The 72,089-nt window shown below is 36.0% G+C and overlaps 1 long non-coding RNA gene and 1 other non-coding gene across 2 annotated transcripts; one reads left to right on the top strand and one right to left on the bottom strand.

Moving 5' to 3' along the window:
- Positions 1-27,808: 27,808 nt before the first annotated feature.
- On the bottom strand, positions 27,809-45,948 carry LOC129033546 (uncharacterized). Its single transcript, XR_008501611.1, has 3 exons — positions 45,761-45,948; positions 44,335-44,426; positions 27,809-28,099 (listed from the first exon to the last, which is right to left on the bottom strand). It is a non-coding gene; the product is annotated as an uncharacterized LOC129033546 (long non-coding RNA).
- Positions 45,949-64,151: 18,203 nt separating this feature from the next.
- Positions 64,152-64,257, top strand: LOC129034358 (U6 spliceosomal RNA). The gene has a single exon (XR_008501857.1). It is a non-coding gene; the product is annotated as a U6 spliceosomal RNA (small nuclear RNA).
- Positions 64,258-72,089: the final 7,832 nt, after the last annotated feature.

The following is a 72,089-nucleotide window of genomic DNA, read 5'->3' as shown; positions in this document are numbered from 1 at the left end:
TGGGAGTACTTAGCATAAAGAAGTGAATGCTTACAATAACTTACGCTTTGATTAAAATTCACCTTATTTAGTTGTACATTGGGAAGAGGTACCTATTTTCTCTTACACCTTAAAGTTCAAATCACGAAACCTCTTATTTTGCTTATGAGTCTGGTAATTTTTGTTTAAATTTTAAAAATTACTTTCACTTTGATAAATGCCTAATTAATTACTAAATTTGGCAGATTCAGTTCCCCTAGGTATTTAACAGCATTCATAAACAAGATTAATTTAATTTCTTTAGCTATTTCAAACTACAATTCAGATTTATCTGATTTTCTCAAGACTTTTTAACAACTAACAGGGCAGATCTGTAAATTTATATACCTACATCTTTTTCAGCATGGAGGCAATCTTTGTAAAGCTAATAAAGCAAAACGAAATTCAATAAGTTATATTCCCCTAAGTGAATCTAACATGTTTAAGAGATTTATTGAGCAAAATCAATTCTTTTTTTTTTTTTTTTTTAGAAATAAGAATCTTCAAATTCTCCCTGTCTAGTTTTTGCTCTCTGGTGTATCATTCACTACTCTTATCTATTATTTTAACCATAATATCTTTCATAGATTTTGTTATATAATTTGAGTTGAGGATACTCTGTATCACCAAACCACACTGCAATACATTTCATCAATCTTTTATGAGATTTTGCCTTAAAGGAATTTGCAGCCTAAGCATTTCTTTCATATATTTAACAACTCATTTCTGCCTTTTCCTTAGTATATCTGCTAGTATTTGCCATGATTACACAAAATTAATGCTCAAATGATCACAACTTGGCCATTGAAAGTCCCTTAAAGCTGACCCATTTGTTGCTTTATGGTAGCAAAATTTCATGGAACTATCTTGATTTTATTCTATAGAACCATTGAATCAGCTTTTCTCCAGAAGCTCTGATTGTTTTTAGTGAAGAATAGCAGAAGCAAACATTTGAGCACTGCAGGCAACTACCAAGTGGGGGCTAATATTAGACTAGGTGGCACCAAGGATACTTCATGTTAACAACAGAGCTAGAGAAAGTAAATGTTTTACAATTTATGAGTTCACATCAACTTTTCCAACCTATTTTCAAATCATGTTCTATGTTAAAAACATACGTTTTTGTCTCTTTGGGGGCTAGAATCTTCTCTATACATTCTTTTTACCAATTTGATATACCACGCTACTAAATGTCACATAAAACTATGTGTTTGACTCTAAGAATTGTCTAGCCTGTCTTATACTTTGACATGTACTGACTGACATCAAGGACATCTCAACACAGTTGCAGTAACCTTTTTCTCTTTTTTATAACTCATGTTTCTCAAGCATCATTCTGCAGGCACTTTATTGATAAGATAATTCAAACAAAGAGTTTGTAAATCAGTTGTTTTTAGCTTATAACCTATTTTTTCCAAAGAACTGTTTTACAAATGTTAGATTCCCAGACACTCCATGAAAATCTGTTTAGACAACAGTGCTGCTCGACTGCAGCACTAAAACCATGAGCTTGAGTCCCAAGACACTAGGTTAGAGGAGGGAAGAGATGGAAGAGATGGAAGAGACCCTTTTTCTCCTTCTTCCAGGTGTAACAATAGTCTTGAACACAATTTTGGTAAAACAATAATGCTTAAGGCATTATTAAGTTTCCAATCATTTATTCATTTAGCCCATATTTGTTGAGTAATTCTTTTGATTAAACACTACAAATTCCTGGGGGCATAAAATTGAGAAGTCGTATTCTTCTTGCTCCAAAATCCTAAACTGTTAACACAGAGGTAAATTTCTGGCTGGCCAATATCCTTAAGTAGGTTAGGTGGATGAACCCAGTGCACTTGCATAGCATTGGCTTTGCACAAAAGCACTGATGCATCACCTAAGATAACAGGCAGGAAAAAAATGTATAAGATAGTTACGGGTGCAGATCCCTTAATGTGGATAGATGTAGCAGATGGTAGAAGTTCTTTGTAATTACTTCGATTACCAGTACAGTTGAAGATACACTGTGCTTTTAGTTTTTTTCAAAATAACATCATACAATATATACCAGACAGGTTTTTAAACTTAACATATCAGGGATATTTTTTCATCATGATAATTACATAGCTCCAACATAATTATAAATAGTTGTATAATGTTCTGTGATTGGAAAATGTTACCTTTTGCCTAGCCAGTAAGGTTCTATATGGGTCATTTCCACTTTTTTATTTCGTTACCAGTGAGACAATAAATATCTTTTTATAACTTTTTGTATATCTATATAATTACTCCCTTAAGATAAACTAATTGATATTGAGAGGTTATCTATTTTACATATAGAGGTCATTTACTTTAATGGATAAGCTCCTGCACTTACTAGCTGTGTGAACTTGGACAAGATTTTAATCTCCTGTACCTTATTTCCCTTATTTCCAAAATAATTCTTACCTCATGGAAATGTTTCTATGATTACATTAGACCAAGGATAAGGTGTTGAGAATGAGAGTGATTATATCTTAGACAGCTATTTTGATGATTAAATTAGCTTTTATAAGCTTCTAAGGACGGTGCTTTTTGGATTATATTTTAGAATTTAGTATTTTATACATGCAAAATTGCATATGCTAATGTGTATTAGTATACATGTGTGTATACACACACATATAAAATATATCACCCAGCTTAAAATATAGAACATTGTCAATATTGCATTCTCCTTTATATGCTCTCTTGACTGTAACTTCCTCTTTATCCCTCAGAATAAACCATTATCCTGAATTTTGAATTCAATATTTTAATTTTATTGGTTTTGTTTGTTTGTTTTCAGACAGATTTTCGCTCTTGTTGCCCAGGCTGGAGTGCAATTGTGCGATCTCAGTCACTGCAACATCTGCCTCCCAGGTTCAAGCAATTCTCCTGCCTCAGCCTCCTGAGTAGCTGGTATTTCAGGAGCCCACCACCACGCCAGACTAATTTTTTGTATTTTTAGTAGAAGTGGGGTTCCACCATGTTGGCCAGGCTGGTCTCCTCCTGACCTCAGGTGATCCACTCGCCTCAGCCTCCCAAAGTGCTGGGCCTGAATTCAACATTTTATTGTTTTCAACCATACATATATTTATACAAATATATGAATCCCCAAACCATTATTTTCATATTTTTAATTTTATATAAATAGAATGAAGCTCTTTGTATTCTACTATTTGCTTTTATTACTTACTATTGTATTTGTGAAATTCATCCATGTTGATACATGTAACTCTGCTTTATTTATTTTTCCTGCTCCATAGTATTCCCTTACAGGAATATACCACAATTTACCCACTTTTCTGTAGATAAAGATTTTCATCCAATTTTGTTTTGTTTTTGCTATTAAAACAATGCTTGAATACACATTATTGTAAAGCCTCCTAAGGAATGTGCACAAGAGTATCTTTAGGACTCATACCTAGGAGTGTAATTGCTGGGAAGAGTGAATGCCTATCTCCAGCTTTTTTACATAATAGCCAATAGTTTTTCAGAGTGATAATAGCAACTTATGCTTCTATTGGCACTGTATTAATTTGTATTACTCCCGCAAATTGCTAACAGTTAATATGGTTGAAATTTTAATTTCTGCAGACTTGGGGATAGAAATGATTCTTCATTTTGGACTTAATGTTTATTTCCATGAATAATAATAAAATTGAGATTCTTTTTTTTTTTTTTTCTTTTTTCTGTGAAAGGTCATTCATGTCTTTTTAAAAAATTGTGAGTACATAGTAGGTGTATATATTTATGTGGTATATGGGATATTTTATATAGGCCCAACTGTAACAAGCATATCAGGGTAAATGGGGTATCCATAACCTCAAGGATTTATCCTTTGTATTATAAACAATATTATATTCTTTTAGTTATTTTTACATGTACAATTAAATTGTTATTGGCTATAGTTATCCTACTGTGCTATCAAATACTAGATTTTAACCCATTACCATTTCTTACATCCCCTGTAACCTGCTCATTACCCTCCCCAGCAACTGGTAACGATCATTCTACTCTCTATGAGTTCAACTGTTTTAATTTTTAGCTCTCACAAATGAGTGAGAACATGTGAAGTTTGCCTTTCTGTGCCTGGCTTATTTCACTTAACAAAATTACTTCAAGTTCTATCCCTGTCGTTGCAGATGACAGGATCTCATTTTTTTAATGGCAACGCACTACTCCATTGTGTATATGTACCACATTTTTATTATCTGCTCATCTGTTGATGGACACTTATGTTGCGTCCAAATCTTGGCTATTGTAAATAGTTCTGCAATAAACATGGCAGTGCAGTTGTCTCTTTGATATACTGATTTCCTTTCTTTGGGGTATATACGTGGCAGTGGGATTGTTAGATACTATGGTAGCTCTATTTATAGATTTTTGAGGAATCCTCAAACTGTTCTCCATAGTGGTTGTACTAATTTACATTTCCACCAAGAGTGTATGAGGATTCCCTTTTCTCCATATCTTCACCAGCATTTGTTATTGCCTTCCTTCTAGATGAAAGCCATTTTAACTGAGTGAGATGATATTTAGTTGTAGTTTGATTTGCATTTCTCTGATGATCAGTGATACTGAGCATTTTTATATACTTGTTTGCCATTTTTATGTCTTCTGAGAAATATCTATTCAGATCTTTTGCCCATTTTTAAATCACATTATTAGATATTTTTGTATAGAGTTGTTTGAGCTCCTTATATAGTCTTATTATTAATTCCTTGTGAGATGAGTAGTTTGTAAATACTTTTTCCCATTCTGTGGGTTGTCTCTTCACTTTGTTTCCTTTGTTGTGCAGATGATTTTTAACTTGATGTGATCCTGTTTGTCCAGTTTTGCTTTGGTTGCCTGTGCCTGTTGGGTATTGATCAAGAAATTTTTGCCCCGTCCAATGTCCTGGGGAGTTTTCCCAATGTTTTCTACTAGTAGTTTAATAATAGGAACTCTTAAATTTAAGTATTTAATACATTTTGATTTGATTTTTATATGTAGTGAAGGATACTCTAGTTTCATTCTCCTTCATATGGATATCCAGTGTACCCAGCACAGTATATTGAAGAGACTTTCCTTTCCCCAGTGTATGTTTTTGGGAGCTTTGTTGAAAATGATTTCACTGTAGATGTGTGGATTTTTCTTTGGGTTCACTCTTCTGTTTCTTGCTCTATGTGTCTGTTTTTATGCCAGTACCATGCTGTGTTGGTTACTATAGCTCTGTAGTATAGTTTGAAGTCAGGTAATGTGATTCCTCCAGTTTTGTTGTTTTTTTTTCTCAAGATAGCTTTGGCTAATCTGGTTATTTTGTAGCTCCATATAAATTGTAGGATTTTTTTTTCTTTTTCTGTGAAGAATGTCTTTGGTATTTTGATAGGGATTGCATTGAAACTGTAGATCACTCTGTGTAGTATGGACATTTTAACAATATTGATTCTTCCAATCCACAAGCATAGATTATCTTTCCTTTTTTTTCCTTTTTTTTTTTTTTTTTTTAGATGAAATCTCACTCTGTCATCAGGCTGGAGTGCAGTGGCGTGATCTCGGCTCACTGCAACCTCTGCTTCCAGGGTTCAAGCGATTCTGCTGCCTCAGCCTCCCAAGCAGCTGGGACTACAGGTATGCACAATCATGCCCAGCTAATTTTTGTATTTTTAGTAGAGACAGGGTTTCACCACGTTGGCCAGGTTGGTCTCGGTTTCTTGACCTCATGATCTGCCTGTCTTGGCCTCCCAAAGTGCTGGGATTTCAGGCGTGAGCCACCATGCCTGGCCATATCTTTTCGGTTTTTTTTTGTGTGTGCCCTCTTCAATTTCTTTCAACAATATTTTATAGTTTTCATTGTAAAGTTCTTTCACTTTTTTGGTTAATTCCTAGATATTTAATTTTATTCATAGCTACTATGTGTAGAATTATTTTCTTGATTTCTTTTTCAGATTGTTTCCTATTGGCATATAAAAATCCTGATAATTTTTGTATGCCAATTTTGTATCCTACAACTTTACTAAATTTGTTTATTGGCTCTAATGGTTCTTTGGTGGAATCTAGTTTTTTCCAAATATAAGATCACCTCATCTACAAACAAAGGTAATTTGACTTCTTCCTTCCCAATTTGGATGCCCTTTATTTCTTTCTCTTGTCTGATTGTTCTAGGTAGGACTTCCAGTACTATGTTGAATAACAGTGTGGTAAAAGTAGGCATTCTTGTTATGTTCCAGATTTTAAAAGAAAGGCTTTCAGTTTTTCCCCATTCAGTATGTTATTAGCTATGAGTCCGTCATGTATGGCTTTTATTATGTTGAGGTATGTTTTTTTCTATACCCAGTTTTTTAAGGGTTTTTATCGTGAAGAAATGTTGAATTTTTATCAAATGCCTCTACAGCATCCGTTGAAATGATCATACGGTTTTTGTTCTTCATTCTGTTGATATAATATAGCACATTGATTGACTTGCATACATTGAACCATATTTGCATCCCTGGGATAAATCCCACTTGGTCATGATGAATGATCTTTATGATGTTTTGTTGAATTCAATTTTCTAGTGTTTTGTACAGGATTATTGCATAAATGTTTATCAGGGATATTGTCCTGTGGTTTTCTTTTCATTTTTCTTTCTTTGTATGTTTTGATTTGTCTTTGTCTGGTTTTGGTAATTCTTCACCTTGTAGAATTAGTTTGGAAGTAAGTATTCCTTCCTCTTCTATTGTTTGGAAGTTTGAGTAAAATTGGTATTAGTTCTTTAAATGTTTGGTAAAATTTAGCAATGCAGCCAACAAGTCTTGGGCTTTTCCTTGCTGACAGACTTTTTATCATGGCTTTGATTTTGTTGCTTGTTGTTGGTCTGCTCAGGTTTTGGATTTCTTCTTGGTTCTGTCTTTGTAGATTGTATGTGTCAAGAAATTTATCCATTTCTTCTAGGTTTTCTAATTTATTAGCTTATAGTTGCTCATAGTAGCCTTTAATGATCTTTTGAATTTATGTGGTACCAGTTGTAATGTCTCCTTTTTCATGTCTGATTTTATTTATTTGGATCTTCACCCTATTTCTTAGTCTAGCTAAATGTTATTCAATTTTGTTTATCTCTTCAAAAAGCCAACTTTTATTTCATTAATGTTTTATATTTTTTCTTCATTTCAATTTTATGTATTTCTGCTCTGATCTTTATTATTTATTTTCTTCTACTAACTTTGGTTTGGGTTTGCTCTTGCATTTCTAGTTCTGTAAGATGTATCATTAGGTTGTGTATTTGAAGTTTTTCTCCTTTTTTGATGTGGACACTTATAGCTATAGACACTTATAGCTATAGACTTCCCTGTTAGTACCGCTTTCACTGTATCCCATAGGTTTTGATATGTTGTGTTTTCATTATCATTTGTTTCAAGAAATTTTTCAATTTCTTTCTTATTCTGTTTCTCAACCCACTGCCGGCATACAACCAATGTTCACTTAAGGCCCAAAAGCTCTTCTGTCATGTTATGGTGAATGCTGAAAGGCATGGGACTCACCTTTCAGGACAGTGGGCTCCCCTCTAGCCTAGGGTAGGTCCAGAAATGCCATCTAAAAGCCAAAGTCTGGAATCACAGACTCCAAGAGCCCACTTGGTGACCAAGCTGATACCTAAGCTGCAAGACAAGGTCCCGTTTCTTCTTCCCTCTCCTCTTCTCAAACAGAATGATTCTTTCCTGATAGACACCATAGCTCTGATTATTCTGGGTCAGACCTGAAGTCAGCACAGCTCTAAGTCTCACCCAAGGTGAATACTACCTAGCTACCATGGCTGATAATTCAGGGCAAAGAGCTCTTTAGTCAGGAGGTAATGAATCTTGCCAGTACTCAGTCCTTCCTTCCTTCTCTTCATGGCACGAGGTTCCCATTTGGCTCAGGATGTGACTAGAAATTCTGTGTGGGAGATAAGGCCTGGAACTGGCCCTGACAACTCTGTCTAGTGCCCTGTCCTACTGTGGTTGAGCTGATATCCAAGTTGCATGACAAAGTCCCCTTTACTGCCTCTTCTCCTCTCCTCAAACAGAAATAAAGGGTCTCTTTTGGAGCTGCAAACTGTACTGCCTAGGGCTGCAGAGGGGTGAGGCAAGTACTCCCTTAGCTGCCCCAGTTGGTGTCTCACTATGTCACCTGCCCACCAAGTCCACTGGCTCTGAGCCCAGCAAAATACTGGTCTTTCCTAGGAGTTGCAGTCATTGTGGCCTAGACAGCCTTTCAACTTTATTTAGAACCCCAGAGAACTTATATCCTCAGTTGTGAGGCTTGCTGAAACTCAAATTTGACTGCTGAGATGGGCAATTCCCCTCTGGCTGGGGCTAATCTAAATGGTCCCTCCATGGGCATCAGCTGAGTTCTGTCCAATGTTGGCAGCATTGAGTTCCAATACAAAGTCCCACAAACACTGTGCTCTGCCTCCCCTAAGTGCACATATTCTCTCTGTGTGCACTTGGGGACTGCCAGGGGCTTGGGGAGGATTGGCATCAGCAATTCAAGACTGTCTTTTCTACCCTCTTCAGTATGTCTTTAAGTAATATGAAGTTAAAACCAGGTATCATGATTACTTACCTGATATTTGGCTCTTATGAAAGGACTTTTTTGGCCAGGCGCAGTGGCTCACGCCTGTAATCCCAGCACTTTTGGAGGCTGAGGAGGGTGGATCACGAGGTCAGGAGATGGAGAGCAGCCTGGCCAAGATGGTGAAACCCCATATCTACTAAAAATATAAAAATTAGCTGGGTGCAGTGGCATGTGCCTGTAGTCCCAGCTACTTGGGAGGCTGGGGCAGGAGAATAGCTTGAACCTGGGCGGCGGAGGTTGCAGTGAGCTGAGATCATGTCACTGCACTCCAGCCTGGGTGACAGAGCGAGAGTCTATCTCAAAAAAAAAAAAAAAGAAAGTGCTTTTTTGTGTAGATAGTTGTCAAATTTGGTGTTCCTGCAGGAGACTTCTAGAAGTTCCTCAGTGGAGGCCTCTATTTGGCCATGTTGCTTTGCTTCCTCCAGTCATTCATGACTTAAGCTCATTTTTCTATGTTTCTTTTTCTTTTTGATTTGTGTGATTTCTTTATATAATAGGTATACTAATCTTTTAAACACAATTATGTGTGTTTAAAATATATTCTCTCAGTTTTTAATTCATATTTTCACTTTTTCCATCAGGTTTTTTGATTGACAAGCATTAATTTAATGACATCAAATTTAGCAATATTTTATTTTATGGTTATGGGTTAGTGTTTTTTGTAAGTACTCCTCTCCTATGTAGAGGTCATTAAAGTATACTCTTTAAGTTATAAAGGTTTGCCTTTTACATTAGTCCTTTAATCCACCTGGAATTATTTTTTTACATATGTTTATGAGATAGAAATTTATTTTTTTAATTTTTCTACTTTAATAGGTAGGTGGTATAATGTAATTTATTGAAAGGTCTTGTATTTTGTTACTGATGTTCTCTCATATCTTAAGTTTTTTATATGCATGAAACTATGAAACTATTTCTCTTTTTTGAGAAAGAGACCAATGGAATAGAAGAGTCCTTGTGCCAATATCACATTGTCTGAAGTTGTACAGTTAATAGGTTTAACTATCTGGTAATGCAAATTCTTTACCTCCTTCTTTTATAGGAATATTTTGAATATTTATTACCTTTATTCTTCCATATAAGTTTTTAAATTAGCTTGTCAGATTGTCATGAAACAATGTCAGAATTTTTACTGAAATAGTCTCTATAGATTTATTAATGAAAAATTGGTTTCTCAGTAATATGAACTCTTCCTATTTCATTGATGCTCAAAACAGTTAATAAGCATTGGGGCATACACATCAACCTGTCCATTGATATCAGAACAATAAGGGTTAATTTTGCATATGAGGAACCAGCATGGCCATCAAAAGGCATACTGGATGAATATCATCCCTGTTCCTATCTATAGTTAAGGTAAACTTTTGGAGCCCTTGAAAATAGCTTTTATGCTTAAATAAGATTACTCATACCTTTGTATTGATTTTCAATTTATTTTAAAACTCAGTTAATCACTAATTTTGTAGCTATATCTTATACATATGATTCTTTTTATGTATCTAGTAATGTTAATCTAAAGCTTTTGATTAATGTGTGACTCCTCCTATAAACTTAATCAAATTCATAGAAGCATTCTAAGTACATATATAAATTTTATATAGTGTATTTATTTTTAAGTAATCTTAATGTAAAACTTAACAATAAAAAATGCTGAGTATTTAAACAATTCTTGTAAATCTAACAAATATAATCATTTTAATTCTTTTATATGCTTCATTGTTATATATAAATACTCATTTCAAATTAAAATATCTAAACTGATTACTCAATAATATAATTGCATTAGACTTATAATGTTGACCTGCTGCTCTGATAAAACAGATTTTTTAAATATCACAAATATATAAAACACAAATATATAAGAAGTTCTTAATCTATAATATTAATATGATAGTTTTGAGTCACTGAAAAATTTATTTGTTGTGTGTAATTCAGAGGTTATACAATAACCCACAATATAGATTACTGTACTCTTTTCTCATATTGCCCATGTGTCATTTTTATATCAAGAATATGCTCATCTTGTAAAAGAATGTAGGAGGTTAGTGTCTTTCTACTCCTTAGAAGGCTTTATATAATATTGTTATTCTTTGCTCTTTGAATATTTGATAGAAATTACTGGTAAAACTGTCTAGTTCAGAGACTTTTCTTTTTAGGAAGATTTTAAATTACTGATAAATGACTCATTAATTTAATGATCTTTGTAAAAAGCACTCAGTTTGGATCTTCTACCTCTATAAATATATTTCTCTTTGTATTCCTTTGTATTCCACAGTGGTATCAGCAACTGTGTTTCCTCTTCCTTAATCAGTATTTCCAGCTGATAACAATTATAAATTGTTTTATTTTCCAACTTCCAACTTTTCGGTTTGTTGCTCTTTTTTAAGTTGTGGTTTTCTGCTCTGATGTTTCTCTCTTCTATATTTTCTTTGGTACTATTTTGTTCTCTTTCTCGACTTTGAAAGTTGGAACCTTAGCTCATCAATTTTAGTCTTTCTTCTTTGCTAATATCAGCCTTTAAGTTTATATATTTCAGTCTAAATGTAACTTTTTAACTGTATTTCATATATTCTGACACTATTTACCACATTATTCCACATTAAAAAAATATGACTTCTTCTTTGATGCATGGGTTATGTGGAAGTATTTCTTTAAAAATATTGAAATATCTGTGTTTGCTTTTCTTGTCATAGATTCTTACTGAATTCCAGTGAGGTTGGAGAATATGGTCTATAATTTTCTGTAATTCTTTATGATGTTTGATAGTTGTTTTATGGCCTAGTACATGTTCACTTTTCATAGTTAATTAAAAATAAGCATTTATTCTTCAAGTATTGGAAACAGAATTTTCTATATCTATTAGAAGAGAGCTGTAAAAGAAGATGACTTCCTTTGGGTAGAGGAAGATTAATATCTTTTTATATCTATGTTTTTATTCATTCTGTAAGCAAAAGTTTTCTGGATAAGACTCAGACTGGTTATTTACTTATATCATGTAAAAGATAAACACAGCCAAGTACTTGTTAAAGCAATAAACACTGATTTAGTAACTACTCACAGTAAAGGAAAGAGATGAGTTCCATTTGGATTTGTGAAGAGATTATTGGGGGTTTTTTAAGGGAGAATTAGGAAGGGGAGAGTTAGGTAGTCAAGTAAAAAATTTACAAAGGGTTTATCAGTATAAATATGATTAGGCAAGCTGTGTTTGCTAACATTCTAATGAAAGTTAGAATTCTATCTTCCCACAGAGACAGAAAGACAGAGGCCCTATCTTTCCTAGTGATAACTGAAAAATTGATTCACTGAAAAATTTATGAATTGTGCATAATTCATAGGTTATACAATAACCCTCCATATAGATTACTGTACTCTTTTCTCATGTTGCCCATGCCCATTTTAAAGGAATGGCTCTGAGAATCTTCTGAGTTGTAAGTGATACATATTCACAATTGTAAACATTTTTTAAAAAGGAAGGTCTGGGGCCTATTGACAGCAGTTGACTAGAACAAACAGTAAATTCTCCTGGCAGTATTTAGCTTTCTCAGCTAGGCATTATAACGAACTGTGGTTATCCTGAGAACACACCTCTGTGCTGCTAGAAGACATGCGAGAATTTGATCATCTCTTAGTGCAGAGGTTTGGATGGAGCCATTACGTGGTGAGAGTTCTGCAGTTCTCATAGCAATCTTAGTGCTGGTTTCCAGGGCTCTGTTTCCCCTTTGGGGCAATAGAGTGAGGGCCTGTGTCACCCTATGTGTGAAGAGGGAGGGGCTCTTTAGGAGAAGACCTGAAAATTATGAATCTTGGAGTTTGTGTAGAAACTGCTGCAGAGATGCCTCTCTTCTCCCACTGAGAGGAGAGAGAAATTTTGCTCTCTAATGTAATCAAATCCTCTCTGGAAAGGGAAGAGGAAGGTCCCCAAGTTGTTAAAACCCTTTTCAATGTGAACAAATAGGTCTAAGAGAGACATACATTATAAATCTCTCCTGGGTATTTCACTATCTTTAATGTCTAAAGCTTATTTTCTGTTCGCTCATCCTTTAACTCAGGTTGCCAGCCAGTAATGTTTCATCAGAAAGCCCTGACTATACAGAAATATGAAAATATTTGTTGTTTTCCAACAGAGAAATCCCATCCTCCCTTAATGCCTACCTTGGCAGACTGAAGTCACATGGAGAAGTAGCCCTAATTCTAAGTTGCTGGTTATGTCCCATCTTCCTGTAGTTGGTTATTACTGGATGGTGATATTGCCTTGGGATTTCAGCCACAAGCAATTTGGAGGTTTAGAATTCATCTCTTACTTCTAACTACTCCACAACATAACTACTTTTTCATACTCCATACCTACTCTTTTAGCCTCTACTCTGCATGATGGTAACGGAGGTAGAAGTAGGGATGTCTCCCCTACATTTTAGAAGTGTCAGTCCTTTCACCACTCTACTTCCATTTACACCTTTTTCTGCCACAATATCTCAAAAATTTAGGTAGTAAATGGAAACTTGAAAAATAAAAACAGAGTTAAATGATTCAACTGACTCTAACTATATAAAGCTAAAATTAAATGAGTTGCATACACATTTAAGCCTGATTTCATATTAGCATTTCTTTTTATGACTTGTTTTTAATTTTTTTGCTGTGCACAATAACATAATGAATGCAAACTCAATAGAAATTGAACTCAAAGGCATAAACTTAAACAATAAGCACAGGAACATTCACAGCAATTAATAAGCAAGACAATAAAGGTACAACTCAGAGAATAAAATGAGGTACTCTATGAATATAATAATAAGCAACCAAGCATAGTTTTATTACATTAAGTAAAAGTAGCATTTCCTAATCTGTATTTATAATAGTCACAATAAAGACACAAAAATACCCCAAATTCATAGCATTCCAAGGAACAAAGGCATAACTCTAAAGGATCTGTACAATTGAAAATCTTTTAAAATTACATTTGTATACTAGAAAAGGTTTAAAAAATACTTTGGATGCTTTTTAACATTTTGATTTTCCTATTATATATTCATGGAATAAATATTTGAAATAAATAATCTAATAGGCTTATGATTTTTCATGTTTTTTATTAAGTAAAGAAGAATATTCAATTATACTTTAAAAAATACAAAAGCTGGACATCCAGGTCCCAAATGGCAGCACAGAAGCAAGCTGGCATCACTTCCCAACAGAAAACCAAAAACAAATATACTGCACTGAGATTACAGAGAAATCAAATTTCTGTATGTGTGGTACTCCTCCCCTGAATCCGCCTGGCACCAAGCATGTGGAAAATTTCCCCCTAACTTAGTTTCTATACTAGAAAATGTGAGATCAGGGTTGACAACCAGCTTCCCTATCATCTTTGGTTCTCTGGCTAGAGACCTGTCCCTGCCTCGAATTTGGGAGCGGCTAAAGCAAGAAAGATTTCTGAGAACAACCAACCAACCAGAGACAAATGGTGGTGTTGGGGGAGGAGGACACTACCGTCTTCTCTAGCCCTGGAAACTTCGCTCTGTAACTTGGCAAAGGGAGATAACAAGTCAGAGATAACAAGTAACAAAGCTACTATCCAAGAATACTGTAAGATATTTGTTTCACAGGCCCCCTAATTATAAACTCCTAGCCAGCTTTCCCACACTATTGGGATATCCCCTTTGTGATCTCCTCCATTCTGGCTAAGCAGCTCTGATTGTTGATGAGAACTGAGGGAAACCTGGGTTAAGGCACCATCTAGTGCCAGAAAGGAGGCACCAATCTAGCAGGTAAAAAGAAAAATAAAACCAACAGGTAAATTACAAAGAATGTCTGAGCTAACACAGTCAATGAAAAACAAAACAAGCCAGATAGAAAATACTGAAATAAATAACTAATCCTTCAATCCTTCATGGACATACGTCCATGAGAAATAACAGCAAATGGAAAACCATTACCTGCTCAAATGGACAAAGCAAGAAACCAGTGACTGCCCCTAATAAGACTGAAATGTGTGAATTCTTTGACCAAAAATTCAAAATAGCCGTTTTAAGAAAACTCCAAGATAACACAAAAAATCAATTCAGAAAAGTTTCAGAGAAATTTAACAAAGAGATTTAAATTTTAAAAAATCAAATAGAAAACTTGAAATTGAGAAATACATTTGCTGAACTGAAAACTTCCTTAGACACTCTCAACAGCATCTTCCAAAAAATGGAAGAATTAGTGAGCTCAAAAACAAGCTATTTGAAAATACACAGAGGCGAAAAAAGAAAAAGAATGAAAAGAAACAAAGATCATCTACAAGATATAGAAAATTACCTTGTAAAACAAAAATCTAAGAATTGTTGGCATTCAAAAGAGAGTAGAGAAAGAGCAAAAGTTAGAAATTTTATTTGAAGAAATAATAACATAAAACTTTCAAAGAGTTAAATATCCCGGTACAGGAAGGCCACAGAACACCAAACAGATTTGACCCAAATAAGACTACCCTAAGACATATAATAATCAAATTCCCAAAGGACAAAGACAGTATTCTAAAAGCAAGAGAAAAGAAGCAAATAACATGTAAAAGAATTCCAATTCATTTGGCAACAGACTTTTAAATGAAAACTGTACAGTTCAGGAGGGAATACGATGACATTTTCAAAGTACTGAAAGAAGGTGAAGAAGAAAAAAAAAACTACTATCCAAAAAATATTGTATCCAGTAACCTATTCTTCCAATATAAAGGAGAGATAAAGTCTTTCCCAAACAAAGCTGAGAGAATTCACCACTGTTTCACCCATCTTACAAGAAATACTATAAGGAGTTTTTCAATATTAAAGTAAAAAAACACTAATGTGCAAAAAGAAAACATTTGTATGTATAAAACCCATTTATAAAATTAAGTACACAGACAATCATATATACTCTAAGACTGTAATTATTGTGTGCAATCTACTCATAACTCTAGTATGAAACCTAAAGGTAAATCTATCAAAAATTATACTAACTACAGCAATCCATCAAGAGACGGGTAGTATAAAATATGTAAATTGAGACAACCTAAAGCCAAATGTGGGAGGATGGGGTTAAAAGGTATAGATTTCTTTTCTATTTTTTTATGTTTCTATTAATTGCTTTCTGATCTAAGATAAGTTGTCATCTCTTTAAAATAACTTGTTATATCTGTAAGATTTTTGTAAGCTTCATAGTAACCACAATAAAAAATTATAAATAATTAACTAAAAATAAAAACAATGAATAAAAACATACTAGCAGAGAAAATTACTTAACTGTAAAGAAAACCAGAAAGAAAGAAAGAAAGGAATTATAAAACAAAACAAACAACAAAATGGGCACACTAAGCCCTTACTTATTAAAAATAACACTGAATGTAAATAGATTTGATTCTCTAATTAAAAGGCATAGAGTTGATGAATGGATAAAGAAACAAGACCCAACTATACGCTGCTTATAGGAAACCCAAGTATAAAGACACACACAGACTAAAAGTGAAGGGGTAAAAAAATATATTTCATGCAAATGGAAACAATAAATGGGTAGGAGTAGCTATGTTTTTACAGACAATATAAACTACAAATCAAAGACTAAAAAGAGACAAAGAATGTCACTGTATTATAATAAGGGGGTCAATTCAGCAAGAAGCTATAACAAGTATAAATATTTATGCACTGAACACCAGCATTCCCAAGTATATAATGGAAACATTAGTAAATCTAAAGGAAGAGGTAGACTACTATTCAAGAATAGTAGGGGACTTCAACATCACACTCTCAATAGTGAACACATCAACCAGACAGAAAACCCACAACTAACATTATACTAAATGGGGAAAAATTGAAAGCCTTTCCCTCAAGGTCCAGAAAAAAATAAGGATGCTCACTTTCACCACTTTTGTTTACTATAATGCTGGAAGTCCTAGACAGAGAAATTTGGCAAGAGGAAGAAATAAATAGCGTACAAGTTGAAACAGAAGAAGTCAAATTACCCTTGTGATATGGTTTGGCTCTGTGTCCCCACCCAAATCTCATCTTGAATTGTACTCCCATAATTCCCACATGTTGTGGGAGGGACTGGTGAGAGATAATTGAATCATGGTGGCAGTTTCCCCTACACTGTTCTTGTGGTAGTGAATAAGTCTCACGAGATCTGATGGTTTGATAAGAGGGAACCTGTTTCACTTGGCTCTCATTCTCTCTCTTGTTTCCACCATGTAAGACGTGCCTTTCACCTTCCACCATGATTGTGAGGCCTCCCTAGCTATGTGGAACTGTAAGTCCATTAAACCTCTTATTTATTTATTTATTTATTTATTTATTTTTGTAAATCTGTGAAAATAGACTGATTCAGTAAATTGGTATCAGGAGAGTGGAGTGCTGCTGAAAAGATACCTGAAAATGTGGAACCTAGTTTGGAACTGGGTAACAGGCAGAGGTTGGAACAGTTTTGAGGGTTCAGGAAAATGTGGGAATGTTTGGAACTTCCTAGAGACTTGTTGAATGGCTTTGACCAAAATGCTGATAATGATATGGACAATGAAATCCAGGCTGAGGTACTCTCAGATAGAGACAAGGAACTTGTTGGGAACTGAAGCAAAGGTGACTCTTGTTATGTTTTTGCAAAGAGATGGGTGGCATTTTGCCCCTGCCCTAGAGATTTGTGGAACTTTGAACTTGAGAGAGATGATTTAGGGTATCTGTCAGAAGAAATTTCTAAGCAGCAAAGCATTTAAGAGTTGACTTGGGTTAAAGGCATTCTATTTTAAAAGGGAAGCAGAGCATAAAAGTTTGGAAAATTTGCAGCCTGACAATGTGATATAAAAGAAAATCCCATTTTCTGAAGAGAAATTTAAGCCAGCTGAAGAAATTTCTATAAATAATGAGGAGTTGAATGTTAATCCCCAAGACAATGGGGAAAATGTCTCCAGGGTATGTCAGAAGTTTTCATGGCAGCCCCTCTCATTGCAGGCCCAGAGGCCTAGGAAGAAAAAATGGTTTCATGGGCAAGGCCCAGGGTACCTGTGCTGTGTGCAGTCTAGGGACTTGGTGCCCTGCATCCCAGCCACTCTAGTCATGACTAAAAGGGGCCAAGGTACAGCTTCAGCCATGGCTTCCAAGGGTGGAAGCCCCAAGCCTTGGCAGCTTCCACGTGGTATTGAGCCTGAGGGTGCACAGGAGTCAAGAATTGAGGTTTGAGAACCACCACTTAGATTTCAGAGGATGTATGGAAATGCCTGGATGTCCAGGCAGAAGTTTGCTGCAGGGGTGGAACTCTCATGCAGAACCTCTGCTAGGGCAGTGCAGAAGGGAAACGTGGGGTTGGAGTCCCCACACAGAGTCCCCACACAGAGTCCCCACTGGGCACTGCCTAGTGGAGCTGTGAGAAGAGGACTGTCATCCTCCAGGTCCCGGAATGGTAGAATCACTAACAGCTTGCACCATGTGCCTGGAAAAGCTGCAGACACTCAACACCAGCCCATGAAAGCAGTCAGCAGGGAGGCTGTACCCTGCAGAGCTACAGGGGTGGAGCTGCCCAAGGCCATGGGAACCCACCTCTTGCATCAGTGTGACTAGGATGTGAGACATGGAGTCAAGGAGGTCATTTTGGAGCTTTAAGATTTGACAGCCCTGCTGAATTTTGGAATTGCATGGGTCCTCTGGCCCCTTTGTTTTTGCCAATTTCTCTCATTTGTAATGGTTGTATTTACCCAATGCCTGTACCTCCATTATACGTAGGAAGTAACAAACTTGCTTTTGATTTTACAGACCTATAGGCAGAAGGGACTTGCCTTGTCTCAGATGAGATGTTGGACTATGGACTTTTGAGTTAATGCTGAAATGAGTTAAGACTTTGGGGGACTGTTGGGAGGGCATGATTGGTTTTGAAATATGAGGACATGAGTTTGGGGAAGGGTCAGGGACAGAATGATATTGTTTAGCTGTGTCCCCACCCAGACCTCATCTTGAATTTTACTCCCATAATTCCCACTGTTGTGGGAGGGACCCAGTGGGAGATAGTTGAATCATGGGGGTGGTTTCCCCCATACCATTCCTGTGGTAGTGAATAAGTCTCATGAGACCTAATGGCTTGATAAGGGGAAACCCATATTGCTTAGCTCTCATTTTCTCTCTTGCCACCGCCATGTAAGAAGTGCCTTTCACTTTCCACCATGATTGTGAGGCCTCTCTAGCCACATGCAACTGTAAGTCCATTAAACCTCTTTTTTTTTTTAATTGCCCAGTCTTGAGTATGTCTTTATCAGCAGCATGAAAACAGGCTAATTCACCTTGTTTGCAAAAGACATGATCTTACACTTAGAAAAACCTAAAGACTCTACCAAAAAACTGTTAGAGCCAATAAACAAATTCAGCAAAGCTGTAGGATACAATATCAACCATAAAAATCAGTAGAACTTGTATGTACCAACAGTGAACAATCTGAAAAAGGAATCAAGAAAGCAATCCCATTTACAATAGCTAAAAAATATGCATAATACCTAGGAATCAATGTAACCTAATATGTTAAAGATATGTGCAATCAAACACTAATAACATAAATTGAAGAGGATACAAAAAATGGAAAGATATTTTATGATCATGGGTTGAAAGAATTAATATTGTTAAAATGACAATACTACCCAAAGAAATTTGCAAATTCAATACAATCCCTATTAAAACTCCAATGACATTCTTTACAGAAATAGAAAAAACAATTCTAAAAATTCTAGGGAATCACAAAAGACCTTGAATAGTCAAAGCAAACCTGAGGAAAAAAAGCAAAGCTGAAGTCATCACACTACGTGACTTCAAAATACACTACAAAGCTATAGTAACCAAATCCACATGGTACTGGCATAAAACCAGACATAAAGACAAGTGGAATAGAATAGAGAAACCAGATATAAATCTACATATTTACAGCCAATTCATTTTAACTAAAGGTGTAAAGGTGTTCATTTTCAACAAAGGTGCCAACAATGGCGAAAGGACAGTTTCTTCAATAAATGATTCTGGGAAAACTGAATATCCATATGCAGAAGAATGAAGCTAAACCCTTATCTCTCACTATATGTCAAACATAAAATAAAAATGGATTAAAAATTAAATCTAAGACCTGAAACTATGGAACTACTAGAAGAAAACATAGGTAAATGCTCCAGGGCATTGGCCTAGGCAAAGAATTTTGTGTAAGGCCTCAAAACAATAGGAAACAAAACCAAAAATAGACAAATGGGATTACATTAAGCTTAGAAGATTCTGCATTGTAAAGGAAACAGTCAACAAAGTGGAAAGTCAACCTACAGAATAGGAAAAATTATTTGCAAAGTATCCGTGTCAAGAGGTTAATAACCAGAATATATAAGTAACTCAAGCAACTCAATAGCAAAAAAGCAAATAATCCACTTAAAATGGGCAAAAGATCTGAATAGACATTTCTCAAAAGAAGACTGAAAAAGGAATCAAGCAACAAGTATATGAAAAAATGCTCAACATCACGAATCATGAGAGAAATGCAAAAACCATGGTGAGATATCATCCCACCCCAAGTAAAGTGGCTTTTATCAAAAAGACTGTAGATAACAAATGCTGACAAGGATGTGGAGAAAGGGGAACCTTTACACACTGTTGGTGGGAATGTAAATTAGTATAGCCATTATGGAAAATTGTGTGGAGCTTCCTCAAAAACTACAAATAGAGCTACCATATGATCCAGCAATTCCAGTACTTATATATAGCCCAAAGAAAAGAAATTAATATGTGAAAGATATCTGCAACACTTCTTGTAGGCACCTGCAACAATTCTTATAGGTACCAAGTTAGGTCCCATGTTAATTGCAAAACTATTCACAATATCCAAAATATGTAGTAAACCTTAATGCCCATCAGTGGATGAATGAATCAAGAAAATGTGGCATATATACACAGTGGAATGCTATTCAACCATAGAAAAGAATGAAATCCTGTCACTTGCAGCAATATGGACAGAACTGGAGATCATAAAATAAGGCAGGCACAGAGAGACAAATATTGTATCTTCTGATTCATATGTGGAAACCTAAAAAGTGGATCTCATGAAGATAGGGAGCAGATTGGTGGTTACTAGAGGCCAGGAAGAGTGGGAGGGAGAGGGGACTGAAGAGAGGTGATTAATGGTACAAATACACAGTTTGATAAAAGAAATAAGACCTATTGTTTGATAGATCATTAAGGTGACTATAACATACAATAATCTCTTGTATATTTCAAAATAGCTAGAAGAGAAAAATTTATTTCTGGCATAAAGAAAAGACAAATATTTAAAGTGATAGATATCCTAATAATACTGATTTTTTCTTTTCAAATTATATGAATGTATTATCATGTGTACCCTAAAATATGTACACTTATTATCTATCAATAAAAATAGAGCAGTGTAATTATATTTCAGCTTTTCTCTCTACATCTTGGGAATTATGAAATTGAATGTATTTTGTTTTTGTTTTTGAAAGATTTGATTGTTAGCAATATGTAAATAATCCACTCACCTTAGTTATAGATCAAATATATTTGATGTTTTCTGGCTTCACTTGCATCTTCATACCCAATACTAGATTTTGACATAAGTCATAACTATTTTTTCAATTGTTGTTTCTGAAAGATAACACTTTTTCTTTTTCTTTTTTTTTTTTTTTTTGCGACAGAGTCTTGCTCTGTCGCCTGGGCTGGAGTGCAGTGGCACAATCTCGGCTCACTGCAAGCTCCGCTTCCCGGGTCCACGCCATTCTCCTGCCTCAGCCTCCCGAGTAGCTGGGACTACAGGTGCCTGCCACCACGCCCAGCTAATTTTTTTGTATTTTTAGTAGAGACGGGGTTTCACCGTGTTAGCCAGGATGGTCTCAATCTCCTGACCTCGTGATCCACCCACCTCGGCCTCCCAAAGTGCTGAGATTACCAGTGTGAACCACTGCGCCCGGCCAACACTTTTCTTTAAACTTGCTAATAATATTTGTTATTGCTATTTTATATATATATATATATATATATATACTAAATTAAATTTTAACTTAGGCTCAACAGATCTCTAATTAAGCAGATAGATGTAGTGAGATTGAGGCATTAGGCAATACTTCTTCCATTCTACATGTATTAGGTTATGACATCATAGGGAACTTTGTGATACCTTAGGTTAATACTTTATAAAAATTAATTCTGTAAAAATTGGCATAGATTTTGTCAGCCAATGCAGAATCCTCTTAGACTTCTATTTCTGCTATGAAGTTTGCCTATGTAATAATGTTCATATTATGTAGTATGTAATCATATCCTTTGTATGCATTCATAATATATATAAATATTTAAGCTATTAAGTCTTTCAGAGACGTAGTCCAGAGTAATGCAATGGTTCTCAAATTTTAGCCTGAAAGGGAATCATCTGGAGGACTTATATAGATCCCTACAGAATGTCGTTTTGGCTAAATTGTGTGTATGTGAAAGGGATGGTACTAATTGGCAAATATACCTGTGTAAAAGAATAGAATCGTCTATATAAAATTATGTAAATTAGATATTAATCAAAATCTAAAATTATATATGCCAGGGATTCAGCATTTACAAAAAGTAGTACCATTTACACAAACCTAGTAGCTGGCTTGTTTTTCCATTGGCATGTATGTTTTTATTTGAGAAGCATGCACCTGTCATTGCTGCTAAACTTTGATGAAGGTGTTTTCCCTCCATTCCATTTTGATTGACTTGTTACTTACAAGAACATGTGAGAATGATGAATGTTGATTTTGAATTGACAAACTCTGATTGCCATGTCAGTGAACTACTTCCTAACTGACTTCATTCTTTCAAATCCTTTTAAATATATTTGTCTGTAGGTGTGATGTATTTTTTAGATGTGTATGGAAGTAATGTGATAATAATCCTTTTTACCTCTTGTTTTTCTGAGGGTAAAGTATGACAGAATAAATATATTGGTGAGTTTCCAAAATATTTACTAAGACAACTTTTAAATAATATCAATATCAACTGTCATTTTAAAAAATTTTATAATTAGCTTTATGAAAATGTGTTGCTTATTGCTTGTTCCAGAGCAATACAACATTGTAGAAAGAGCAGAACAAGAATAATGAGGAAACATTGCAAATAACGAAGTTATAAAATAAATAATTATTGAATTGATGTGTAGATTCAATCTGTGTTCTTTTCATACTTTAGCTTAAAGTTACTGTAATTATTTGATAATTAGAGACGTTTCTGGAAGAAACAATTGAAAAAGGCTGTCAATTAGCAGGGACGTTAGCCAGAGAACAGTGATCTAGGTGGAAAAATTGTGCCTGCCTTTACTTCAGATAGTGATGGCCTCAGAAACAAGATAGATATAAGATGTAAGAAAAGGTAGATAAGAGAAAATATTCTTGGAAAAAGGTTTATTGAACCTCGCAGTGGTGAGGCTGTGAAAAATGTACCTCTGAGATTATCTTAGTTTGCCAAAGATCTGTCAAGGACAGCTTAGTGCTCGTTCCCCCTAGTGGCAAAGTTTCAGAGCTTCCTAACTTGGGTGCCTTGGCAAGCTGCAATCCCTCAGATGGTTACTGATGTACCAAGATAATAATCCCTTCATCTTAGGAGGGCCTGGCTAGGCCTGGAACATGTAGACTAAGAAGCCATCTCCTACATTCTTGAGCAGACTCTGCCATTTATCTCAAGGTACCTAGAATATTACCAGTTTCTGTCTGAGCTGAGAAAAGGTGGACGAGACAACTCCTTCAGGTCCCTTTTCTTGCAGTCAAGCCAATCTATTTATTGTCTTCTACCATGCCAATTTCCGTTTGTCTGGATTCTATGTCTAGAATGCCCTCTTCTTTTCCAACTTCTATGCAGAGTATTTCTTAAATAAGAAACAAAAAATATGATCCGTAATGGAAAAAAATGTTATAACAGTTATCATAGCTTATAACTTCTGTTTGATGAAAGACAGCATGAAAAGAGTGAAAAGACATATCTTAGGCTGGGGAAAACATATGAGATTTTTAAAGACAACTAACTGTTCTTTAAGCATAAAAATAGATTAACAAAGCTCTATAACCTTTAAAATGAAAAAAGTATATTCAAGTGTGTCATGTAAATAACAAAACAATAAACTTTTTTTAAAAAAGCAACAGAAATTCTATGTTGTGCTATTGATGCAAATATTTGAAATTTCCAAAGTGTATTCTTTAGGAATGTACAACATACATGGAAAAACTGCACAGCCATACATAGGAATACCTGTCAGTGTTGTGATTGTGTTCCTTCTGGGAAGGGAAAGAGTGGAAGGAATGGGTATTAACTGGAACATTTCACTTCATTTGCTTTTTAAATCTAACAAAAAAAAGGTCCAAATGTAAATATATATTTAACTTTCATAATGGGGTTCTCATTGATAGATTATATTCTATAATAGTTGATATGTTTAAAATGTTTCATAATTTAAATGAAACATTTTTAATGGATGAGAGAAGTATAAACTCGTTCTTAGTAAATATAACCTCAGTTGATTTTATATATGTATACCACTTAATAATTTCCTCTTTTTGATTAGTATTTGTTAGTATTAGTATTAGCTTAATTTCCGCTTCAAATTATACATATTTTAAGGGGTGAGAGTGTGATTTTTATTTCCCTTCTGTCCTCTTCAATGACTAGAATGCAGTAAGCATCTAGTATATATGTAATAATAATTGTTAATTGATTATATAAAGCATGTACACTAAACTGGAAATCTTCATATGTTAAACAGATTAGTGACAGCATTTGCAAATTGCCAGTTCCCAAAGAAACAAATGTGTTTCTATATAACAAAGTATCTTTTGAATCTTCCCTCTTTATCCTTTCTCTCCATCCCTCAAATACCTTCTCCTTTTGTTCTCAATAACATTCTTCCAAATACACAAAAATCAAGCAAAGCAGATTTTCCTTGCAAATAACGATGAGCTCTAAAATCCTCTCTGTTCCACCCTCCAGCCTGATCTGCCGAAACCCTTGGGTGAGAATAGAAAAAAAAACAGAAATGTTGCTGTGAGCCCAGGGATATGTCAGAACCCAGACTAGTGTTCTTTCACAGAGGAAGTAAGTTGTTAGAAAACACCCCATCTTATTCTCTGAGTATAGAAGTTAAATAATTCTGGGGACTATCTAGGATAAATAACTTTTGAGAAAAATAATTACAGAGGATCAGAGATGTCTGGATAGAAGTAGTATCTTGCTTATAGATTTTCAAATCTTCCCATTTATAATCCATCAATATTCTGGTGGATTCTGTTTTAAATAGTTTTATTTATTTTTATTTTATGTTATTTTTTATTTTAAATAGTTGACACATTTTTTGGGGAGCAATAGCATTAGGAGAAATACCTAATGTAAATGACGAGTTGATGAGTGCAGCAAACCAACATGGCACATATATACCTATGTAACAAACCTGCACGTTGTGCACATGTACCCTAGAACTTAAAGTATAATAAAAAAAAAAACAGGCTAAAACTTTTGGGAGATTAGGAATCAGTTAAGAATCCTTCAGTGTCTCTAGATGCTAGAAACTTACTTACACAGACACAAATATACAAATGTTCATATAATTTCAGGGAGGCTGTAAATCTAGTGAAGCTCATCCATGGATCCTTTATGATTCCATAGACTCCAGGTTAACATACTTGCCTTAAACAGTCCCAGTGCATGGGTATCTGTGTAGAAACAACCTACAATTATGATTTGTTACTAGATAAGAACTTATTTTATAAGATTTAAATAGTTGATGCTTAACTGAAAATAATGAAATCGCACTCATCCTTTTCACATTGGCCTGCAGTTTTAAACACACATATATAAACATATGTGAGTGTATATCCATATATATTAATATATTCATGTGTATGTTCATATATATATGAATGTATATATACATGTTCCTAGACACAAAATTCTACAAAATTTAAATGGAGAAAAAGAAAAATAGATTATTTTGACTATTTTTCTAATCTTTAAAATTTTATTTCTGTTTACTATTAAGGCAATGTTGCCAAAATAGAAACACAGGGCATTGAATTCTTTTAGGCTTATTGCCTGATTTTACTAAGACTTGGAATGTATGATAATTAACAATATTGATTTTGAATGAATCCAGCATATAGGAAAATAACTGGTTTTTAATCATAATGCCATTGTTTCCTTTGTTGACATCCCAAGTTGATGTAACTACATTACTTATTCCTATTCTAGAAACAAACAGCTCTTCCTGGGTAGGACTTCAACATCATCAACACTGTCTTCTTGCTCGTCACCTTCTGTAGAACCTTTCACTTACCCTCTGGCTCCCTTCAGCTCACCCGTCTAGGAGGGAGACCACCTGAGCTCTTCTGTTTTCTCCATGCCATTCTGGTTTCTCATTCACTTGAATGCACACCTTTGGCTCCCTGGTATCTTATTCAACTTAATCTAAAGATACATTCTCATGATTTACTTCTTTTAATCAGTTCACAGGTCCTTTACTATTGAGTGGCTAGGGCATATGCGTAGCTTTGGAATTATACATGTAGCACAAACTGCTTAAAACCCTGGATCTTTTTATGATATTACAATAAACACAGCAACTTTAAAGTAAAAGACAGATCAAGAATTTAACATAGCGAGAAACGCAAACCATGTGGCTGGTATTTGTGAGTAACTGAGGTCTATATAAAAGAAAACAGGAAGGGGCAGAAGGAAACCTGCTACTGTAGTGATGGGTATAAAAACTCTGTCTACCACTTTCTTTTATCAACTCTGAAGATCATTAGTATGGGTATTACCATCCATCTTTCCTTAGAAATTGTTACTCATTAATGATGAAGCTGATGATGCGCATAACGATGACTAACATTTACTGAGTACTTATACGCCAAGTACTTTGTGAGCAGGTTCTTTTTTAATCTTCACAATAATTTATATGAAACTATAAAACTTCCATTTCTATCTATGCTCTGAAGTCAGATAATCCTTGCTGAAACCGCAGTTTGAACTCAGACATTCTGACCACAGAGTTCACATTGTAAATCACTAGGTCCTGTTATATCCCTTATTGAAAATTGAATCCAATAGTTCTGCTCTCACTCTGTTTCCCTGTCTATTCTCCATGTACTATGTCTTCTTAGCCATAGTCATTCATAGTCATACAGTCTTACGGATGGGAATTCCATCTCTTTTTTGACAATCCTAAGATCATTTTTTTTTCAGCCTGGATCCCGCCCCTTGAGCTCCAGACTTCTGTATTGACAATTCCAGTTGGATTTCTAATAGATATCTTGACTTGATCATATATAAAACCAAATTCCTGGTTTCTTCCTTTAAACTGTCTTCATCAGTATCTGATAAAATGGCAACTCCACTCATCTAGTTAACTAAAAATGTTAGAATCTTCCTTGGCCAAGCCTTTCTTGTACACCCCAAAATTATACTTCTGAATGCATCTAGATATTTGACCACATCCTCACCTCCACTGCTACTCGTGGGGACTAGTCCCAGCCACCATTGTCTCTTGCCTGATTAACTGTAATGGCTTCCTAGTACATCTCTCTTCTATCAATTTTGCCCCAAAATGGCATAGAGAAGTCAGAAGTCTTTTAAAACAAGTCATATCATTCTTACTTAAAAACCCCTTTAAAACAGAAAGCATGGACTTCTCATCTCACTCAGACCTAGACCCTGACATCAACTCCGATCTCTTTCTCTCCTTCACTCACTCTATTTAGCTATAGCATCCTCTGTGTACTCCAGGCCTACTCGTTCTATCTTGAGTGATCCTTCTACAGATATCGGCATGGTTAGTTCCTCTGATTTCTTCACACCTCTGCTCAAATGCCAAGTTTTCCCTAACACACTAAAATAAGAAAATTTGTTCCCCAAACTCCCCTTCTCCGTTAACCTGCTTCATTTTTCTCCATAGTATAAAATACCATCTAATTTACACTTGCATCTCCCAGTTAAAGTGTAGGCTCCATGACTGCAGAGATTTTGTTTGGCTTACCTCCATATCCCCAGTGCCCAGAACTATGCCTAGCACATAATGTTTGTTGAATAAATTAATAAATTTACACTTCCACTAGTGGTGTATGTGAGGGCCTATGTCATCAACTCATCCCCAAGAGCAAGAATTTTTATGTTACTTTTTCTTAACATGAAAAGTAATTCACTGTGGAAAGCAATTCTCTATAGGAAAGCAGTAAAGTCAGATATATATTTGAAATGACTTTTGTTTTTATTTGTGACCAAACAATTAATAACAGCACTCTCATAATTAGTATAATTACTTAAAATGTGGAGAAATTAAAGCATGCAAAAGTTTTTCAAAATTCAACAGTGTTCTTATTAGTAACTGCTGTCATTTACACTTCTCTCTGGGTTGCCCAGGCCTCTCATTATGTTATTCCAATGGTAGGGCAGATGTTACAAGTGACTGGGATCTATTTGATACCGGTTTGCAAAGGAGCCTCTCTCTATTTCAGTTCCTCCTTGAATCTTCTTTCCTGTTTAACGAAAGAGGGACTTTCAATAGAATATTAAAGGTAGCAGAGAAAGCCAAGCACAGATGATGCATACTCAGTCCTCAGAAATAGCTTTTCTTCATCACCAACTCTTTGGCATGGGAAAGATCAGAGAAATTTTTCTTGTTGCTGATTTTTTCCCTAAAGTTCCCAGCCTTCACATTTAGAAAGAGGGAGTTAAGATTGTAAGTCAAGAGTAGAAAGAATTTAACATCTGCAAAGTCAGGCCCTATCTGGAAAAAAAAATAAGTGTAATAATGATTAGATCATTCTGTTAATATTCATCATAGAAATTTCTTTCAGGCAATTCCTTCAAAAAATATTTAACTCCTTTTTATGTGTAAACCCCTATTCTGGACACTGGAGCTAGATATGTTTCCTGCCTCATAGAGCCAACAATCTAGCAGGGGAAACAAAGCAAATCAGAAATATATGCCAATAATTGATACAAATTAAAATTAATCACATTAAGACATACAGAGTAAACATTGGCTTCACCAATAAATTAAGTTGTAAAAGTTCTATAACATGAATGTCTGAACTAAAAGGGCTTGGATTATGAAATATATTTGTGACTTAAAGTTAAGAAATTGAGAAGCGTATATTGAAATAGAATCCATATGAAAAGTATTATTAAATCACTCTCTAAACCATCCGTAACCCAAACCTTAGCATCACACAGTATACCCATATAACAACCCTGCATCTGTCCCCCTGAATCCAAACAAAAAATCCTTGGCATATTAAAATAAATCATTCTCCAGATCAGTAATATCAATGGGAGGAAAAAGATGAAAACTAAAGACATTGTGCTATTAGAAAAGATCATCATGATTATAAATGTTGCTTCCTCAGATAGGCCCTTTCTAGTTATGTTTCTTCCATTATTCTCTATCACAGCAGCACCCTACTTGTTTCACTGTGGACACTAATCATAATCATTTGAGAGATATATATATAATTTATATATCATATACTAATTTGTTTGCATTGCTTATTTGTTGATTATCTGTCCCTGTAGTAGAATACCCACTTATAGAAGTCAGGAACATTGTCTGTGTTGTTCTTTTTTCTATCTCCAGCATAAAGAACAGAGCTGGCACGTAGTTGATGTTCAATAAATATTTATTCAATAAATAAATTCTGATAAAAACATAAAGTGAGCCCATTATATCAGATTCTTACTCTGCATAGATTTTATTGAATGTGTGTCAAATACGACATCCTCAGTGCCTTCAAGATACCTTTTCTTATAAAACATACTATACAAAAAGAATTCATAAGCATCTACCCAAGAAAATGCCTCTCTCCTGCACTTAACCAGTCCTACAAATCAATTAGTACCTTTGTAGGCTCTGTTGGTGAAAGTAATTCCTTGCATTTTAAGTAGTACATAAGAAAAATGAAATCTACCTTTTTTAAATGATCAATTTTTAAAAACAGATTGTATGTTTATCAAATTGTTATGTTTTCACTGTAAATCAACTTGAAGCAGTAGTATTGATCAGCATACCACATATAAATGAGAACACAAAAATAAGAGAGGGGAAATGAATTATAATTCTATTTTGCTTCTTCTTATAGAGTATGTACATATTAGATATTAAATATATAGATATAGATCACACATATATCTTTATTTTATACATGTAAAAATACTTATTATAAGAAAGTGGTGGCTGGGTGCGATGGCTCATGCCTGTAATCTCAGCATTTTGGGAGGCCAAAGGCAGTGGATCACCTGAGGTCAGGAGTTCCAGACCAGCCTGGCCAACATGGTGAAACCCCATCTCTACTAAAAATACAAAATTTAGCCAGGGCATGGTGGTGGGCACCTGTAGTCCCAGCTACTCGGGACACTGAGGCAGGAGAATTGCTTGAACCCAGGAGGTGGAGGTTTCAGTGAGCTGAGATCACGCCACTACACTCCAGCCTGGGCGACAGAGCGAGACTCCATCTTTAAAAAAAAAAAAAAAGGCTCATGTGATTTAGGAAGCTAGAAAGTTAGAAGATCTGCAGTAGGCAAACTGGAGGCCAAGGAGAGCCAAATGGTATGAGTTCTAGGTTGAGTCTAAAGGTATGAAAACTAGGAGAGCCAACAGTACTAGTTCCAATCTAAGAAGTGGTAGGCTTGAGACCCAAGAAGAGGCAGTTATTCAGTCAATGAGTTTAAAGATAGGAGAAGACTGATGTTTCAGTTCACCCAGTCAGGCAAGAGAAGTTCTCTTGTACTTAGCCTTTTTGTTCTATTCACTTCTTCAGTTGATCGGATGAGACACGTTCACATTAAGGAGGGCAATCTTCTATACTCAGTCTACCAATTCAAATGTTAATCTCATCCAGGATAACCTTCACAGACTCTCCAAGAATAATGTTTGATCAAATGTCTGGGCATCCCATGGCCCAGTCAAGTTGACACAAAATTGACCGTCGTAGCTTCTCAGTTCAGATACCTCCTTAGTGAAACTTCCCCGTCCCTGTAGTCTAATTTAGTACACTACTCTCTCTTGAATTGCTTGGGAGCACAATATCCTTTTTTGTATTCTTCAGAACTCTTCTCACTTTCCAAAAGTATTCCATTTTAAAATAGATGTTATTGACAGAGGAAAATGTTAATGACAAAACATTAAGTACGAGAAGCAATTATGTTTCATTTGTGTCTCAAAAAAGGCCTTCTTATATATTTAAGGTGAATTGAGGTGCTGCTCTTGGTGTCTTTGATTTCTTTTCTCTGCCCACCCACCACCCACTCAGCACAGTGGAGGCCAGTCCAGCAGCCACTGCAGCAGCAAGGCTACCTTAGCCTCAAAAGTCAGGGAATAAGGAGCAGGCTTGGAGACTCATACACTGAAACCTGTTGCCTCTCCTGTATTTATTATTATCCAAGAGCCAGAAACCGCATGTCTAGTTTAAATACATACTTATATATATATTCATATAGGACAGTATTTAGCAAGCTCATAATAAGAGGTTATATAGTTGAAAAAAGTGAAAATAGAGGGGAGAAAAAGGCCTTGTTCAGATAACTTTTCTTTTTCAAAATAAGAGGGTTTAAAGTCACAATCAGGCCAGGTGCAGTAGCTCACACCTGTAATCCCAGTACTTTGGGAGGCCAAGGTGGGAAGATCACTTGAGGTCAGGAGTTCAAGAGCAGCCTGACCAACATGGTAGAACCCTGTCTCTACTAAAAATATAAAAATTATCCAGGGGTGGTGGCATTTGCCAGTATTCCCCGCTACTCTGGAGGCTGAGGCATGAGAATCACTTGAACCTGGAAGGCGAAGGTTGCAGTGATCTGAGATTGTAACACTGCACTGCAGTCTGAGTGACAGAGCAAGAACCTGTCTCAAAAAAAAAAAAAAAAAAGTCACAATCATAGTACCGTACGTAATGTGCTATAAGCAATTTTGAGTATATTATAGGGAATAGAAATTATTACTATATAACTCATTAAAACATTCAGAAAGATATATCTTATTTAATAGTTCTTTTGCTCTATTTGGTATTAAACATATATCTCACCAAAGCATAGCTGTACAAAATTTTATAAGCAAAGAATTACATAGGTATTTGCAAATACTAATCAGCTGGTATAATAAATATATATATCTATATTTTGAGACAGAGTTTTGCTCTTGTTGCCTAGGCTGGAGTGCAATGGCATGATCTTGGCTCACTGCGACCTCCGCCTCCTGGATTTGAGCAATTCTCCTGCCTCAGCCTCCCAAGCAGCTGGGATTACAGGCACACGCCACCATGCCTGGCTAGGTTTTGTATTTTTAGTAGAGATGGGGTTTTACCATGTTGGCCAGGCTGGTCTCAAACTCCTGACTTCAGGTGATCCACCTGCCTCGGCCTCCAAAACTGCTGGGATTACAGGCATGGGCCACTGCGCCCAGCCCAATCATATTTTACAATAGTTGAGTGAATAAAAATAAATTTAGAAAAATTAATACAAAAACCTACAACTTAAAAAGGAAATAAAAATTTACAAATAGAATTATCAAAATAAGGAAGAGTCCAGTCCCCGCGAATTAGAGATTTTAAAATAATGATTCCTAAATCAGTTGAAAGTTTAAAACATTGCATACCTAAATGACACATGATGTATTTTATGCCGTAAGAATAATTGTTTGATTTGTAAAACAATTATTTATGAATACAAGTAAGTATTTAAAGCAAGATGATTACTTTTAGATATTGTTTCTCAAAATGTCCTATTAGACATTTCTAGTTCAAATTGAAGTTAAACTGATTTCCAGGTGTTTTAGACCTGTGCTTTCTGGCTCTTGGCTAATAATAAGCGTAGAAGAGGCAACAGGTATTAGTGTATGAGTCTCAAACCCTTCCCCTCATCCCCTGACCTTTGAGGCTTAGGAGACCTTGCTGACATGGTGTCCGCTGGCCTGGCCTCCACTGTGCTGAGTGGGTGATGGGCAAAGAAGAGTAATCTAAGACATCCAAAGCAGCACCTCACTTCATCTTTGAGGAAGCCAAGAGTGTTTCAAGTCAAAATAGGTAGAAGGAGAGACCCCCAACGGACAAGAGGAGAGGAAGAGAGAGAGATGAGTTGATGCTGATTGAACTCAGCGAGAGCTGAGGGGAGAGGGAGGAGGGAGAATGTGGTGTGGCTACTGAGCCACATAAGAAACAGAGGGAAAAGGAGGTGGTGAAAGGGGATGTTAAGATAACTGGTCATGTTACTTTCCAAGAAAACTTTGAATTTCTTGTGGTGCATTTATTAGAATGTTAGATTTCTTTGCATGAGGTACCATGTAGAAGATGGGCCAGGCAGACGGCATTTATATGGGAGGATGAGAGCTATACCCTCTATTAAACAAAAACTCATTTAAGATTTTTATGACTTTAAGTACTAAACTAATCATCTAGTGTCCAAATATCATCATCAAATACCATCATCTCTACTTCTAAACATAGCTCAAACCTGACCATTTCCCACCCCTTCCTCTTCTAACTTCTGCATAATCTTGACTTGTCTTCCTCTTTGATGTTCCTCTTCATATTGCTACAGAAGCCAAAGCAATTCTTTTTAAGTGTAAATCATATTATCAATCTTCTGACATTATCCCTCCAATGGATTCTCATCAAACGCAGAATAAAATCCTCACCAAGACTTCTAAGGCTCTCCATGAGCTATGTCCTTTTGAACTCTACATTCTTCCCTTTCTTGTTCGCTTTCACACACCAACTCTGTCTAAAACAAGTTCCTGCCCATCATTTTCTCAATTCATACTCTCTATATTTCTTCTTATAACACCCATCAGTACCTAAAATTGTATCTTATATTTCTCTAAATTTTTTCTATATCCCCTTCTATAATATGCACTCCATAAGGACAACGACTTTGCTCTGTGCACAGCTACTGGTCCACTGCTAAACTAATGACTTTCATTCTAAGGTTGAATTAGAAAAGCCAGAAATTAAATGTTATTAAATAATGAGTTACATGTGTAAGAATAAGGCCAGGCACGGTGGCTCATGCCTGTAATTCCAGCACTTTGGGAGGCCAAGGCAGGTGAATCGCTTGAGGTCAGGATTTCAAGACCAGCCTGACCAACATGGTGAAACATCATCTCTACTAAAATACAGAAATTAGCCAGGCATGGTGCCTGGTGCCTGTAATCCCAGCTACTCAGGAGGCTGAGGCAGGAGAATCACTTGAACCCAGGAGGCAGAGGTTGCAGTAAGCCGAGATTGCGTGACTACACTCCATCCTGGATGACAGAGCCAGACACCATCTAAAAAAAAAAAAAAAAAAAGAGGTGCTAATAAGAATCCAAGACAAGTAAACAATTTAAATTGAACCTAAATTAAGTTACTTCTTTAAATTTCAATAATACTATTAAACAGAGCATTGATACCATTAAACAAAGAATTGATGATTCTACAACATTTGACTTTTTTTCTCTTTAGTGTACTTTTTTGGAAAGAAAAGCAGTAAATATTAAGTGATGATATCAGGGAGGGAAGGGGTTATAATCATACAGAGTGAAGAGAAAATGGGACAGAAGATGTAAAAACAAGGAGGCAGAGAATGAGGGAAAACAGTATTATTGCATGTAGGTGGTGGTCTTCAATTAATCATTCTCCACATGCTTCATGGAAATACAATTCAAGGACTTTAGTTTATGAAGTCCCCCACTGTTAGCTCCCCAAATGACTGTGGTCTTAAATGTACTAATTACCTCAAAATAGTGACTTAATGTCATATCACATTTGATCATATATAAAATGATGGAAGATTTAACATAATTGTGGTGAAGAAAAATGGTTCTCAAGTAATGTTTAAATGTCAAAAATTTTATATACAAATATTTAAGTACATTTACGTTCATTGTTTCAATTCTGAACATTCCTCCTTCTCCTCAGCCTTTGTTCTGATTTGTTGGGGAATGAAAAAGATTAACCTCATCAGACATATTTTTCCCTGAGTTTGCCTACAGCTAAACCAGATGGTTTATAAAAATATAATCATTTCTCAGAATTCTTAACTGAAACTTTAATAAGAAAGATAAATGTGCACTTAAGAATAATCATACAGTATAATTATATAATATGCATTAATGCCTTTTTTAAAAGTACCATATCTATTTTAATTTTGATAACTAATCCTAAGTGGATTTTAACAGCTAGACATTTTCTTGTCAGTGTCTGGGTCTTGCTCTTGATCTGTTTCTGCTTCTATAGAAGGAAGAGCTCAGCTGGAAACCTGTCATTTACTCAGTGTCTTACTGTCTTATTGCTAGAGCTTTGCTGCCCTCCCTACAATATCCTCTAAGTGTACTTTCCCTTTATTCTTTCTCTTTCCCTTGCCTGTGAATCTTCACTTTTTGGAAGTTGCTTCATGTTTTGCACACCTTGGCTGTTCTCTGGCAGGCCAAAAGTCTCCTGCCTGTGTTCACAATCCTCTGCATTCCCCATCCTGTTAGATTCTCGGCACCTGTCCTAACTCTCCTTGTTCTCCCTGAATGAGCTTCCCTTCCCATTAAAGCTATGTGCTCTGCGAACCCTGGCACCTAACCCTCTACAGACATCACAGTCCAGGAGGTCTTACTTTCTGTACAGGATCAGGAACAGTTTTGTCCTTTTTCTGATACAGTTTCCTTCCAGATGCCATCAAGAACATATTTATTATGCATTTATTGAGAATTTATCATGTGCCAGGCTCTGGGTTTCTCAACTAATTCTTACAATAATCCTCTGAAGTAAGTACAATTCTCAGCATTTACAAATTATTTGTTTTTCCATAATCTTTGCTAGAACTGACAGGAATAAAAGTACACCAAATATCTTAGGTAGCTGGTTTCAGAAACCAGCTGAAAGGATCTAGCACTTCTTCTTTTTTTTTTTTTAAATTATACTTTAAGTTCTGGGATACACGTGCAGAACGTGCAGGTTTGTTATATAGGTATACATGTGCCATGGTGATTTGCTGCACCCATCAACCTGTTATCTAGGTTTTAAGCCCCACATGCATTAGGTATTTGTCCCAATACTCTCCCTCCCCTTGCCCCCACCCCCAACTGGCCCCAGTGTGTGATGTTCCCCTCCCTGTGTCCCTCCCAATGAGTGAGAATTCACACTTAGGAGGGAGAACATGTGATGTTCGGTTTTCTGTTCCTGATCTAGCACTTCTTAAACTCTTTTTGCTTAGGGTTTTTTTTTCTATTTCAACTTTTTAATTTCTAGATAAAGTTTTTGAGAATGCTATGACCCATAAATAAAATAAATATTTGTGGCTTCTCCTTATTTGACATTTTATTCTACAGCACAGTGAAATAAATTCTCATTAGTTTAAAATGCACACATTAAAAGAATGACACTGCTAGATTTAACTTGTTAAAGCAAATGAGTAATAAAGTGTAACTTAAATATATGCATAATGTTAGGCGCCTACATAGCCTGGTTCATTCGTTTCCTAATTACAAATGATTTTTACTTACTATGTAAAAAAATACATATATAACATAAACCAATTGAAACACAGATAGGAAGTCTATTCCAGGTACATTGTAATTCTGACATTGGGGTTGTAAAAAGGTTAAATATTTTAAAATTTGTTCTTGTAATTTTTTGCCAATACTAAAAATATTAACTTTAATTAACCATTGAGTTTTTACTATAGCAATGACTAAGATTAAAACTATGATAAAACAACCAAAATAAAATTGCCTGTAGTGCAAAAAACTTCTGATATAGTAACTACTTTTTTTTCCTCTGTATTTTTAACTACATTTCCTCCTTTAAGCAGTAATAAACAGTAAGAATAGTCAGTACTTATTCTCCTCTGGGAAGGGATGACACAACAGAAACAATGGCAGGTAAGGCAAATTCTTGACATTTTTTAAAATTTGTATTTTTAATTGACAAATAATAATTGCACATACTCAAGGAGTTTGTAGTGATGTTTCAATACATAGAATGGACAGTGATGTGATGGTTAATACTGAGTGTCAACTTGATTGGATTGAAGGATGCAAGTATTGTTCCTGGGTGTGTCTGTGAGGATATTGCCAAAGGAGATTAACATTTGAGTCAGTGGGCTGGGGAAGGCAGACCCACCCTTCATCTGGTGGGCACAATCTAATCAGCTGCCACCAAATACAAAGCAGGCAGAAAAACATGAAAATGCAAGACTGGCATAGCCTCCCAGCCTACATCTTTCTCCCTTGCTGGATGCTTTCTGCCCTCAAACATCAGACTCCGAATTCTTCAATTTTAAGACTCAGACTGGCACTCCTGCTCCTCAAGCTTGCAGACAGCTTATTGTGGGACTTTGTGATCATTTAAGTTCATACTTTATAATAAACTCCTTTATATATCTACTCTATTAGAGATAGGGTACATATTAGAGATAGGGTATATCCTTTATATATCTACCCTATTCTATCCCTCTAGAGAACCCTAATACAATATGATTAGGATAATTAGCATATTCATCACTTCAAGTATTCATTGTTTCTTTGGATTAGAATGTTCAATATCTTCCTTATAGATATTGGAAACTATATATTAGTGTTGAATATAGACATCTTACAGTGGTACAGAACAGTAGAATTTATTCCCTTTATCTAGCTATAATTTTCTATCCTTTAACAAATTTCCCCCTATTCTTCCCTTCCTTCTACCCTTCACAGCCTCTGGTACTTTCTGTTCTACTTTTTACTTTTATGAGATCAACTTTTTTTAACTTCCACATACGAACAAGAACATGCAATGTTTAACTTTCTTTTTCTGGCTTATTTCACTTAACATAATGTTCTCCAGCCCATCCATGTTGCCACAAATGACAGATTTTCATTGTGTTTTATGTCTGAATAGTACTTCATCAAATGTGTATGGTATATTTTCTTTATTCATTTATCTGTTGATGGAGACCTAGGTTGATTCCACATCTTGGCTATTGTGAATAGTGCTGCAATAAATGTGGGGGTGCAGATGTCTCTCCAAAACAATGATTTCCTTTTCTCTGGATAGATTCCCCATAGTGGGATTCCTGGGTCATAGGCAGTCCTATTGTAGTTTTTTCAGGAAACTTCAAACTATTCTTCATAGTGGCTGTACTAGTTTGCATTCCCAACAACAGTATGTAAGAGTTCCTTTTTCTCCACATTCTTGTTAGCATTTGTTATTTTTTTGTCTTTTTGCTAATAGGCCATCCTAACCGGCATAAGATGATACCTCATTGGGGTTTTGATTTACATTTCTCTGATGAGCATTGTTTCATATATTTGTTGGCCATTTGTATGTCTTTTGAGAAATGTCTGTTCAAATTATTTACCAATTTTTTAAACTGATTGTTGTTTTTGCTGTTGAGATGTTTGAATTCCTTGAATATTCTGGATATCAATACCCCATGAATGAGCAGTTTGCAAATATTTTATCCCATTCTGTAGACTGTCTTTTCACTCTGTTAATTGTTTCCTTTGCTGCTGTGCAGAGGCTTTTTAGCTTCATATAATCTTGTGTGTTTATTTTTGTTGTAGTTACCTGTGGGTTTTTGTTTTTTCTTTTCTTTTTTTTTTTTTTTTCCTTTTTTTCTTTTTTTTTTTTTTGAGACAGAGTCTCGCTCTGTTGCCCAGGAGTGAAGTGCAGTGGCACAATCTCTGCTCACTGCAAGCTCCACCTCCCAGGTTCAAGTGATTCTCCTGCCTCAGCCTCTTGAGTAGCTGGGACTACAGGCGTGTGCCACCATGCCCAGCTAATTTTTGTGTTTTTAGTAGAGATGGGGTTTCACCATGTGGGCCAAGCTAGTCTCAAACTCCTGACCTCAGGTGATCTACCCTCCTCAGCCTCCCCAAGTGCTGGGATTACAGACATAAGCCACCACGTCCAGCCTAGTTTTTGAGGCCTTATCATCAAATATCTTCCCAGACCAATGTCCTGAAGAAGTTTCTCTGTTTTCTTCAAATAGTTTTATAGCTTCAAGTTTTACACTTGGATCTTTTATCTATTTTGAGTTGATTTTTGTATAGAGTGAGGGGTGGGAGTTTACTTTCATTCTTTGGCACATGAATTTCAATTTTCCCAGCACCATTTATCAAAGAGATTATTCTTTCTCCAATGAGTGTTCTTGCCTTTGTCAAAAATCATTTAGCTATAGATGTGTGAATTAATTTCTGGGTCCTCTATTCTGTTCCATTGGTCTATGTGTCTGTTTTTATGCCGATACTATGCTATTTTGGTTACTACAGCTTTGTAGTATATTCTGAGGTCTGGTAGTGATACTTCCAGCTTTGTTCTTTTTGCTTAGGATTACTTTGGCTAGTCCTGGTCTTTTGCAGCTCCATACAAATTTTAGAAAAAGGCCATTGGTATTTTGACAGGGATTGCATTGAATCTGCAGATTGCTTTGGATGGTATTATCATTTTTACAATATTAATTTGTCTGATCCATCGGCATGGGATGTCTTCCCATTTGTTTGTATCCTCTTCAATTTCTTTCATCAGTGTTTTTCAGTTTTTCTTATAGAAGTCTTTCACATCCTTGATTAAATTTATTCCTAGGTATTTTTGTAGCTATTGTAAATGTGATTGACTTCTTGATTTCTTTTTCAGCTAGTTTGTGGATTATGTATAAAAATGCTACTGATTTTTATATTACTTTTGTATCCTGCAACTTTAGTGAATTTATTAGTTCTAACAGTTTTGGGTGGGGTCTTTAGGTTTTTCTGTATATAAGATAATGTAATCTGCAAACAGAGACAATTTGACTTCCTCCTTTTCAATTTGGATACCTTTTATTTCTTAAATTACTGACTTTTGAAAATAAAAAGCCAAGGACCAGGCATAAGGGAAGATGATCTAGAAGAATATAAGACTAGCTCAAGCCTGTTTTTACTGTCCCTGAGACTAAATAAAGCATGCTAAATAAAGGGTTAAAAGAAAAGAGAGGAAAAACACAAGAGTTAGATGTTGGTCAGATAGGAATCTATTCCTTGTCCCCCATCTAGAGGCAGACTGCAGGACTAGTGATGTAGAGGTGATGGAAGTCTCAGAATAACTTTGTCTCACTTTCGAAGTGCACCCCAGGGTGAGGGCTGGCCTCACAGCATTCCCTTAAGCCCAGGCAAACAGGAGAAATTGCTGTGGAGTGTCTAATCAGACAGCCTGAGATAGTCTCAGAAGTCACTTGCAGCTCAATGTGGCGGGAAGGGTAGTAAAATGTTTTTTCATGTGGTTATGAGTAACTCAGATATGATACTGGCAGTGAGAAAGGACAAGGAGATGCAAATGGGACCTGAATGAACTCATTCTAAATTATTATAGAGGAAGAAGGGTGATACTTATGTTCTTTGTCTAGTAGAACCAGGCCTACCCATTAGTAAAAGCTCTGGTGCTGTATATTTTCCTGCGACTTTTTAAGAAAGAAGCCAGACCAGTCTCTATTCTGTTTCTTATTAATTGCTGACACATCAATGCCATCCTCCTCCAATGCCACATTACCTCTAATTCTCATGAAATTTAACCAAAAGGATCTAAACATTATAGAACACCCCAAGGACCCCAAGCATAGACAGCTTACTCATCTTAGTTTCAGCTATAAGGAATATTACAAACCAACACACTGAAAAAGTAAAATTACATTTAATTAAAAATTAGGTTTTACATGACAAATCACAACATACTGGCACACTCCAATCAACTAGGTTATTTATCTCTAGTGAGGAGTAAGAGGATAACAAACGCAATTGTGAGTATGTGCATCTGAACACATGAGCAAAATGCTCAATATGCCAGTGACATCTATATGTAGGAAATTGTGAAGAAATTGACTTCACTTTGTTTAATCTGTCCTTTCTGAAGAAACGACAGTCTAACCCCACAAGAACTGGGGTTAATATAAAAATGCTATGCCAATAGCCTTAAAAATATCAGTTTATAGTAGAAATAAGAATTAATAAGTCATAGAAGGTTGATCTGCCCAATCGCAAAGTGAAGCCTTATGCCAATTATAAGTCATGTGGCACCATTTCATGCTCTGTAATGTACCTACAAATGACCTGAAATACTTTTAAAGTAGAAAAATACAAAAGCAAATAATTTGAGAAATTGAAATGAACACTTTAATGTAAGTGACAAGCACCTCAATTACATAAGGAAATTGATTATAAATCACAATTTACACACATTTAACATAGCACTATTATACGTATATTAATGTGACTACAAAATGTAATAGGCTAATACTCCCTGCATGGAACTTGAGACTAGTAGGAATGGGAAAAACCAGTGAAGAGTTGCAGAATAATATAAGTTATATACAAATTATCCAGCAGGAAAGAGGGAGTATAACATGATCAGATTTACATGTTCAAAAATTCACGCAGTGATTGATGGATTATTGAACTGAGGCAGACCAATGGTCGACATAGGCAGAAAAATAGAAGCCTATTATAGTTGTGCAGGTGAGAAATTCTGGTTGTAGAGGTGGAGGGAAGAAGGTAGGTATGAAAGAGATAAGGAAATAGATATGACTGAACCTGGTAACTGAATGAACTTGAAATTAAGGAGGAGTCCAAGAAAAACGTAAAATTCTAGCATGGGCTACTGAGCAGTGTGGAGAAAGAGAATAAGTTTCTTTTTGGAGATGTTGAGTGGAAAAAATCTGAAGTACATACGGGTGAAGCTGTCCAAGAGGAAGTCATATACATGGGTCTGGAATTTAGCTTTACCTTTAGGTCAATGGATAGAAATTTGGGGCATTTTGCCATCCAGAACTGGAATATGAATTTGACCTTATTTATATTCTGTGGGCTAAATATATAACCAGTGTAGTGCAGGTAAAGAGCCTGGGCATCAAACACAGAGCACCTGGATCCTAAACCCAGCTCTAAGACTTACTAGCTCTGTGACCTAAGGGAAATTTCTGACCCCTTTGTGGCTCATTTTATCATCTCTCAAATGGGAAGGGTTACTATAATTACTGCCACACTGCATAGCTGTGAGGAATAAGTGATTGAATACATATAAAACCCTTACTGCTTAATAAATATTAGCCATTAATGTTGGGTTGAACAAAATGAAATTGTCATTTTGAAAGTCAGAAACTCAAATATTGAAATTTCATATGATTCAATTTCAGATCCATCAGTGCATAAATATTGTGGCATTTTCCTGTTTCCTAAATTCAGCCTCACCTGTAGTAACTCCATCTGCTCTACCTTGGATGATATAAACAGGTGCCACAAGACATCTGAGAATATGGATTGACTGAAAATTACTGTATGGTAATTCTTGAAATAAAATTTCAAACTTCTGTTTGACTTTCCTCATAACCTCTGACATCCTTTCAATTGCGGAAGTGGAATGATCTTATTTATTTTCATTGCAAAATGACAAAAATACCCTGGTAATTTTTCCAGAAATATGTGCTTTGTTTAAACAGAGTTATATAGTGAAGATTATCATTAGTATTAGCAACCTTGGAGAGGATTCATATATACTATCTCTGGGAGAAAAAAAAAAGCCTACTCTACCAACCAATCTCTGGGACTTAGCTAAATAATTATGGAACTAGAATTCAGGTCTTTATTCACTCACTTACCATCTGCTTCCTTTAGGCTATATTCTAAGTAGTTGAATCAAGAGATGAGAAACATGAACACAACATAAAAGATACAGCTGACTTGAAACAGTATGTATTCCAATATTACTATATTTAAGAGCAAAAATAAACTTGTATACTGGTACTATTTCTATAAACCTGAATATTTTGATGGGGTCATTACTGCAAATCCTTTGTGGTTTGAGGTTCTATTCAGCACAAAGATCATACAATTTTCAAAATCTAAATTGGGTAGCTAATCCAAATCTTGTCTGTGTCTTCAGACACAGCAGCAGTTAGAGTTCCAGCACATATGGCCAACAACTTCAGATGTGTGTTTAAAATATTATAGAAAAGACCTGGGTGGGCAGGCGCTTTGTTGGATTTTAAGAGGAGATTGTGAAGTATTTGCACATGCATTAAAAGTAAATGTTAGAGTATGTATGTAACATTTAACAGGTGTTTGGCTTCTAAAAAGAAATAAAATATAGATGTTACTTTGCAGTATATATAACAAGCAAATATTTTGGAAAGATCAAAATATTAATCTCTCCTATTGATCCATCTTTTGAAGTTTTGATATTCTGATCCTCCTTATTCTTTATTTCTTCTGAAAAGTCTTTAATAAATGTTTCCCTTTCTTTAAAATAAAGGCAGCACCTTCTTTATAGGTACCATGTGATTGGAAATTTTTGTTATTTATTTGTGTTCAGTTATCCAGCCTACTTTTTTAAAAGCAAAGTTCAGAAATCTGTCATTAAAAATTGAATGCCTAACCAAAAAGAATATTTTGTTCATAAGATGAAGTTTGTTTCTTCTGTCTGTAGTAATGCCAGGCAAACAACAAACAAACAAACAAAGTCAATTGCAAAGTAATACTAGGAATTCTCTGACATGGGATTTTTTTTTTTTTTTTTTTTTTTTTTTTTTTTTTTTTTTTTTTTTTTTGAGATGGAGTCTCGCTCTGTCGCCCAGGCTGGAGTGCAGTGGCACGATCTCGGCTCACTGCAAGCTCTGCCTCCCAGGTTCATGCCATTCTCCTGCCTCAGCCTCCTGAGTAGCTGGGACTACAGGGGCCTGCCACCATAATTTCTTTTGTATTTTTAGTAGAGACGGGATTTCACCGTGTTAGCCAGGATAGTCTGGATCTCCTGACCTCATGATCTGCCCGCCTCGGCCTCCCAAAGTGCTGGGATTACAGGCGTGAGCCACCGCGCCCAACCTGACATGGGAATTTTAATTGTGGCTATTTCACTAGTATGCTATATTATTTTGTTATAATCTTATTATTATAAGATTTATTTTGCTACGTGTACATATGGACTATATTTGGATTATAAATGTCCCTGTTGTACATTAAACATAAAGAGAAATATTTTAAAAGAACAACAGCCTTTAAAAGCTTATATATGGTTAGATCTAATGTATGCAACTATCTACTAGTAGTTAATGGCTACTTCTCTGATTTTAACTAAGATAAAATATAACGATGACAGATAGATAAGATGTACTTTTTATTTTCTTCTCCCTTAATAATAAAAGGTATCTAGAAAAACTCTAATATCGAAAACTCAAATACCACACTTAATGAAGAAGATTTTGATTCATTTCTATTCTAGGTAAGAATAATAGAAGGAGGGCTGCAATGAACACTATTATTCAGTATTTTCCTGGAGGTCAAAGATAACACAATAGCTCAAGGAAAAGATAAGAGATACAGGAAATGGAAAGTGTATCCATTAGGATTTCAGCTGTATATACAGAAAAATCTTAAATAATAATACCTTAAATAAGATAGAAGTTTCTCTCTCACAAAAAAAAGATAGAAAGAGAGAGAGAGAAAGAAAGAAAGAAAAAGAAGAAAGAAAGAAAAGAAAAGAAAAGAAAGAGAAAGAGAATGAGAATCCAGAGGCAGGATTGATGTGGCAGCTTCACAGTGTTCAGGGACCCATACTTCTATCTTGTTGCTCTATGAGTTTTGCATATGGCCTTATGTTCAAGGTAAACTCCCAGCCATTGCATTTTCATTCTAGGCAATTTTAGGAAGGAAGTAGTGAGGAAGAAAAGCTCACCTTTTCCCATTTAAGGAGGCTTTCCTAAAGTCCCACAAAACACTTTGCTTAAATCTCACTGACCAGAATGAAGTTACCAGGTTGCAAAATTGCCTGCAAAAATGTAGTCTTTTAGAAGAGTGGCAGGGTGCCCATATGAAATTGGCATTTGGGTTAGGCAACTGGAAGTCTGTCAAAGAAAGGAAAAAAAAAAAGTCGTTACTTCTAGATATTATGATTGTCCACAGAGAGAAATGCAAAGGCACTCTGATATGTATTTTCAAAACTAAAAAGAATCTTCACCAAGATTTAGATATATATACAGGGAGAAAGAACAAGATAAATATGTGTGAGCACATAAACATGTGTGAAATATTTATTGCAGAATTTCTGGTAATATAAAAATGGAAACATTAATGTCTATTATAGGAAGAATGGATAAATAAATGATTGCATATTTATTTCATTTATAAAATCAAATACTTGGCAATAGTTAAAATTAGTGAAATCGATTTACAAGTAATGACGATTAAGTTTCAAAAACATTGTTCACTTGATATATATCATTTATTTATTTAAAAAAAAGTCTGTCACGCCTGTAATCCCAGCACTTTGGGAGGCTGAGGCTGGCAGATCACAAGGTCAGGAGATCCAGACCATCCTGGCTAATGCGGTGAAACCCCGTCTCTACTAAAAATACAAAAAATTAGCAGGGCGTGGTGGCACACGCCTGTAGTCCCAGCTTCTCGGGAGGCTGAGGCAGGAGAATGGCGTGAACCCAGGAGGCGGAGCTAGCAGTGAGCCGAGACCATGCCGCCGCACTCCAGCCTGGGTGACAGAGCGAGACTCCGTCTCAAAAAAAAAAAAAAAAAAAAAAAAAATCTGAAAAACAATTAGTAAAATATTAACACATTAAATCTAGGTGTTGGGTATTCCCAGGACTGTATCTGTTTTTGTACCTTATTATATCTTTGGTATCTTGCACATTATAGCCAAACACCATCTCATGTATTAGATGTATTAGACCCATTTTAAGATTGAGGAGACTTGGACTTGGAGAGATGAATTAATTTGTTCAAGGTCATGTAGTTACTAAGAACTGAGAATCAAATCCATGCCTACCTGATTCTAGAGACTCTAAAATAAGCAACTTCAGGAAGTAGGATTTAGCCCTATTTTCAGCCACAAGTCTTCCATCTATAACAAAGCCACAAACTGAAGCATCAGTTTAAAACTGTCCCTGATACTTGCTAAACTAAATACATCAAAAGGTAGGACTAGTTCAATATAATTTCAAAAGGGTTAAAAACTTTATAAGTCTATAAGAAATAGCAGGTATTTTGAAAACAGTTTGGCTAGAAATGTAAAAAGCCAGAGATTGTTCAGAATAACAGTGTTTAATAGGAAAGTTCTTTTTTGAAAGAGTAGAGTTGAAAGAGACAGGATGAAAGTGTAGATATGAAGTTGCCTATGGCGCTCAGTAAGCAGAGAATGTCTAGGCTGAAGGCTAAATCAATGTTTTACCTTGTAAAGCAAACACTGATTTCTCTTGGATGAAAGCTCAGGAGTAGGCAGAAGAAGGCAACTGAACATCCATGGAAATGTAATAAACGCAAGTTGGATCCTGACTAGCTTCTGCAGATCACATACATGTACTCCCCAGTAACTTCTCTGCTCCTACTGAGAGGCTCTGAGATGTTCCACAGGCCTTTCTAAACCTGAGGCAAAATCAGACTCACAAGACTGTGAGCCCCTCTGGGGTAGGAACTGCACCATTCATTTTTGTTTCTCTAAATCCTAATTCAGTGCCAGGCTTCTAATAAGTGTTAACAAAGATTGGATAAGTAAATAAATGCAACTCATTATTCCATCCTATATTTGCTGAGTCCTCTGAAGTCTTTCCCCTCCTATTGATTCCCACTAACCATAACTTAATCAGACAATTTTTTCCCAAACTGTAATTGCAATATGATCCTATATGATTTTTTAATGTCTATTCTTATCATACTCATTGATCCCACACACTGATAGGAGGAATTTTGTAGTAAAACTTTCCAATGACATCCAGTGGCTATTGGATAAATTTCTTCTTTCTAGCTTGGTCACACTGCAGGCACATTTGCCTTCCCTTAGCACAGCGTACTCTTCCATGAAGCTTTGCATTTGTACACGCTGCTACTGCTGTTCCATCCAGCAAACTCCATCTAGTCTTTAAAACCCAAATGAAGCTCTTCTGTTAAGCTTTCTCCTAATCCTCCAGACACAGCCCTCTCTGTCCCAACTACTTTGTATATACTGCTATCTTACTGGTGATTGCACTGTAAACTGACTAATTTTTAATAGTTAACCACTGTGGGAGAGATGGACAAGGAAAATTAAAGATGATCAAGTGTGGTATGTTTCTCCTTTAATCAAATATGGGCTGAATGTTAATTATGATTTGACCAGTAAGTTATGGCAGAAGGGACTCTGTGCCAGTTTGGGCCAACATTTAAGAGAACGGCAACTTCTGCTTTGGCCTCTCAAGAACGGCAACTTCTGCTTTGGCCTCTCAGAATCCTAAACCACCCCCATAAGGCATTTGACTACCCTGAGAGCTCCGTGCTGTAATGGAGTCCAAACTAATATGCTGAGAGACTGGGTATAGAAGAACTAAGGCCCTAGATTTGTGACCCAGCCATCTTACTTATTTGGGCCACCCCAGCTGAGGTTCCACACATAACAAACCATGCCTACATCTTCCTGCCTGAATTGCTGAGCCACAGAATCATAAACACATAAAATAGGCATTGTTTTATGCTACTAAATTTTTGGATCATTTATTATGCATCAATAGATAATTAGAACAACCTTCAACATCCACGAGTATTTTCCTAGTTCTCTTCCTACAACATTAGCTGTTATGACCTCACATTCCTTTCTCATTGAACATTGAGATCTCAAACTTCTAAACCTTGTTTATCTGCACTGATTTCCTGGGGAAATTTCCTTCTGTATTAAGGCTTTAAATACCATGCTTATGCTTATGATTTCCTAATGCATATCTGTAGCTATCTCAGAAAATCCAGACGTATCCAGTTACTTCCTTGACATACATCTCTATTTTAACGTCTAATAGGCAACTCAAATTAAGTACATTGCAAATGAACTCCTGATCTTCTTAACCAAAGCCGCAACTCTTGAAGTGCTCCCCATCTCAGTATATGTATTCAGAATCAACAAGTTGCTCAGAAAAACATCATAGGCATTACCCTTGATTCCTCTTTTTTTTTTTTTTTTTTTTTTTGAGGCGGAGTCTCGCTCTGTCGCCCAGGCTGGAGTGCAGTGGTGCAATCTCGGCTCACTGCAAGCTCCGCCTCCCAGGTTCAGGCCATTCTCCTGCCTCAGCCTCCCAAGTAGCTGGGACTACAGGCGCCTGCCACAAAACCTGGCTAATTTTTTTTTTTTTTGTATTTTTACTAGAGACGGGGTTTCACCGTGTTAGCCAGGATGGTCTCGATCTCCTGACCTCCTGATCCCCCTGCCTTGGCCTCCCAAAGTGCTGGGATTACAGTCATGAGCCACCGCGCTCAGCCCTGATTCCTCTTTTTCTTGCAGACCTCACTTCAATTTATCAACAAGCACTGTTGACTCTACCGTAAAAATATATTCCAACCTGAGTGATCTCATAAAACATAAGACAGAGTCAAACCCTACAGTCAAACTGCCAACATCTTTTCATCACGTTTAGAGCAAAATCTAAAATTTTTACCATTATGCTATATAATCTGGCTCCCAGTGACTTCTCCAACCTCACAGACTTTCTTTTCATTTTCTGCCTCATTCTATTCCAGTCACATTGGCCTTCTTGCTGGGCCTAAGCATGCCAAACAGATTCCTGCCTCAGTGTTCCAATGCTTTTTTCTCTTGTATTTTCCCTTGTCTTACACATGAAATTCACCGGGGTCTTAGTGAAAATGACATCCTCAGCGAGGTCCTTTCTGCAAGTCACATCTACAATAGAGACCCCTCTGTCGCTGGCACTCTCCCATAGCGTTGCTGTATTTTTCATCGTTGTACTTTTCACCACCTGAAATTCATGTTACCAATACATATCTACTCGTTTGATTGCTTGTTTCTCGCCACCTCCAACTATTTGAGGCCAGGTACTTTATCTTATGTACTACTATATCCTCAGTCCTGGAAAAGTGCCTAGGCAAAATACATATTGCTTAACTGAGTAAACTCAAAGAAGGAAGGAATCTTTAAATTCCTCAACTCATAGCCTTGAATATTTCTTGGTACAAATAATATAGTCAAGGAATATTTGTGAATGTGTTCAAATTAAGTCTGGAAGTCATTCCTAACAACTTATGTAGCTGTCTTCTTTTGAATAAAGTATTTAATCAGGCAGTATGTGAAAGCAAATTTTCATGATTTCTGGGTAGCAGATTTCTGATTTTCATCTTAAGTGTCAAGCAAATCTTAATATTTGATGTTCCTGTGGCTGATGTGCTTTTTGAGTAAAGTTCACTTTGTTTTAATAAGTATACCCCAAAAAAGTGATATTTGACTACCATGATTTCTTTTTTTGCTGAATTATTTGGGACAATAGATGAACCATTCATGGAAGTACTTTGAGGGAATTGTTTCTTACATTTTAAACATAAATCTGTTATAATAGAACAATGGGGAAAAATGTGTTCTCTTGAGACACATTTTCAAGATGTCATCTAATTGGTAATGCAAGGCACATTTATATTTCTGACTATACAGGGTGCTTGTGAAAATATGTATATTTTAAAAATCAGAAAATTGAAATTCTCAAACATAAACAGGTTCTCTACATGTGTCTTTTAAGGCATGTGTATATTTTTAACTTGATTTCTAGACAAAAGAGCTTTTTTACTAGGAATTACTTAATATTCTATAGACCTGGGGAGGTTCATGACAGCTCTGTGCCATCGAAAACACATCAGCATGTTTGGATCATTACTCTCCGCTGATAAAATTATCTCTCTTAATAACCAACTGTACATCCTTTTTTGTATTTCAATTTTACTACAATATTAAACACTCCAGAAATGACAGTGCTAATTTTTCACATACCTCTTTCATGTACTCTATTTTGCTAAATAAATTATTCACTAAATTTTGCATATGGTTCATTAATCCTCAATTGTGTGGCTTTATTTTTTTCCTCTTAGAGGTAAAAGTAAGGTCTGCTGCATTTCTAAATAAAGCCCTTTTCTGGCTGTTCATCGTGCCCTGAGGTTTCTTTTGGATTCTTTAGTCATATATCTTAAAAATGCACCAGTAACAGAGTTGGAAAAATGTAGCATTACTAAGTTTAAATGCAAGAATTCTATGCATTCAAATAAAATTTACATGAGAAGTTGTATTATCTTAGTTTGCCAGAAAGCCATTTTAGTGTTTCAGACAACAAATTGCTCATGGTACATTTTCTACTCCAACATATTCCAGACTGAATAAAAATAAAAGGTACAATTTCAAATGCTATCACCAACAATTTACTTCTTTTTATGGCACATTTTAGGTTTTCTTAGTGTGGGTGATTTAATTTCACAAAGAAAGTACATTTTTTCTTAGTGTCTGTGTGTACCTTACCTATCATGTTTCTGCAGTTATGAAAATGAACAGATACCAAGCATAAAAACTCATATTTTTGAATCCATGAATTATAGTGAATTATGACTTACAGTTCGTTAAAGCAGTGCTGCATGGTGTTAAGAACAGATATCCTGAAATCAGATGACCTAAAGTCTCGGCTCTGCCACTGACTAGGTTAGGTAAGTTTGTAACCATTCTGTGCTTCAGCTACCTCATCAGTAAAGTGGAGATAATAATAGTACTAACTGCACAGGGTTGTGCTGAGGTTTACATGAGAAATTTGTATAAAATAGTAAGATCATATACTTGACAAGTAATAGCTAGTTTTTTTCTTTTTCTTTCTTTTTTTTTTTTTTTTTTTGGAGTCTTGCTCTGTTTCCTGGGCTAGAGTGTGCAGTGGTGCAATCTCAGCTCACTGCAAGCTCTGCCTCCCGGGTTCGCGCCGTTCTCCTGCCTCAGCCTCCTGAGTAGCTGGGACTACAGGCACCTGCCACCGTGCCCAGCTAATTTTTTTTTTTGTATTTTTTAATAGAGACAGGGTTTCACCGTGTTAACCAGGATGGTCTCGATCTCCTGACCTCGTGATCCTCCCGCCTCGGCCTCCCAAAATGCTGAGATTACAGGCATGAGCCACCGCGCCAGGCCAATAGCTAGTTTTTTTCTAAAAACTTATTTTATATCCAAAATATAATATTATTAAGTGCTTACTATCTATCTGCTCTTGTACCAGGAACTCAGGGAAACAACTGTGGTCAAAAGAGACACAGTCTGCATACTTTCTAGAAAGTCTGATTGCCGCGAAAAAAAGTGTATAAAAGGCATAAAGTTATATACCTGACCACTTCTCACCACCATCACTGCTACCACCCTGTTTCATTATCTCTCGCCTCCACTCTGGTCTCCCTGTTTCTCTCTTTGCCCCTATTTTCTATTCTCAGTGAAGCAGCCAGAGAAATCCTTCTAAAAGACTAGACTGATAACGTCACATCACTGCTCAAAGCACAGCAATGGCTTCTATTTCACTAAGAATGAAAGCTTGACTCCTTATACTGGCTTCCAAGGCCAGGATAATCAGCCCTTTCTTCTCTGACTTTTTTTTTCCTGGTTTTCTATACCTCACTTACACTTTTCTAACGACACTGGTCTCCTTGCTCTGTCTCAACAGCACCAGTGTACTTACAACTCAGGGTCTTTGTACAAGTTATTTTGTCTTCCTGAGACCATCTTCCTCTAGGTATCCTCTTGACTAATTTTCTTCCTTCTTTGAATTTTGCAAAAATAATACCTTCTTAATGAAGTCTGTCCTAATCACTTTATATAAAATTGTAATCTGCCTCCACTTCCCATATGAAATGGCTCTATCTTTTCTGTTTTTCCTACAGCACTTATCATTTTCCAACATTACATATAATTTAGATATTTGTTATATTTATTTGTGAATATATATAATGTTTGTAAGCAAGTATATGTAAGCATCACAGGTTAGAGATCTGTTTAGTTTACTGTTGTTTCCCAAGAACTCAGAGAAATCCCTGACAATTAGTAGGCATTCAATAAATGTTTTTTAGATATATCAAAATTTTCAACACATATGCTAGTTCAGAGTGTTTAAACTCAGTGATATGTTATTTTCAAACTAAACAGCAGGAGAGAAGAAAGAGGTGAAAAGGAACTTAAAGGTAATGGCAGAAACTGCAATTACTTTTGCATCAACCTAATACATATATAGTCATAAATCACAACCATGTATCAGTCAGTGACAAACTGCATATATGATGTTGACCCCATAAGATTATAATAGAGCTGAAAAATTCCTATCACCTAGTGACATTGTAGCCACCTTAACATCATAGTACAATGCATTACTCATGTGTTTGCAGTGAAGCTGGCATAAAGAAACCTGCATGCCAGTCATATAAAAGCCTATCACATGTAATTATTACATAATACTTGATGACAGTATAATGACTATGTAACTTGTTTATGTATTTACTGTACATTTTATTCATTTAAGAGTATACTAATTCATATATATGTATATTACATACATATATATGTATATATATGTATGTTAAGTGTAAAACAGCCTCGGATAGGTTTTTCAGGGCGTATTCCAGAAGAAGGCATTGTTATCATAGGAGATGACAGCTCCATGCGTGTTATTGCCCCTGAAAACTTTCCAGTGGGACAAGATGTGGAGGTGGAAGACAGTGATATCAATGATCCTGACCCTGTGTAGGCCTGGGATAATGTATATGTTTGTGTCTTAGTTTTTAACAAAAAAGTTTAAAAAGGAAGAAAGAGAAGACCACAAAACAACTAGAAAACAAATAAGACAATGGCAGAACTCCTTATCGATCAGTAGTAACATTGAATGTAAACAGACTAACCTCTGAAATCAAAAGTCAAAGTGGCTGAATGGATGAAACACCAAGACTCAATGATCTGTTGCCTGCAAGAAACACACTCTACTTATAAAGATGCACATAGACTAAAAATAAAGGGATGGAAAAGGATATTACATGCAAATGGCAACCAAAAAAAGAATAGGAGTAGCTATACGTATATCAGACAAGATAGATTTCAAGACAGAAACTATAAGAAGAGACAAAGAAGATTATTATATAATAATAAAAGGGTAAATTCAGCAAGAGGATGTAACAGTTATAAATATATATGCATCAACACTGTAACACTCAGATATATAAAGCAAATATTATTAGAAATAAATAGAGAGATTGACCCCAATCAACAAAGAAACATCAGACTTCATGTGTACTACAGAACAAATTGACCCAACAAATATTTACAAATCGTTTCATCCAATGGCTGAAGAATACACATTCTTCTCAATGCATGAATTACTCTCAAGGACAGACCATATGTTAGGTAAAAAATAAATTTTAAAACATTCAAAGAAATAAAATAATATCAATTATGTCCTCTAGCCATAGTGGAATAAATGAAGAAATCAATAATAAAAACAATTTTAGAATTATATGAACATATGGAAACTAAACAATATGTTCCTGAATGACCAGTGTGTCAACGAAGAAATCAAGATGAAAATTGAAAAATTTATCTAAATAAATGATAATGAAGACAAAATATACCAAAATCTATCAGATACAGTGAAACGAATACTCAGAGGTAAGTTTATAGCTATAAGCGCCTACATCAAAAAAGTAGAAAAATGTCAAATTAACAACCTAACAATGCATCTTCAAGAACTAGAAAAGCAAGAGCAAGCAAAACCAAATTAGTAAAAGAAAGGAAATAAGATCAGAGCAGAAATGAACATAATTGAAATAAAGGAACACAAAGTTTCAATGAAACAAACAACTGCTTTTTGAAAAGATCAACAGAATTGACAACTCTTTAGCCAGAATAAGAAGAAAAGACAGAAGACCCAAATAAATAAAATCAGAGATAAAAAGGAGACATTACAACTGATATCATAGAAATTCAAAGGATGATTAGGGGCTACTATGAGCAATTACATGACAATAAATTGGAAAACCCAGAAGAAATGGATAAATTTCTAAACATACGTGACTTACCAATATTGAACCATGAAGAATTAAAAAGCCTGAACCAACCAACAGCAGGTAACATGATTGAAGCCTAATAAAAAGTCTCCCATCAAAGAAAAGCCTAGAAACTAATGGCTTCACTGCTGAATTTTACCAAATGATTAAAGAAAAACAAATAAGTGTCCTAATGAAATTATTCTAAAAAATACAACAGAAGGGACTACTTCCAAACTTATTCTATGAAGTCAGCACTAACTAGCTTGATACTGAAGCCAAAGACACTTCAAACTATATATATATTTATATATATAAATATATACACAAATAGTTTTCTTATATATGTGTATATATATAAATATATATATTTTCTATGAAGTCAGCACTAACTAGCCTGATACTGAAGCCAAAGACACATCAAACTATATATATATATATAAATATATATACCAATAGTTTTCTTATATGTGTGTATATATAAGTGTATGTATATTATATATATTTATATGTTAATATATATACACAAATATATATATTAATATATACACATACACACATATAAGAAAACCATTTGCCTGAATCATTGCATGTAACAGAACAACCCTCTTTCAACTAAGGAGAAAACAACAGCTAATTTCAGTACCTACAACATCCTGACTATCCAGAGTTCCTGAGTCTGTCCATGTGACAACTTTACTGCTAGCATAATCAGCATTTGAGAAAACTAGCACACTAAACAAAACTACAACCAAGGACTCCCACAGATTCCATTTCACTTCCTTGCCACCTCCAGCAGAGCAGGTGCTTGTATCCATGTCTGGGAGACCTGAAGACAGATCACGTCACAGGACTCTTTGCAGACATTCCCCAGCATCAGCCCAGGACCAATGTCCCCAATGGGTCAATAGCAATCACTGCAGTTTCACTCTCAGGAAGCCCAATTCGTAGGGGAAGGGGGAGAGTGCCACATCAAAGAATCAACCCATGGGACAAAAGAATCTGAACAGAAGCCTTTGAGTTCCAGATCTTTCCACTGAAAGTCTACCCAAATGAGAAGGAACCAGAAAAGTAATTCTGGTAATATAAAAAAGCAAGGTTCCTTAACATTCTCCAAAAGATCACACTAGCTCTCCAGGAATGGATTTAAACCAAGAGTAAATCTCTGAGTTGCCAGATAAAGAATTCAGATGGTTAATTATGAAGCTACTCAAGAAGGTACCAGAGAAAGGTAAAAATCAACATAAAAGAAATTTAAAAAACAATATAGAATATAAATAAAAAACTCTCCAGAGAAATAGATATCATAAAGTAAAAACAAACAAACAGCAACCAAAAAACCCCCCACAACTTCTGGAAATGAAAGACACACTTAGAGAAATACAAAATACATTAGAATGTTTCAACAATAGACTAGAACAAGTATGAGAAAGAACTTCAGAGTTTGAAGACAAGGCTTTCAAATTAACACAGTCTGACAAAGAAAATAAAAAAAATTTAAAAATGAACAAAGCCTCCAAGAAATTTAAGATTATGTTAAACGGCCAAACATAAGAATAATAGATGTTCCTGGGGAAGAAGAGAAATCTAAAAGGTTGGAAAACTTATTAGAGGGAACAATCAAGGAAAACTTTCCTGGTCTTTCTAGAGATCTAGACATTAAAATACAAGAAGCTCAAAAAACATCCAGGAAATTGATCATGAAAAGATTATCACCTGGGCACATAGTTTTCAGGTTATCTAAAGTCAAGACGAAGGAAAGAATCTTAAGAACTGTGAGGCAAAAGGATCAGATAACCTAAAAAGAAAAACCTATCAGATTAACAGCGAATTTCTCAGCAGAAACTCTGCAAGCCAGAAAGGATTCAGGTCCTATCTTTAGCCCCCTTAAACAAAATAGTTATCAGCCAAGAAATTTGTATCCAGTGAAACTAAGCTTCGTAAATGAAGGATGGTTTTCACACAAACAAATGCTGAGCATTCGCTACTACCAAGCCAGCACTACAAGAAATGCAAAAAGGAGTTGTAAATCTTGAAATAAGACCTAAAATACACAAAAATAGAACCTCATTAAAGCATAAATCTCACAGGACCTATAAAACTATAACACAATTTAAAAGAAAAAGGTATTCAAGCAACAACTAGCAGGATGAATAAAGCAATACCTAACGTCTCAATACTAATATTGAATGTGAATGACCTAAATTTGACAATTAAAATATACAGATGGCAGAATGGATAAAAATCCACCAACCAAGTATCTGCTGTCTTTAAGAAACTCACCTAACACATAAGGATTCACATAAACTTAATGTAAAGGAGTGGGAAAAGATATTCCATGCAAATGGACACCAAAAGCAAGCAGGAGTAGCTATTCTTATATCAGACAAAACAGACTTCAAAGCAACAACAGTTAAAAAAAAAAAAGACAAAGAGGGACATTATATAATGATAAAAGAAATAGTCCACAGGAAAATATCACAATCCCAAATATACATGCACCTAACACTGGAGCTTGCAAATTTATAAAGCAATTACTACTAGACCTAACAAATGAGACAGATGGCAACACAATGATAGTGGAGGACTTTAATACTCCACAGAGAGCATTAGACAGGTCGTGAAAACAGAAAGTCAACAAAGAAATAATGAACTTAAACTATATTCTAGAACAAATGGGCTTAACAGGTATTTACAGAACATTCTACTGAAGAACTGCAGAATATACATTCTATTTTTTTAATACTTTAAGTTTTAGGGTACCTGTGTACAAAGTGCAAGTTAGTTACATATGTATGCATGTGCCATGTTGGTGTGCTGCACCCATTAATTCGTCATTTAACATTAGGTATATCTCCTAATGCTATCCCTCCCCCCTCCCCCCACCCCACAACAGGCCGCCGGTGTGCGATGTCCCCCTTCCTGTGTCCATGTATTCTCATTGTTCAATTCCCACCTATGAGTGAGAATATGTGGTGCTTGGTTTTTCGTCCTTGCGAAAGTTTGCTGAGAATGATGGTTTCCAGCTTCATCCATGTCCCTACAAAGAACATGAACTCATCATTTTTTATGGCTGCATCGTATTCCATGGTGTATATGTGCCACATTTTCTTAATCCAGTCTATCATTGTTGGACATTTGGCTTGGTTCCAAGTCTTTGCTATTGTGAATAGTGCCACAATAAACATACGTGTGCATGTGTCTTTATAGCAGCATGATTTATAATCCTTTGGGTATATACCCAGTAATGGGATTGCTAGGTCAAATGGTATTTCTAGTTCTAGATCCCTGAGGAATCGCCACACTGACTTCCACAATGGTTGAACTAGTTTACAGGCCCACCAACAGTGTAAAAGTGTTCCTATTTCTCCACATCCTCTCCAGCACCAGTTGTTTCCTGACATTTTAATGATTGTCATACTGACTTCCACAATGGTTGAACTAGTGTACAGTCCCACCAACAGTGTAAAAGTGTTCCTGTTTCTCCACATCCTCTCCAGCACCTGTTGTTTTCTGACTTTTTAATGATTGCCATTCTAACTGGTGTGAGATGGTATCTCCTTGTGGTTTTGATTTGCATTTCTCTGATGGACAGTGATGGTGAGCATTTTTTCATGTGTCTTTTGGCTGCATAAATGTCTTCTTTTGTGAAGTATCTGTTCATATCCTTCGCCCACTTTTTGATGGGGTTGTTTGTTCTTTTCTTGTAAATTTGTTTGAGTTCATTGTAGATTCTGGATATTAGCCCTTTGTCAGATGAGTAGATTGCAAAAATTTTTTCCCATTCTCTAGATTGCATGTTCACTCTGATGGTAGTTTCTTTTGCTGTGCAGAAGCTCTTTAGTTTAGTTAGATCCCATTTGTCAATTTTGGCTTTTGTTGCCATTGCTTTTGGTGTTTTAGACATGAAGTCCTTGCCCATGCCTATGTCCTGAATGGTAATGCCTAGGTTTTCTTCTAGGGTTTTTATGGTTTTAGGTCTAACATTTAAGTCTTTAATCCATCTTGAATTAATTTTTGTATAAGGTGTAAGGAAGGGATCCAGTTTCAGCTTTGTACATATGGCTAGCCAGTTTTCCCAGCACCATTTATTAAATAGGGAATCCTTTCCCCATTGCTTGTTTTTCTCAGGTTTGTCAAAGATCAGATAGTTGTAGATACACAGCATTATTTCTGAGGGCTCTGTTCTGTTCCATTGGTCTATGTCTCTGTTTTGGTACCAGTACCATGCTGTTTAGGTTACTGTAGCCTTGTAGTATAGTTTGAAGTCAGGTAGCGTGATGCCTCCAGCTTTGTTCTTTTGGCTTAGGATTAACTTGGCGATGTGGGCTCTTTTTTGGTTCCATATGAACTTTAAAGTAGTTTTTTCCAATTCTGTGAAGAAAGTCATCGGTAGCTTGATGGGGATGGCATTGAATCTATAAATTACCTTGGACAGTATGGCCATTTTCACCATATTGATTCTTCCTACCCATGAGCATGGAATGTTCTTCCATTTGTTTGTATCCTCTTTTATTTCATTGAGCAGTGGTTTATAGTTCTCCTAGAAGAGGTCCTTCACATCCCTTGTAAGCTGGATTCCTAGGTATTTTATTCTCTTTGAAGCAGTTGTGAATGGGAGTTCACTCATGATTTGGCTCTCTGTTTGTCTGTTATTGTTGTATAAGAATGCTTGTGATTTTTGTCCATTGATTTTGTATCCTGAGACTTTGCTGAAGTTGCTTATCAGCTTAAGGAGATTTTGGGCTGAGATGATGGGGTTTTCTAGATATACAATCATGTCATCTGCAAACAGGGACAATTTGACTTCCTCTTTTCCTAATTGAATACCCTTTATTTCCTTCTCCTGCCTGATTGCCCTGGCCAGAACTTCCAACACTATGTTAAATAGGAGTGGTGAGAGAGGGCATCCCTGTCTTGTGCCAGTTTTCAAAGGGAATGCTTCCAGTTTTTGCCCATTCAGTATGATATTGGCTGTGGGTTTGTCATAGACAGCTCTTATCATTTTGAGATACATCCCATCAATACCTAATTTATTGAGAGTTTTTAGCATGAAGAGCTGTTGAATTTTGTCAAAGGCCTTTTCTGCATCTATTGAGATAATCATATGGTTTTTGTCATTGCTTCTGTTTATGAGCTGGATTACGTTTATTGATTTGCGTATGTTGAACCAGCCTTGCATCCCAGGGATGAAGGCCACTTGATCATGGTGGATAAGCTTTTTGATGTGCTGCTGGATTCGATTTGCCAGTATTTTATTGAGGATTTTTGCATCAATGTACATTCTATCCATCAGTACATCGAACATTCTCCAAGATAGACTTATAAAATAGGTCATTAAAAAGTCTCAGTAAATTTCAAGGGAATCAAAATTATATCAAGTACTCTCTCAAACCACAGTGGAATAAAATTGGAAATTAACTCCAAAAGGAACCCTCAAGACTATACAAATACGTGGAAATTAAATAATCTGCTCCTGAATGATCATTGGGTCAACAATGAAATCAAGATGGAAATTTAAAAATTCTTTGAACTGGCCAGGCGCAGTGGCTCACACCTGTAATCCCAGCACTTTGGGAGGCCGAGGCGGGCAGATCACAAGGTCAGGAGATCGAGACCATCCTGGCTAACACAGTGAAACCCCATCACTACTAAGAACACAAAAAATTAGCTGGGCATGGTGGCGGGCACTTGTATTCCCAGCTACTTGGGAGGCTGAGGCAGGAGAATGGCATGAACCCAGGAGGTGGAGTTTGCAGTGAGCCAAAATCGCACCACTGCACTCCAGCATGGGTGACAGAGCAAGACTCTGTCTCAAAAAAAAAAAAAAATTTTTTTTTGAACTGAATGACAATAGTGACACAACCTATCAAAACCTCTGGGAGGCCAGGTGCAGTGGCTCACACCTGTAATCCCAGCACTTTGGGAGGCCAAGGTAGGTGGATCACGAGGTCAGGAGATCAAGACCATCCTGGCCAACATGGTGAAACCCCATCTCTACTAAAATACAAAAAATTAGCCAGGTGTGGTGGTGTGCACCTGTAGTCCCAGCTACTCAGAAAGTGGAGGCTGGAGAATCGCTTGAACCTGGGAGGTGGAGGTAGCAGTGAGCCGAGATCGCACCACTGCACCCCAGCCTGTCAACAGAGCAAGACTTCATCTAAAACAAAAAAAAACTTTGGGATACAGCAAAAGCAGTGCTAAGAGGAAAGTTCATAGCCTTAAAGGCCCACATCAAAAAGTCTGAAAGAGCACAACTAGATGATCTAGGTTCACACCTTAAGGAACTACAGAAACAAAAACAAACCAAACCCAGCAGAAGAAAAGAAATAACAAAGATCAGTGCAGCAGAACTAAATGAAATTGAAACAAAAAAACACAAAAGACAAATGAAACAAAAGGCTGGTTCTTTGAAAAGATAAACAAAATTGATAGGCCATTAGCAAGATTAGCCAAGAAGAAAGAATATCCAAATAAGCTCAATTAGAAACAAGATGGGAGATATTACAACCAATAACACAGAAATGCAAAAGATCATTCAAGGCTACTATGAATACCTTTACGAAGACAAAGTAGAAAACCTAGAGGAGATGGATAACTTTCTAGAAATATACAACCCTCCTAGATTAAGCCAGGAAAAAATAGAAACTCTGAGCAGACCAATAACAAGCAGCAAGATTGAAATGGTAACTTTTTAAAAATGCCAACAAAAAAATTCCAAGACCAGACAAATTCACAGCTGAATTCTATCAGACATTCAAAGAAGAATTGAATAGGTACCAATCCTATTGACACTATTCCACAGGATAGAGAAAAAGTAAATCCTCTGTAAATCATTCTATGAAGCCAGTATCACCCTAATACCAAAACCAGGAAAGGACGTAACAAAATAAAAAAAAAAAAAAGAAAGAAAGAAAACTACAGACTAATATCCTGATGAACATAGATGCAAAAATTTTCAACAAAACACTAGCTTACCAAATCTCACAGCATATCAAAAAGATAATCCACCATGATCAAGTGGGTTTCATACCAGGGATGCAGGGATGGTTTAACATACGTAAGTCAATAAATGTGATATAACACATGAAAAGAATTAAAAACAAAAGTCACATGATCATCTCAATAGACACAGAAAAAGCATTTGACATAATCCTGTATCCTTTATGATTAAAAACCTCAGCAAAATCGGCATAGAAGGGACATACCTTAAGGTAATAAAAGCCATCCATGACAAACCCACAGTCAACATTATACTGAATGGGGAAAAGTTGAAAACATTCCCCCTGAGAACAGTAATAAGACAAAAATACCTGCTTTTACCACTTCTATTCAAAATAGCACTGGAAGTCCTAGCCAGAGCAGTCATATAGAGAAAGAAATAAAGAACATCCAAATAGGAAATAGAATGTCAAACTGTGATGTTTGCCAATGATAGGAACACATAGCCAGAAAACCCTAAAGACTCATCCAAAAAGCTCCTAGAACTGATGAATGAGTTCAGTAAAGCTTCTGGGTACAAAATTAATGTACACAAATCAGTAGCACTGCTATCCACCAACAGTGAACAAGCTGAGAATCACATTAAGAACTCAACCCCTTTTACACAGCTGCACCAAAAAAAAAATTATTAGGAATATACCTACCCAAGGAGGTGAAAGATCTCTACAAGGAAAACTACACAGCTGAAGGAAATTATAGATGACATGAACATACGGAAACACATCCCATGATCATCAATGGGTGGAAACAATATATTGAAAACGACCATACTGTTAAAAGCAATCTACAAATTCAATGCGATTCCTATCAAAATACCATCATCATTCTTCACAGAACTAAAAAAAACAAATCCTAAAATTTATATGGAACCAAAAAGCCCACATAGCCAAAGCAAGACTAAGCAAAAAGAACAAATCTGGAGGCATCACATTACCTGACTTCAGACTATACTACAAGGTTATAGTCACCAACACAGCATGTTACTGGTCTAAAAATAGGCACATAGACCAATGGAACAGAATAGAGGACCAAGAAATAAAGCCAAATACTTACACTCAATTGATCTTTGACAAACCAAACAGAAACAAAAAGTGGGGAAAGGATACCCTATACAACAAATGGGGCTGGGATAATTGGCAAGCCACATGTAGGAGAATGAAATGGATCCTTGTGTTAGTCAGGATTCTCTAGAGGGACAGAACTAATAGGAGATATATATATCTATATATATATATATAAACTCCCCTATATATACACATAAAGGGGAGTTCAATAAGGAGTATTAACTCACATGATTCCAAAGTCCCACAATAGGTCATCTGCAAGCTAATGAGCAAGGAAGCCAGTCCAAGTTCCAAAGCCAAAGAACTTGGCGTCCCGTGTTTGAGGGCAGGAAACATCCAGCATGAGAAAGATGTAGGCTGGGATGCTAAGCCAGTCTAGTCTCTTCAGGTTCTTCTGCATGCTTTTTATTCTGGCCACACTGGCAGCTGATTAGATGGCGCCCACCCAGATTACGGGTGGGTCTGCCTTTCCTAGCCCACTAACTCAAATGTTAATCCCTTTTGGCAGCACCCTCACAGACACACACAGAATCAGTACTTTGCATCCTTTAGTCAAGTTGACACTCAGTATCAAACATCACAAGTCCACACCTTGTCAACTTGAACCCATACACATCCCCTGAGATCATAATCTTCCAATAAAGACAATAATAAGGTCATAACTATGCCTAACATATAACAACTATCCTTTGTACAACCAGGAATGCACAAATTCCCAATCCAAATGCTATTACATAAAATTAACAATACTTAAATGCTGATATGAAGTTAATAAATCTCATGTCACATAATATAGGAAAAAAATAAAATGAAGATATTTTATTAGTACAAGTGTATATATGCACAAACATGTTTTTAACAAAAGAAGGAGGAAATACTCAAGACAATTACAGTCCTCATTTAGGTCACTTAGCTGGTCACTTAGCTGGTATTGATGACTACCTTCTTCTACTACCCATTCTGCATTCCCTTTGCCTTCAGCAAGCACCTCAGCAGGTTGTGTTTTTTTTTCCTAGTGGGGTGACCCAAACCTTCATTCCTGAAGGGTCTGGGTCATTTGTAGTCCTGCCTGGATTGACAACTATACCACATAGACTGAGTTGTTGTAGTTTCCCATTGACCTTAATCACAGGGTATAGTAATACTAAGAGACACCAAGGGATCTCCTGTATTCCATGCATACTCTTCCTTACCTCCCTTGTGTAGTAGTAGACTGATTTCATCTTGATAGTCTGGCTCAGTCATTCCAGCCAACAATGTAACTCCCCTCTTAGCCTGTTGACTTAAAGGTAGGAGGATCCCAAAGTGTCCAGGTGACAATCTTAACTTCCAGTTTAATGGAATCATTGTTGTGTCTCCTGGTGGCAATGTACCTCCCTCTGGAACTAAGACCTCTAGGCTAGCAGAACGTAATGTCGTGGGAATAGCCATAATCAAAAAATTTTAAAAAGCAGATGCTGGCATGGATGTGGTAAACGGAGCATTTCTACACTGCTGGTGGGAATGCAAACTATGGGAAACTGTGTGGAGATTCCTTAAAGAACTAAAAGTAGAACTACCATTTGACTCAGCAATCCCACTACTGGGTATCTACCCAGAGGAAAAGAAGTCATTATTTGAAAAAGATACTTGCACACAATTCACAATAGCAAAATCATGGAACCAACCCAAATGCCCATCAATCAATGAGTGCATAAAGAAACTGTGGTGGTAGATAGATAGATGATAGATAGATAGATAGATAGACAGACAGATAGATAGATAGATAGATAGATAGATAGATAGATAGAGTAGATGGATAGATATACCAGGCTCACACCTGTAGTCCCAGCACTTTGGGAGGCCAAGGTAGGTAGATCACTTGAGGCCAGGAGTTCGAGACCAGCCTTGCAACATGGCGAAGTATTCCATATATATAATGGAATACTACTCAATCATAAAAAAGAATGAATTAACAGCATTTGCAGTGACCTGGATGAGATTGGAGACTGTTCTTCTAAGTGAAGTAACTCAGGAATGGAAAGGCAAACATCGTATGTTCTCACTGATATGTGGGAGCTAAGCTATGAGGATGCAAAGGCATAAGAATGATACAATGGACTTTGGGGAGTTGTAGAGAAGAGAGGGAAGGACGAGGGATAAAAGGCTACAAATAGGGTGCAGTGTATATGTACACCTACTTGGGTGATGGGTGCACCGAAATCTCACAAATCATCACTAAAGAATTTATTCATGTAACCAGATACCACTGCTATTCCAATAACTTATGGAAAAATAAATAAATAAAATGGTAATAACTTATGGAAAAACAAATTTAAAAAACCATAATAATGCATGATAAAAATAAAATAAGATGAAAAACTTAATTGATAAATGTGTGTGTTGCAGCTGGTCCACTGACTGGCTCTTCCCACATCTCTTTCCCTCTCCGTGGGCCTCCCTATTCCCTAAGACACAATAATTTTGAAATTAGGTCAACTAAAACCCTACAATTGCCTCTAATTGTTCAAGGGAAAGGAAGAGTCACACATCTCTCACTCTAAATAAAAATCTAGAAATGATGAAGATTAGTTAGGAAGTCATATCGAGAGCCAAGACAGGCCGAAAGCTCAGCCTCTTTGCCATACAGTTAGCCAAATTATGAATGCAAGGAAAAGCTGTTGAAAGAAATTAAAAGTGCTACTTCAGTGAACAAAAGAATAATGGGAAAGTGTGCTCGCTTCAGCAGCACATATCATAAAATGTGGAACAATACAGATGATTACCATGGTCCCTGGGTAACAATGACACGCAAATTCATGAAGCATTCCATACTTTTGTAAAATAAATTAAAAAAAACAATAATAAGAAAGTAAAACAGCCCTATTGTTGATATGGATAGAACATCAAACCAGCTACAATATTTCATTAATATTAATAACCCTAATCCAGAGCAAGGCTCTAACTCTCTTCAATTCTATAAAGGATGAGAGAGGTGAAGAAGCTTCAGAAAAAAAGTTAGAAGCTAACAGAGGTTGGTTCATAAGGGTTAATAAAAGAAGCCATCTGTATAAAATAAAAGTGCAAGGGGAAGCATCAAGTGCTGATGTAGAAGCTGTAGCATGTTATCCAGAAGATCTAGCTAAGGTAAGTGATGAAAGTGTCTACACTAAACACCTAGTTTAAAAGCTTCAAATGACGGACTGTCTTATCAGTGGCTAGTGGCTAATGTAGCTGGTGACTTTAAGTGGAAGCCAATGCTCAGTTATCATTCTGAAAATTTTAGGGCCCTTAGGAATTATGTTAAATCTATCCTGCTTGTGCTCTGTAAATTGATTATCAAAGCCTGGGTGACAGCACATCTGTTTATAGCATGGTTTACTGAACATTTTAAGCCCACTGTTGAGACTTCTTTAAAAATATTACTGCTCATTACAATACACCTGGTCTCCCAAGAGGTCTTAACGGAGATATACAAGGATATAAGTGCTGTTTTGATGTCTGCTAGCATAGCAACCATTCTGCAGCCTATGAATCAATGAGTAATTTTGACTTTTAAGTCTTATGGTTTAAGAAATACATTTAGTGGCCAGATGGGGTGGCTCACATATGTAATCCCAGCACTTTCAGAGACCAAGGCAGAAAAATCACTTGAGGCCAGGAGTTCGAGAATAGCATTGCAACATGGTGAAACTCCATCTCTACTAAAAATACAAGAATTAGTTGGGCATGATGGCACATGCCTGTAATCCCAGCTACTCGGGAGGCTGAGGCATGAGAATAGCCTGAACCTGGGAAGCAGAGATTGCAGTGAGCCAAGATCATGCCACTGCACTCCAACCTGGGCAACAGAGCAAGACTCGAAGAGAAGGGAAGGGGAAGGGGAAGGGGAAGGGAGAGGAAGGAAGGAAGGAAGGAAGGAGGGAGAGAAGGAAGGAAAGAAAAGAAAAAAACATGTGGTAAGGCTACAGTTGCCATAGATAGTGATTCTTCTGATGGATCTTGGCAAAAGTAAGTTGAAAGCCTTCTGCAAAGGATTCACCATTCTATATGCCATTAAGAATACTTGTGATTCATGGAAGGGGGTAAAAATATTAACAGGAATTTAGAAAAATTTGATTTCAACTCTCATGGATAGCTTTCAGGGATTTAAGACTTCAGTGCAGAAAGTAACTGCAGATGTGGTGGAAACAGCAAGACAACTAGAATTAAATGTGGATCTTAAAGATGTGATTGGATCTCTGCAATCTCATGATAAAACTTGAATGGATGAGGAGTTGCTTCTTACGGATGAGCCAAGAAAGTTATTTCTTGAGGTGGAAATTAGTCCTGGTGAAGACGTTGTAAAAGTTGTTGAAATGACCCCCAGGAATTTAGACTACTATATAAATTTAGTTGACAAAGTAATGGCAGGATTTGAGAGGATTGACTCTAATTTTGAAAGAAGTTCTACTGTGGGTAAAATGCTGTCAAACAACATCTCATGCTCAGAGAAATCTTTCACCACCTTAATCAGTCAACAGCCATCTCAGTCGAGGCAAGAGCCACCATGAGCCAAAAGATTATGATGTACTGAGGGCTCTGATGTTCCTTAGCATTTTTTTGCAAAGAAGTATTTTTAAATTAATGCATATTTATTATTGTTTTAGACATAGTGCTGTTGCATACCTAATAAACTATCGTATAGGGTAAACATAACTTATATGCATTGGGAAACCAAAAAATTTGTGTGACTTGCTTTATTCGCTTTACTGTGGTGGTCTGGACTGAACCAACAATGTCTCCAAGATATGCCTCACTTATTACTGTGTTACAATTGCCTACAGCATTCAGTACAGTAACATGCTATACAGGCCTGTAACCTAGGAGCAACAGGCTATACCATATAGCTTTGGTGTGTAGGGCACTATACCACATAGATTGTGTAAGTACAGTGTATGATGTTTGCACAATGATGAAACTGCCTAATGACACATTTCTCAGAGCAAGTTCTTATTAAGTGACCATGACTGTATTCCAAAGTGTGTCATTACTTAAAATAATATTAGGATCCATACATCTAGACATATTTCAAGCCTACCTGTATTATTTTTAATAGATTTAAGATCAAAGAGTATCGATCCTTTTGGGGATGATTTTATTCTTTGGAAAGAGCCAACTAATATAGTATATAAACAAATTGGTTAAAACAACATTTTCTTTAAAAGTAAAATAAGAGATGTGACTCAAATAAACCAGTTGACTAGTGTCACTATTTGAGTTGGCAATCTCAAAATACTCTGGACAATGGAAAGAGTACTCAAGACAGCCTCCCAAAAAGATCACTTTAAAAACGAACATTCGTTTTGATACTTAAGGCTCAGTTAATTTTTAAAATCACGATAAATTGTAGTTACTTTTCTATACTTGAAAACTAATAATATTATTTCTTCGTGCAGACTTACTAAGTCAATATTCTCCTATGAACTTAAAATAAGACTTTTTTTTTTTTTTTTTTTTTTTTTTGAGACAGAGTTTCACTTTTGTTGCCCAGGCTGGAGTGCATTGTCACTATCTCGGCTCACCGCAACCTCTGCCTCCCGGGTTCAAGCGATTCTCCTGCCTCAGCTTCCCAAGTAGCTGGGATTACAGGCAGGCGCTGCCACGCCCGGTGAATTTTATATTTTTAGTAGAGACGGGGTTTCTCTCTGTTGGTCAGTGTGGTCTCGAACTCCCAATCTTAGGTGATCAGCCCGCCTCAGCCTCCCAAAGTGCTGGGATTACAGGCGTGAGCCACCGTGGCCGGCCAAAACAACCATTTTAAGGCTTACACATTTGGATTGGGTCCCAAGAAAATCAAGTGCCTAAAAGCCATGTAGACCTTAGGACGATTATAATTCCACCCTTAACCACCTTGTATTTTGTGATGTTGAATAAGAACCTTCAGTTCTCTGATTCTATTTTTTTCTCCTGTGCAAAAAAAAAAAAAAAAAAATCCAAAATATTACTCAAAATATCATTTCTAGAATGAAAAGAAATAAAGTACATATAGCAACAAGTATCAAGACCAGCGCAGGAAACTTATAAGCCATTAATGCATATCAAGTAGAGGACGTTACTTGCATTATCACATTCAGTCCTTCTAACAAGCCATGAGGTATGTAGCAGTATTTTTATCTTGCAGAGAAGTCAAGTGAAGCTTAAGGAGGTTAAGAAAAACAAGGGTTTGTTCACTTCTCCTTTTCCAAAATTGTTGTAACATTCATTAGATTTTAATAACTTGAGTAGTACTATAAGAATAGCCTAGCAGTACACCTATGTTTTGCTCCAACAAAAATTAAAGAAAGTTGTTTATGAGTTTAATGGAAATCCAATCTACAAAATGTTCTACCTTGTTTTAATTAGGTCAGTGTACCTTTTATGTTTATAATGTTTATTACTTTGGTTTTTCAATTTATGCCTTTCACTTACCTTGGTAGGTTACTTTGCATATTTTTCTTCTCTCTCTACCTTTGCAAATTTGAAAATTACTCTACTCATGGCATCTTATGGAATGGAAACAATTGAAAAATTCACCAAATTATTTCAGAAATAGGTGTGATAGTTAGTGTTTTGTCAATCCTGGAAAAGATTCAGATGTCAAGAAAAACGCAACATGAAGAAAATAACGGAATGATTGAAAATTTCTTTGTGTAAAGAAAGAAACAAAAGGTTTGTTTAGATTCAATTCTTATTGTTAATTTAAAAAGGAATATTCTTCTCTCTCTGCCTATTGTTTGTGATACCAGTACGTGTGATATGAAGTGAGAACGAATTTTCTAATTTTTAGCTTCTCGAATAACGTTCCATGTTTGTGCCTAAAGGTACCTTTGAAATGATCTGATCCAAATTCCTCATTTTACAAATGAGGACACTGGGTCTCAGAGAATTGAAGTGTTATTCCCCAAACCACCCAATCAGCAAGTGATAGAAGAGAGATAAAGCTGGGGCTCTGGCCAGTCAGCCGCTCTTATCTGCTTTCCTACATTATGCAATTTTCCCTGCAACTGCTCTCAATACAACTGACACCTACAATTCTTGGGCTTGAGGCAAGCTTGTAATTGGCCACACAACAGAAGAAAAAGTGTAATGAGCAATGTCAAACCTCTGACATACCAAATAAGGCTATTCTTCATCTTAGGCAGAAGAAAAAAGACAGAAAAATTTGGGCTAAGGACTTCTAAATACCATGAAAAGCACCTCTTGACTCTGATAAGCACACATAAGATATTCAAAGCTTGAATGTCACACAAAACTCAGGGCTTGGTATTTCAGAATTTCCCTGGAAATGAAAGGCCTCTAGATCCTGGCCGTGAAAAAGAGTGAGATAACTCAGAACAAAAGGTTAGCTTTCTGCTATCTCAAGAGTGTCCAAATGAAATCAAATGCTTTATTTCAACCCTTCAGTCTGTGACTCTTTGAGAAAAGGGACTATAGGCTTTCTTATTTTCTAACACTCAAAGCCTAACATAATCTTTTCTTCCCACAGCATCTAATAATTAATTATGGAGTAAAGAAATGTTCAGTCAGTTACCTCTGACAGATAGATAGACTGTGACAAAGTGGTCCCAATAAATGGTAATATCGCAGCTGTTTACTAGGGGGCTGCTTTATACTTTCAGCCATCATGTCATTTGTCCTTTCAGCCCTTTCCACAGAAAAAGTTATACCCATAGCATTGGGTATGGGTACAATTCAGCATTGGGCTGCTTCTAGGCTGGTCTCATTTTGCTGCCAATCAATTGGTCTCTGTGAGGAGTCAAAGAAATTTTACGTTGCAGCCAATTTCATCAGTCTGTAATTAATCTATTTCAAGAAACTCTGGCCGGCCACGGTGGCTCACACCTGTAATCCCAGCACTTTAGAGGCTGAAGTGGGTGGATTACGAGGTCAAGAGATCAAGACCATCCTGGCCAACATGGTGAAACCCCGTCTTTACTAAAAATACAAAAATTAGCTGCGCGTGGTGGCAGTGCACCTGTAGTCCCAGCTACTCGGAAGGCTGAGGCAGGAGAATCGCTTGAACCCAGGAGGTGGAGGTTGCGGTGAGCAGAGATTGCACCACTGCACTCCAGCCTGGCGACAGAGTGAGACTCTGTCGAAAAAAAAAAAACCAAAAAGCTCCAACATATCCAACTCCAAACTTTAAAATAACAGATACATTGTGGGGGTGTGTGAAAAATAACTATTTTCCAACTATATTTTCCAGATGACTCAATTAAAAATAAATTTGTTTAATGTGATGGTGTGTGAATAAGAATACCTCGGCCAGGCACGGTGGCTCATGCCTGTAATCCCAGCACTTTGGGAGGCTGAGGTGTGTGGATCATTTGAGGTCAGGAGTTAAGAGATGAGCCTGGCCAACATGGTGAAATCCCACCTCTACTAAAAATACAAAAATTAGCCAGGCGTGATGGTGCATGCCTGTAGTCATTATCTGAGACTGTTGCTGATACTGTCCTGATGTTGCTGATACTGTCCTGATATTGCTGATACTGCTCATAGTTTCTGATTTTGTTCTGAAAACTGCTCTTTACAGTTGTCTTAAGCATTTAAGATAATTTAGAGACCTTTTATAACTCTAGATTATAATGAAATTTGCCATAACTAATAGCTTGTATTTTGTGAATATAAAATATCACCCTGAAGGAAAATGCTAACAGGTGAAAAAATACATTAGAGTTTTGAATTCTTCAGAGAAAGAAAGACATAGGAATTAATTTCAAGCTTTGCTGTTATTAAGCAGCATTTATAGCATACACAAAAATTCCATGAAAAATAGGGCAGAGTAGTTGACATGAATCCTGAGAAAAATTCTACAGTAGATGTTCTGAACACTTTTTTACTCATTCTGTAAAGAAAATGTACTTGGTAGGAGGCAGCAATGAACTCACAGACATGACTGGCATCTTTTGTTTTTGTTTTATTTCTAAGATTACAAAAGTTGTAATAGAACGATAATTGTAGCATATCTTGGTTTCAACTTGAAAACATTTATCACTCATTTGTCTGAACATGACAGGGGATTGTGGCTGGTAATAGCAGAATTACTTGGATTCATAACTGATTGAACAATGAAAGTTTTAAAATGTTAACTAATTAGTAATCTCAGTTTGGAAGAAAGTCTTTAGATACGGTCTGCCAGACTCTGGCTTTGGCTTCTTCCAGAATGATGTAATTATCTAATTGGAAAATCACAGAAGATCCAATTCAACTTAAGGTAGAATTTCTAAATGATTTCATGTGTCTGAATAGGGCAACCTAAAGTGGTCAAGCAAAGATCAAACTCAAAATGGTAGAGAAGATGGCACTGAAGGTATATGAGGTTATAGGTACCTCTGGAAGTGGTAGAGAATAGAAGGTGCTGATTGGATAAATGTCTGGGGCTCTCAGTCCACTTCTATTTCTTTGGATTTTGTTCCCTGTTAGATTTTTTTTTCCTAAGCTAAAATGTCCAGGAAAATAAGGAAAAAAAAAGAGAAAAGTACTGGATCAGATGATAATTTAAGTCCCTTCCAGATTTAGGATTCTACATCATTGCAACAACTGAGATTTGTTTGAAATGTGTTAAAGATATCTGCAAAAGATACTCTTAAGAGAGTTTCAGGAAATCACATTCCTCAGTTTGTGTGTATATCTGTGCACCCAACTCACAAATACACACATGCCTATGCATTTTAAGAATCCTCATCACTCAGTGCTAGGCTAGTGATTTCTTTTGCTGAATTGTCTCATATATCCAACACTCATAATTTTGATCCTCCTCCCAGTTAAAAAAATTGTAAATTTTCTCTTGTAGTTCAAAGATTTAAATTCACTTTACACACAATTAAACTAAATATATCAAGTCCCCAGTTATCCTTTCAGAGCAGTTGAGAGCTTCACAGTTACAATCATCAGTTTAGTTCCAGGTCTCCAGGAGGGACTCAGGTGAGCCCAAAGCTCAGAATGATTTTTTGGATCAAGTGTGTGGGTATGCATTTCTGCCTTTCAAAACTAAATACCATATATAATTATATATTATACTAGTCCATCTTCTATTGCTTGTCACAGAATGTCTGAAACTGGGTAATTTACTTTAAAAGCAATTTTTTTTTACAGCTTTGGAGGCTGAGAAGTATAAGGTCGAGGGACTGCATCTGATGAGAGCCTTCTTGCTGGTGGGGACTCTACAGAGTCCCAAGATAGTACAGGGCATCATATGACAAGGGGACTGAGTGTGGCATGCTCCCTCAAGTTTCTCCTCCTCTTCTTATAAAGCCACCAGTTCCACTCCCATGATAACCCATTGATCCATTACTTCATGAATGGATTAATTCATTAATGAAGGCAGAACCTTCATGATTCAATCTTCTCTTAACGGCTCCACTTTTCTTGACATATGTAATTATATTTAATCATCACAGTATGTTAACTTGTCTATTTCAGTGTCTTAAATATTGTAGGCACCTAAAAAATATAGTTGGATCTAATATATATATAAATATAATCTACATATGATATATATAAGCACAATCTACATATAATATACATAAATATAATTTACATATAATATACATAAATATGATTTACATATAATATACATAAATATGATTTACATATAATATACATAAATATGATTTACATATAATATACATAAATATGATTTACATA

The sequence above is a fragment of the Pongo pygmaeus genome, chromosome 2, assembly GCF_028885625.2.
Source record: "Pongo pygmaeus isolate AG05252 chromosome 2, NHGRI_mPonPyg2-v2.0_pri, whole genome shotgun sequence".
NCBI classification, from domain to species: Eukaryota; Metazoa; Chordata; class Mammalia; order Primates; family Hominidae; genus Pongo; species Pongo pygmaeus.
This window is presented reverse-complemented; position numbering and strand designations above follow the sequence as displayed.